The 72,089-nt window shown below is 35.6% G+C and overlaps 2 protein-coding genes, 3 long non-coding RNA genes and 1 pseudogene across 9 annotated transcripts in view; 2 read left to right on the top strand and 4 right to left on the bottom strand.

The window, feature by feature from the left end:
* Positions 1-8,348: 8,348 nt before the first annotated feature.
* On the top strand, positions 8,349-11,156 carry LOC139783727 (uncharacterized). Its single transcript, XM_071722865.1, has one exon. It carries the CDS (start codon positions 8,461-8,463, stop codon positions 10,213-10,215), a length of 1,755 nt encoding a protein of 584 aa, XP_071578966.1. The 5' UTR covers positions 8,349-8,460; the 3' UTR covers positions 10,216-11,156.
* Positions 11,157-23,591: 12,435 nt separating this feature from the next.
* LOC139783722 (uncharacterized) lies at positions 23,592-31,323 on the bottom strand (annotated as a pseudogene).
* Positions 31,324-36,683: 5,360 nt separating this feature from the next.
* LOC139783726 (uncharacterized) lies at positions 36,684-37,897 on the bottom strand. Its single transcript, XR_011721358.1, has 2 exons — positions 37,394-37,897; positions 36,684-37,030 (listed from the first exon to the last, which is right to left on the bottom strand). It is a non-coding gene; the product is annotated as an uncharacterized lncRNA (long non-coding RNA).
* A 1,698-nt stretch (positions 37,898-39,595) lies between these two features.
* LOC139783719 (uncharacterized) lies at positions 39,596-40,129 on the bottom strand. The gene is made up of 2 exons (XR_011721353.1): positions 40,046-40,129; positions 39,596-39,957 (listed from the first exon to the last, which is right to left on the bottom strand). It is a non-coding gene; the product is annotated as an uncharacterized lncRNA (long non-coding RNA).
* A 9,924-nt stretch (positions 40,130-50,053) lies between these two features.
* Positions 50,054-57,225, top strand: LOC139783723 (uncharacterized). 2 transcript variants are annotated; one of them, XM_071722863.1, is made up of 7 exons: positions 50,054-50,271; positions 54,234-54,448; positions 54,541-54,861; positions 55,017-55,037; positions 55,205-55,416; positions 55,689-55,848; positions 56,554-57,225. In XM_071722863.1, the coding sequence occupies exons 2-7, from the start codon at positions 54,238-54,240 to the stop codon at positions 56,676-56,678; spliced, it is 1,050 nt and encodes a 349-aa protein (XP_071578964.1). In that variant the 5' UTR covers positions 50,054-50,271; positions 54,234-54,237; the 3' UTR covers positions 56,679-57,225. The 2 variants fall into 2 exon arrangements, with proteins under 2 accessions (XP_071578964.1, XP_071578963.1); XM_071722862.1 differs by having other exon boundaries at positions 50,058-50,271; positions 54,945-55,037.
* Positions 57,226-68,015: 10,790 nt separating this feature from the next.
* The window catches only part of LOC139783720 (uncharacterized), a 5,518-nt gene continuing 1,444 nt past the window's right edge, over positions 68,016-72,089 (bottom strand). For 2 of the 4 annotated variants that reach the window (XR_011721355.1, XR_011721354.1), the window contains exons 2-6: positions 71,960-72,089; positions 71,695-71,853; positions 70,312-70,591; positions 70,159-70,220; positions 68,016-70,042 (exon numbers count right to left, since the gene is read on the bottom strand). The exon at positions 71,960-72,089 is cut by the window's right edge. This is a non-coding gene — a long non-coding RNA (uncharacterized lncRNA). The remainder of the gene's footprint in view (positions 70,043-70,158; positions 70,221-70,311; positions 70,592-71,694; positions 71,854-71,959) is intronic. The other 2 variants (XR_011721357.1, XR_011721356.1) reach the window with 2 other exon arrangements.

Below are 72,089 nucleotides of genomic sequence, written 5' to 3' on the forward strand. Positions count from 1 at the left end.
CCCCTCCTCGCGGCGCCCGAAAACGCGGTTCCCCCCTCCCCCTCCCCCGCGGCGCCCGAAAACGCGGTTCCCCCCTCCCCCGCGGTATACCCCCCGACCCCCTCCCCCCCGCGGTATTCCACTACCGCGGTACCACCCCTCCCGCGGTATACCCCCCGCTCCTCACCCCCCCTCGAGCACCATCGCTTGGATTAGAACATATATTGCTTACCTACTATCTTGCTTTAATTAAATAGGGGTAGGGGAGACCGGGGCCTAACCGTCAGTTTTTTTTCGGTGCCGATTTTTAACAAGAAAATAAATAATTTTAGTTAAAAGTGGTATACCACTGTAAAGAGTGAACCTTTAGCTACAAAATTTATATAGGAAATTTTTATCTACGTCGCTTTGTTTAACCGGTATAGAGCAAAAACGACAACGGTGGAAAAATTGAAATCTCAAAAATGCCGGGGTTTAACCGTCACCCCCCCGGGGTTTATCCGTCACACTGCATTTTCAATACATATATATACATCTAATCCTGAAAAATGATAGGATACATTTTAATAATTGTTTTTTAAAAGAAAAATATAAAAATTTATTAAAAAATAATTGTTTTACCTATTCCATAAAACATTTTAGGCACGTGAATACAGATCCTGACAAGCGCACGCATGTGTTGTGTGCCCTACGCTCGCACACAATGCACTGTTTCCCATATGCTCTGTTTATTGTCAACTTCTTTGAGCACACGCAGCACGTATTATCCAAATCTTCGTCAGAATCCAACCGCTGCTGCTTCCTTGATTTCGATTTACGCCCACTGCTCGTCGAAGGCTGCGGTTCTGTTTGTGTGGCATTTTTTATTTTATCTTTTCTCACCGCAAGAACTGCCTTCTTGAGTTGCTCCTTGTCGACGGTAATCGACGGCGTCCTCGCGCCGATTCCTCGACGCGCCGACGACGACACGTCGTCGGAATCGCTCCGTCAGGACCCAGGGATTCTGTGATTTACGTCGCTTTGTACGGAGCAAGGACGACGACGACGATGACGGCCACGACGACCACCACCACCACCACCACCACCACCACCACCAAGTTGACGATCTCTATAAACAAGCCCTAGAGAATCAAGGCAAAACTAAACCTAGCTTTACACCATATACATCCACTCCCTTTCCTAACATTAAATCAGCACCTAGACAACTTTTCACCCCAAACGTTGGCGAGACTGCGGAGGACAAATCAAATATAACCGACGCGTCCGATTTCACCCTTCGCGTTTCTGATTCCTGGGATAAAACAATACTACCTGGCCCGCAGGATCAGTATCCCGTTTCCGACGATCCCTCGAACAAAACAATACTAGCTGTGCGGCAAGATCAGTATAATTCTTTTATAAGCTTCGCAGGAACAATGGCCCACGCTAACCTTTTCGCCACATTAAAATACGCGGTAGAGGCCGTTCCCTTCTTTGACGGAAAAAATATTCCGTTAACATATTTTATCGAGGGATGCGAGGAAGCGAAAGCTATGCTGCCCGCTGAGGCAGAATCTCAATTCACTAAAATAATCAGAACCCGAATTATAGGCGAAGCTCGTCGTACCATACAAGATCAAGATTTCGATACGGTAGCCTCGTTAACAAAATATTTAGAACAAGTCTATGGCGCTGCTAAAAATATTTATCAATTACAAGGAGAGTTAGGTTGCATCTATCAAAAAATAGAGGAAGATGTAGTAACTTACGCGAATCGGGTCAAATTGTTGGGAAAACAGATACTAGAAGCACATAAAAATTCAGGACATGCTGCCGCTCCCGGTCCAAATATTAAAGCCTCGTTAGAAAGGGACATGTGTAAATGTTTCATTAGAGGGTTGAAACCGGAAATTGAACAAAGAGTGACAAGAAATTTGGATGTTCAAGCCACTGTGGCCGACGCATTGAGAATAGAAAGAGAGCTGTACGAAATGACAGATTTACGACAGGGTCAAGGTAATCTTGCAGGCAAAACATCGAACACTAATCGTTTGCGGGAAACCTGCCAGATCTGTCATAAAGAGGGACATTCAGCCTCTAACTGTAGGAAATTAACTCAGCCTTCACCGCAACCTCATAATAAAATTGATCTTGGAACCGAAATTCTCATATGTCAGATATGTAAAAAACGCGGGCATAGCGCCGACAAATGTCGCCTCCGCGACCCTCAGGCCCGACGATCCGTCAATGTAATTCAAGAAAGTCATGTCACTTGTCAATTGTGTTCAAAATCCGGTCACAATGCTAAATCTTGTAGAATAAATACTATTAACAATCAGAGTAAACCGACCGTAATTTGTCAATGGTGTGATAAACCGGGACATTCGGCTAATAATTGCTGGAAAAAGCAAAACGAACAACGCGACACGGCAAACAGACCGAAATTTGTCTGCCAGATTTGTAATGGTGTCGGGCATATCGCAAAAAACTGTCGAGATAAAATGGAACAAAACGCGACACCTAAAACCTCATTATTTTGTCGTTATTGCAAGGGAGAAGGGCATCTCCTCGAAAATTGCGAATTACGCATTGCGAGTAATAACCGCAGGCAAACAATCAACCAGGGAAACTCCAATGGCCCCTCGAAGTCGGGTGTGCAGCAGGGGTCCGAACGGATCTCACACCCATCGACATCTCAGAAAACTCAATAGACAAAAAATCAATAGAGATACGACCCGTAACCGTAAATCTCGATAAACAACGTCGCGTGCCGACTATTCAGGTAGATTTCGGTAAACCAATTTCACACGTTACCCTTATGCTGGATACCGGTTCCGGCCCGAATTTAATTAAAGAAAAATTTTTATCAAATAACAATACAGTCAATCACAATAAACTTTTGCAATTAAGCGGTATAAATGAATACCCCGTTTATACCCTCGGAGAGGTTATTTTACCACTTTTTGAAAAGCCAGTAACTTTTAACGTAGTGTCAGATGATTTGCCGATTCCACAAGCCGGTCTATTAGGCAACGACTTTTTTCAGCAAACTTCCTCAAACATAGATTACGCGACGGGACACTTAAACGTATCAGGAATCAGTATACCTTTCCTCTCACCGGAAACTATTACAGCTTTTCCGCGGTCAGAATCTCTATTTTATGTAAGAGTAGAAAATCCGGAAATAAAAATAGGATACCTACCAAAATTAAAAATAGCCCACGGGATTTATCTAGGAGATACCATAGTAGAAAATAATTCCGGAAAGGCATATTTAAAGGTTATAAGTACTTTGGACGAAGAAGTGGAAGTTCAAGTACCAACCCTGCGTCTTAAACCATTAAATGAATTATTTGACAATTCTGAGTCAAATATGGGGACGCATAATAACCGAGAAGAAATTGCGATTACGCAAATTAATCCTCGACGCTTAAAGGACAATCAAGTTCATTGTGAAATAATTGACAGAACAAACGAAGAAGAAACGGAAGTCGAGATCATTATTGAAAATAAAAACAACGAGCATGCAAAGTTAAATAAAGGCGAGTTTATAAATGAAAATAAGAACGAAAGTAAAGTAAGAAGAAAAGAACCAAAGGAAATAATTGAGAATAAAACTATGAGAAAAAATAAAAAAATAAATAAAAATCTTGATCTAGGTATTCGAGAGGAAGATTTCCAAACCTCCCCCGAAACGCTAGACTCCCAAAATCCTGGAGGGGGAAGTTACCAAACCCCTCCTGAAATATTAAATAATTCCAAAATCTCTGGAGGGGGAAGTTACCAAACCTCTCCAGAAGATTCCAAAAATCCTGGAGGGAGAAGTTACCAAACCCCTCCTGAAATTTTGAATAACAAAATCTTTGGAGGGGGAAATTACCAAACCTCTCCAGAAGATTCCAAAAATCCTGGAGGGGGAAGTTACCAAACCCCTCCTGAAATATTAAATAATTCCAAAATCTCTGGAGGGGGAAGTTACCAAACCTCTCCAGAAGATTCCAAAAATCCTGGAGGGGGAAGTTACCAAACCCCTCCTGAAATTTTGAATAACAAAATCTTTGGAGGGGGAAATTACCAAACCTCTCCAGAAGATTCCAAAAATCCTGGAGGGGGAAGTTACCAAACCCCTCCTGAAATCTCGAATAACAAAATCTTTGGAGGGAGAAATTACCAAACCTCTCCAGAAGATTTAAATAATCCCAGAATTGCAGAGGCAAGTTTTCAGACTCCTCTAGTATATTCTACTCCCGTCGATTGCGAGGAGGGAAATAACCAAACCTCACTACGTAATACGACAGAAATTAGTTTAAAAGAGCCAAAAAGTGAGAGCTCCTTAAAACCTGTAGAAAAAATAATATTTCCAAGGGTTGGAATACTCATAAAAAGTGCAGATATTAATAAGAATAATACTTCTCATGTTACTATTGGAGAACTCATGAGAAGAGTAAAATCATATAATCCTAATATGGAAACGATTTATGAAATTAACAGAAAAAGTAAACCGTCTTCAAAAACTTTAGCATGCGCACAAACTCGATTCCAAAAAATAATGGAAAATTTCCGGTATAAACGTAAATCAAAGCAACATCAGCTAATGTCAGAAGCACCGACTAATGACATTATTTCACGTGAATGTTTGGTATCATCCGGAGAACCTAAGAAAGATAGGCTTGCGGAGATTACGAAATTGCTACGATTAGAGCATTTAAATAGTGAAGAAAGGAAAAGCGTTATGAAACTTATAAGTAACAGTCAAGACCGATTTCACATTCCCGGAGAAAAATTAACGGCAACTCACGTACTACGACATCAAATACCAACGACAGATGATCGACCTATAAATACTCGACAGTATAGATTTCCACAAGTCCACAAAGAGGAAATAAATAAACAGGTAAAGGAACTGCTCGAGGCAGGGATCATAAAGCCTTCTCAGTCGCCTTACAATACGCCCATTTGGATAGTGCCGAAAAAGGAAGATTCAAAGGGAAACAAACGTTGGAGAGTAGTATTAGATTTCCGAGGTGTGAATGAAAAAACTGTGGGCGATGCCTACCCATTACCAAACATTGTAGAGATTATCGATCAATTAGGCAATGCAAAGTATTTCACAGTATGTGATCTCGCCTCCGGGTTTCACCAAATAGAGATGGACCCTGCAGATAGCCATAAAACCGCGTTCACAACCCCTAATGGTCATTATGAATTCGAGAGAATGCCTTTCGGGTTAAAGAATGCTCCCGCTACCTTCCAACGAGTAATGGATTTAATATTAACAGGGATAGAAGGTGTATTTATCTATATGGACGATATTATTATTTCCGCTCCTACACTAGAAGAACACGAAAGAAGGTACAATTTAGTAATGGAACGACTCCGCCAAGCTAATCTAAAATTACAGCCCGATAAATGCGAATTTTTAAAAACCGAGGTAACATACTTAGGACACATAATAAGTAGCGATGGAATTAAACCCGATCCAAAAAAATTGGAAGCCGTAAGACAATTCCCTAGGCCAAAAACACCGAAAAATATTAAACAATTTCTTGGATTAGCAGGATATTACAGAAGATTTATACCAAATTTTTCCAAATTAGCTAAACCTTTAACAAATTTATTAAAAAACGATACGCCTTTTAACTGGACATCTGTTCAAGAAGAATCTTTCGAAATGTTGAAACAGAAATTATGCGAAGAACCAGTCTTGCAATATCCTGACTTTTCGAAACCTTTCATTTTAACTACCGACGCTTCCGGAACTGCCGTAGGGGGCATATTATCGCAAGGAGAAATAAACAAAGATCGGCCAATAGCATACGCGTCGCGAACTTTAACCGACAACGAATTAAAATACGACACTTATGAAAAGGAAGCTTTAGCGATAATATATTGCGTCAAACATTTCCGACCATATCTATACGGGCGAAAATTTACATTAGTCACAGATCATAAGCCTCTACTTTGGTTTAAAAATGCCCAAGATGCAAACATGAGAATTCTCCGTTGGAGATTGAAATTAGCAGAATATGATTATGATGTAGAATACAAGGCAGGAAAAACTAATGTTAACGCCGACGCTTTGTCAAGAAATCCGGTAAATTTCGGAGAAGCAGACTGCAACATAATTAATCATAAAAAACTTTTAAATCCGAATGATCCCAGAGATGCAGAAATAATTGCTAAAATGTTAGAAGAATCTGATGAGGAGGAGGACGAGGATTTCGATCTATACCTTTCAGATGACGAAAAAATGGAAGATTTACCACCTAACGATAACCCACCTGATAGAAACAAAGATTCTATACCTTTTACGCAGGAAGAACTACGTGAGCCACCGAAATCGGAAATTGTAGAAAAAGCATTAGTCCACGATCCTCCTGATTATAATAGAATACAAACTCGAAGCCAGACAGCGAAAAATACGCAGCAAGAAAGATCACAGGGTCAGGGAGATGAAACCGAGGAGATAGAAGATAGAAACGATCCGCCAGACAAGGAAAGCGACTTTGAAGATAACGAAATAGACGATAAGGAAGACGAATCTAGCGAATCTGGCGTCCCAACCAATGAAAATAAAAACCTACAGATAAAACCTACCATTATTAATAATCAAATACTCAAAGGCAATATAATAGAAACTCGTGATTTACTATTTTTACGTAAAGACAATGTGGCATACTTTGTCGACACTAATGGGAAACCATTAGATTCTGGATCACAAAAGCTATTCGAACGAAACGAGATCCCACGTTTAAGCCCGCTTACCTTAGGTGAAGCAAAGGCCGTAAAGTATAAAAAATACTACCACATAGCACTACCCATCAGTGAAGGACAACGGGAAGGCCCAACAATGACCCTAACGCAGATTACCACAGTTATAAAAAACTTACAAGACGTAGCCGATAGACTAAAATTAGAAACATTCAGTATCGCAAAGACAGATATTGTCAACAATGTACCATGGAATAATATAAAATCCGTCTTACAATTAAATTTTACTAACTCAACAACCAAACTAATCATATGTAACGGATTAATTAAATACCCTCCTAGAGATCTCCGTTCTATTATAATCGGTGAAATGCATTGTTCGCCTACCGGAGGACACCGAGGCGTTACAAAGACATATCATAGAATTAAACATAAATATTATTGGGAGAACTTAAAATCCGACGTTCAACAATATATACAACAATGCTTACAATGTCAATTGAAAAAATTAGTGCGAGTAAAGACTAAACAACCTATGATAATTACTGACACACCAGGATCTTCTTTCGATAAAGTAGCGATGGATATCGTAGGACCCCTGTCCAAAACCGAAAGAGGCAACGAATATATTTTAACCTTACAAGATCAATTAACTAAATTTTGCATGGGAGTACCCCTACCAGATCAAACTTCCGAAACAATAGCGGAAGCCTTCGTGGACAGATTTATTTGTGTATTAGGGGCACCTAAAGCAATATTAACCGACCAAGGAAGAAATTTTATTAGCGATTTAATGAAAAAGATTGCTAAAATATTCAGAATTCGCAAATTTCGCACAACCGCCTTTCACCCTCAATCAAACGGATCGTTAGAAAGATCACATCATGCATTAGGAGAATATCTTAAACAATATGCCAACGAACAAAAGCAGTGGGATAGATGGATTAGTCTTGCGATGTTTAATTATAATACTTGCATACACGAAGCAACGAAACATACTCCATACGAATTAGTTTTCGGTAAAATAGCAAGAATTCCATCAAACGAACCTCTGGCTCTAGAAGATAGCTAATTACAACGAGTACTTAATAAATCTCGTCACGCAACTTCATACTATACAGACGAACGCTCGTGAAAACGTCGTCGAAGCTAAATTCAAATCCAAGAAACACTACGACAAAAAAATCAACCCTCGAACCTTCAAACCAGGAGATCATGTTTTTCTACTAAAGGGACCTAAGCCAGGTAAATTCGGAGATCAGTATACAGGGCCCCATGAAGTTCTGGAAATATTGAGCAAAAATAATATAAGAATTAGAATAAAGAAAAATAGCCGAATTGTACATCCAAATCGGTTACGAATCTCCCACATTAAAATAAATAAATAAATAAATAAATAAATAAACAAATAAAGAAATAAACAAATAAAGAAATAAACAAATAATGTAAATCTCCCATACTAAAGTATATTTAAACAATAAATATTAAATAATTCAAATAAACAAACAATTAATAACATTTCAGATGGATCCCTGGACTAAAGGAATAACCGCAATATTAATAATAACCATATGGATACGCCAAACTTACGGAATAATAGGATATGACTGTACTTCTCCAACTACAAACTTAACGACTTTATCACTAATAAACGTTGAAGATTGCGATATTCCACTACCAAAGGTCAATTCTAGCCAAGTCTTCATACAATTATTGCAGCTCAACGAATTCGAATCTGTAAAAGTGATACAATGCAAGGTAGAAATCGATCGTACGATCCGGAAATGTGGAATGTTTTCTCATAATTCGGACGTTCTAAATGGAAAATATGCATATATACACGAAGTGACCAGGGAGGCCTGCATACGAATGCATTATTATGGAACTCTCGAATTTAAAGGAACATACATAGTGACACTAAAATCTAACCAGACCACCAGTCGCCCGGCGATCCTAACTGGCGTTGTGGACGCCGACGGAAAATGTTCTGGAGGATCCTATTCAGACCTTTACGGAACATGGACAAATGTTCTCGTACAGGCAACTGTCACAATCACCCTGCAAGATTACTTCGCTAACGTTAAACTAAGCACTAACCGTATACATCTTAGATCAGGAGTGGCCTGTGATTTTAGTACCGCCAGATGCACCGACATAGAAGGAGGAAATACCTTTTGGGAGCCCATACCTAATGACTCCTGTAAATTCACTTCATATAGCATCTTATATAGAGGTTACGCGGAAAAGGTAATCGATAACGTAAACGAGCACTCTCAAACCGCTTATACTGTGAATGCAGACGATACAGTCTTTGCTTTAACCAGCACCGGGAAAGACTTAGCGTGTGGATATTCGCTCATTCGAACGGAGCACCCAAAATTAGTAATTTGGGAAACCTCACCTGAAATGGACATTGCTAAACGAACCGGCCGTGTAGAAAATCTCGACCTTTTTACTTACATGAATTCGAAATTCGTTTACGTAGAAAAGCACATCCGTAACCAGATTAATCAACTGTACAGGAACATCTTACTACAACAATGTAACCTTGAGTTAAAAATGTTGCAAAACGCTTTAGCAATAGCTACACAATCTCCCGACATCTTCGCCTATCATTTTATGAAGGGACCTGGATATATGGCCCTCCTAGCAGGCGAAGTAATCCACATAATAAAATGCGTTCCAGTCGAGGTAAAATTAGTCCACACCCAAGAATGTTACGAGCAACTCCCAGTAATGTTTAATAACAAGACCTCCTTCCTAACGCCTCAAACGCACGTACTACTACGGCAAGGAACACAAATTAATTGTAACTCTTTCGCACCTCCTATGTATCTTTTGGGAGACTCTTGGTATAAAATTACGCCAAGGCCAATAGAAACACTAGCACCTACGGTCATAAAACCCATGACCAAAACTACCTGGAAGTACACTAGCCCTGGAGCACTCGCTACCAGCGGCATATACACACAAAAGGATCTGGAAGATCTAAAGGACCACATAATGTTTCCCGCCGAGAGACCCGCTGTCCTTAACACCGTAGCAAGAGGAGTAATGGGAGAATCAACCGTGCTGAGTGAAGGCTCCTTCGCCAACCTAATCGACGAGGTTTCGATCGAAAAAATTGCACTCTCAGCCTGGGAAAATTTCTGGAGCAAATTTTTAATCTTTGGCAATATTAGCGCTGGCCTGCTTGGAATATATCTTTTTATAAGAGCCATTAAATTAATATTAGATACACTTGTGCATGGATATGCTCTTCATACAGTATATGGGTGGTCGATATATCTAATAGGAGCAATATGGGACTCGTTAACTCACCTTTTATTACATCTGGGACAAAGAAGGCCTAAAACCACAAATGTCAGTGCCCCGGCTCCGAAAGACGATCCGGAACAAAAAACATCAGCTAGCGCGCCACTCCATGATCTCGAATGGCAGGCAAATGTACGACCTGTCGAGCCAATTAACGAAAAATCCGAACACACCTATCCTCTCCTCCCTTTGAAAGAAACTCCCACCTACACTTTTGAACTTAAAGGCTAATAAAAATAACAAACTAAATAAACTTCTCCATCCTCTGGATCAACCTTGCCTCTTTGAATCGCATGCTACGACATGCAAGAGACTTAATATTAAACTAAATTAAACTTCTCTACCCCTTGCATCAACTCTGCCACTTTGAACCGCATGCTACGTCATGCAAGAAATCAAACAACAACATTCCTTTGTAGACATGGAAATCCAGCATATCAACACCCGGCTATTAACCCGCGGGCCGCTGAAGATCAAAGTCATCAAGGTGGACTCGCCTGTTTCCTTCTGGGTCCACATCGAAAAGGCACGGGAGGATCTTGACGATCTCATAGATGACCTGACGCGAAGGATGACGCGGAGAGGCCATCTTCTACACGAGCGGCCTGACCATGTACATCCAGGCGAGGCGATCGCCATCCACGAAGGGAGGCAGTGGCAAAGGGGGATAGTACTCCGAATCGACAAGGACAGCATCGTCTCAATCGCCTTACGAGACTGGGGGCGCGTTGTCCAGAGGCCCATACACGAAATCTATATATTAGAAGACAGATTCCGTGACCTCGAATGGCAGGCAATCCGTTGCGGGATTGCAAACATCCAGCCTGTAGGGACAAAAAAGAGGTGGTCCCGTAGGGTCAATGGACTAGTCAAACTTCTCATAGAAAGACGGAGCGGATGGCTAAAGATCCGCAAGGCGACGAAATTCGGAGACGAAGCTACACTCGTCAGCTTCAGCCCAGAACCCGAAGGCGAAGACGAGATACGTGATCTCGAGGGGCTGCTAATACGGATGGGATGTGCGGCACCCAGCATTTCGGAGGAAAAAAAAAAAAATATATATATATATATTAAGAAAGAAAGAAAAAAAAAATAATTTTTTTTTATATATGTATGATTAAATTTTATATACGTAAATCACGAATAAGGCCTTGCATATATTTCTCTTTAGATTTTACACATATATGTATGCGTATATAAATATAGTTTTTTCTTTCTATAATCTTAAGTCACAAACACACTATTGTCTTATACTCCCACGACTTCTCCTTAGTATTATAATTTTACACACACATATATACATGTATGCGAATACATATATATATATATATATATATATATATATATATATATAATAAAATAAAAGTAAATAAAATAAAATAAAAAGGAAGGAAACATATGTATATGTATGTGGAAAGAGAGAGGAAGAAATGTACGTATATGTATTTTGTTGTATAAGATTATGTAAGTGCGAATACGCATAAATGGATAATGTATATGTGCATATGCGAGTACATTCCTTTCTGAAATCTCAAATCGCATACACCCTCTTGCCTTAAGTTTAACGTATTTATATGCGTGTATACCTTACCATTTTAGTATCTCTTTAGTAACTAATAGTAAAATCATAAACATTACGAGTTACCTTATATGTGAAAATGGTCTTGCGCAGGCAATAACGATATTCCCTTCTCTTTATTTTCTTCAATTGCAAAGATTTTTATTATTCATAATAATATTAAATATACTTCCAATAAGATAAAAGGATTTTATTACAATTACATACCTCACGAAGGAATAAAGAAGAAGGAGAAACAAAAAAAAACAAAAAAAAATGTATTATATTATATTAACTCTCACTCTGTAAAAGAAAGACGAAAGAATTAAGGAAGGGGTTTTGGAGGTCGCCTATTTCTTTCCTCTTTCTGAAAACCAAAAGATGCACACAAATGTGAACCTTTCGGTATCTAAATCTTAAGATCGATTAAATTATCGACCGATGGAAATCGGCTATTGCAAATATCTTGCTAAAACTCACAACATTTATTATCTTAACCGTAGTTCTAGTTCCACAAATCGTAATAAGTTTTGTTCTTTTTTTTATTCTATTTTATTATCTTATGTTTTGACCTTCACTATCATAATCTTTATCTCATAATCTCAACTCTAAAATTTGAACAAATTTTATTTGTATTTTACGTTGTATCCTAGACTATAAATAAGTTTTGACATGCAAGTATCCCTTTAATTTTCTTACCTTCTATAATCTTACTACGATTCCTTCTTCCTAAGATTTTAAAATAAATATAATTGCGTAGGTAGTTTTAAACAATAGTGTGAGGATGCTTTCCTTCTAAGTGGTATATACTTACAACAACAACAAAAAATAAATAAATAAATAAATACAAGTAGCATAAAAATAAAAGCCACCTGACTGTCAATTAAGTACGAGGTTCCGGCACATTCCCCTCCTTGAATTATCTAATAATAATAATAATAATAATAATAAAATATATATATATACCGATTACCAACGGCAGCCCGATGAATTATTCCGTTCGAGAATTTCATCTATTTATTGTAACTTGCCACCATTGCTATACAAAACGGCTGCTAGATGAAAACCAGCTAGCCCCTCGTCGTCCTCGGCGATCTAATCCATAAGGATACCATGCCGAACCAGACGGGTATATAGCAATCCAGCTATAATTAAATGGCAAGTTAAACCTGCGATATGTCACAAATATATTAAAAATTGTCAGCAAGCCAGCAAGGCACACAAAAAAAACACAGGTAGTTTTGGGGCTACCGCATGGGTCAGTTGAAAAACTGCCACAAAAAAAGGGGACGCCTCGGGACGGACGACAGCCACGTGGACAACCCATTCTAGCTAGTAATGGCACCATTATTGCCCCATTAAAGGAAGGAAAGACAGCCTCACACAAACCGAAATCTTGCGCGTTACGAATAGCATTAAGACATTATCAAAATAAGTAGGAAAATATATATGCGTATACATTAAATATTTCTCTTGCGTTTGAATGTGCATGTAATCAGAATTATCATCCTCTAAAATCTTTGGTCTAACAATCTGATACATGCACATACAGGCAACAGCATAACCTAGAAGGACGAAAGAATAAAGGACGGATTTATGGAGGTCGCCTTTTTTTTTCTTTCCTCCTTCTCTAAACAGAAAAACGGAAATCGTTTCTCAATCAATTAGTCTGCAAATGTTGTGTTATACACCCCAACATTTGTCTAAGACGGGGGGTGTTACGTCCTGCAGACTCCACGATTCCCCTTTTTCGCGAGAATTCTTAGGTACCTAAGATAGCCCTAGGTTTAAGATAAGTAAACTAAGCGCAGACGGTTATCGATCGGCAAGCGAGGTTTGATCTCCTCGCATTCCTTTTTTTTTACGATCAAACTGCCTATTTGCTTGAGGAACTAAAAGCGACCTCCCAGACGAATTCTATCAGTTGTCTGGCCCACCCGGCGACATGACGCGCGAAAAGGGCCTTAGTCGCAGATAAAATTGGTAAAAATCTTTATTGCATCGAGCGAGGTTTGCTCGTACGATGTTTCCGACAAACAGAAACAAAGCCTAACACGTGTTCTAAAATACACATGGTGGAAGTTTCTGTTTGCACTTAAGATCGAGAGGTATGGATCGTCTGTTAACATAGGAACAGGGTCGCGAGATAAATAAGGACCCCTAATAAAGGGAAAATCGGCAATAGTCGAAAACAAATGCGTCATGCGACACTGGGAGAAGCGATGAGTTGCACCCCCGATAGGACGGTGGGGGTCTTACGAGGGGACTCACCAATGGAAAACCGGAAAAATCGATAACCGTCTCTAGCTTTCTAGGATAGGCGAAAACTTAAGATCTGGGTCTTGGGTGAGAAACGTCTCGCCCAATAGAAAACCCCCTAGATAAAAATTAGAAGAATCCCACCAACCAAAAGTCCCAAAACGAAGACCAGACACCTCCCACAAGGAAATCCACCCTTTCCACCCTTGGAACTTTCCTATAAAAATCGCGACTTTAAGCACTTACTGGCACTTCCGATCCGGCACGAGACAATTCACTTCTGAGTTCATATACTCATCCCAGTTTTCGTTAAATATTAAAGACGATTTTGTTGTTCGGCATCCTAAAAGAATTGCGAGTAAATTCTGTGCGCGCTAAGTGTCACGAATCACGAACCACCCTCACTAGCGACTAGGCGAGACCTGCGGTCAGCACCAGCCCCGACAGAGATCCATATATACCCATACACCTGTTTCATCAAAAAGTAAGTCCTGTACACACACACCCGTATATATATCGGCTCCCCTTCGTTTATATATTCACGGGTTAGGGAAGTCTCTCAGTTAAAACCTTCAACTATTTTTAACCCTATTACTTCCGAATTAGCCGATCTATCGGTAGATCCGCCATAGTCTTTCTCTATTGCTTTGAGTTAGCTGACCCGTCGGTGGACCAAGCTATGTTGCTTTGAGTTAGCTGACTCGTCGGTGGACCGAGGTATATTGCTTTGAGTTAGCTGACTCGTCGGTGGACCAAGGTATGTTGCTTTGAGTTAGCTGACCCGTCGGTGGACCAAGGTATGTTGCCTTGAGTTAGCTGACTCGTCGGTGGACCGAGGTATATTGCTTTGAGTTAGCTGACTCGTCGGTGGACCGAGGTATATTGGTTTGAGTTAGTTGACTCGTTGGTAGACTCGAGCCACTCCTTGGATCTCCAAAACCTGAGGTGACTTCCCCCCAGTTGGCGGATTTTAATAATTAACAATCCGCTAACTTGTAGTGGATTCGGCCGGTCCCACCCATGAGCAGTCGCGAAACGCCGCGAGACACGAAAGACGTCGTCAACATAAGCGGGCGCGAAAGGAGGTCGAAACCCAAGGATCGGAATTTCCCCAGGAACAAGATAACCCCGGTCCTCCGCATCTCGCCATTCCACCGCTTCCACCAGCGTTTACGGAGGAGCCCTGTTGTTCATCACGGGAGAATCGCCCCGTTGCCGCACCCTGTCGCGTTGTCCTACCCTCTCGCCTCGTTCCCGCACCTTATCGCCCCGTTTGCCGCGTCCGCCCTTTCCGCATACTCCCCGTTAGACCCAATCCCCCTCCTCCGGTCGAACACAGGGTACCATCCCCGACCCCCTCGACCGCCTCCACCATCGACATCGATGAACCTAACCCTCCCGAAATAGTCACCCTAGATTAACAATCATTTCTTTTTTTAATCCATAAAATTCTTGTCCCTCTGTTTTCACTCCCTAAACTTTTCTTTATATTTAGTTCTTAATGTCGACTTAAATTTCAAGTACTCATATACACCACACACACACCTAATCAAATCATTATGCTATTCAATCCCGATCTCGATGTAATAATAGCGGGCAGGATGTCCACTTCCAAATAGATTCCCCCTCAAAAGGTTCTGCCCGATCACCCCCGCACTTATGTAACACCCGCGAGAAGTACACACATGTACCTTAAACATACACTTCCATTGTAAAATGCTTTCAATCTACCGTTTAATTTGCCTAGTTCTCACCTATTGTAATATCGACAGATTACTTAACTTAAATTTATAATAAATATTTTATTTATGTTAAATACAAATTTCCATTTATTTATAATCTAAGACCTAACTCACTACTCATCTCCCTCTCGAAATTGCACGAGGTCCGATCCCGAGTTAAAGGGATTAAATTCCTTGACTCGAAAGAGGACCGACGATCGCACCGCTCACGGAAGGCGTCTTAGCGTCCTACAAACGTTGACCCTTCCTGAGTCATAAAAGTGCGTTCGGGCTCGCGCCACGCGCCGCAGAGCGCGTACCTGCGAGCAGTATTGTTAAGCTTCGAGTTACGTCCTTCCTTACCCCGACCCCACTGGTTAGCCTTTCCTTCGCTTCCCAGATTTTCTTATCATAATCCCGGGGTTGGACGTAACAGCACAATATACAGGTTCCGAGATATTTGATTTGACGGTTCAACCCCGGCGACGGTTAGGCCCCGGTCTCCCCTACAATATATATACAGATGAAAATCTGCGATTGATTATATATGTACAGTATATGTAATTTTTACTTATCTGTTCGTTTTTTTTTTTTAGGTAACTAAGAAATCTAACGACAGTTAATGTTCCGGAGGTGCGCGTTACATTATCATATTTTCGCTTAAGAGTAGGGGAGACCGGGGCTTAACCGTCAGTTTTTTTTCGGTGCCGATTTTTAACAAGAAAATAAATAATTGAAGTTAAATGTGGTATACCACTGTAAAGAGTGAACCTTTAGCTACAAAATTTATTAAGGAAATTTTTATCTACGTCGCTTTGTTTAACCGGTATAGAACAAAAACGACAACGGTGCAAAAATTGAAATCTCAAAAATGCCGGGGTTTAACCGTCACCCCCCCAGGGTTTATCCGTCACACTGCATTTTCAACACATATACATACATCTAATCCTGAAAAATGATAGGATACATTTTAATAATTGTTTTTTAAGAGAAAAATATAAAAATTTATTAAAAAATAATTGTTTTACTTATTCCATAAAACAATTTAGGCACGTGAATACAGAGGTTAACCAAATCGTAAACTCCCCAACGGCACGTCATATTGTCAACGCGGGCAACCACGGGGAACACGCGTGACGGCGTTCCGGTGCCATAGGATCAGCGCGGACCCTCGAGCAACCTAACCAAGCCGCGTTTCTCGCGGGGGAGCGATAAATAGCGACAGGGGGGGTTAGAAAAGCTCGCGGTGGAGCGCGACCATTTTACCGACTCGACGGCGTCCTCGCGCCGATTCCTCGACGCGCCGACGACGACGACGACGACGACGACGACGACGGCCACGACCACCACGACGACGACGATGACGACGACGACGACGACGACGACGACGACGACGACGACGACGACGACGATGACCACCACCGACACCACCACCACTACAACGCCGGCGACAATGACGCCGAGACGATGCGGCGAACGCTGGACGATGCGGTCGCACGCGCGACTGTCACTGACACAACGACCAACAACGACGATCTACCGCGCGCGCGGCATGTCAACTCTCGCGCGGAAATCGCGGGATCTCAGAGCCGTGCCGTGCCTCGCCGTACCTCGCCGACGTGCCGTGAGCGCGAGCGATCTCAAAAACAACGGTCCGCCATCTTTTCGGTCGGCCAAAACACCCGTTTTGCGACGATACGTGCGTACTATTTCCCTCCTATACAAACTGACGCACGTGCAAGGAAAGACAGAATCACGCTCGAGGGAAACCTAACCTGAAATCGCCGTGAGCCGAAGTCGTGCGCCCGGCGCGCCACAGTGACGAGACTGACGGATAAATCCCGGGTGCTTACTGACGGATAGGCCCCAAGCACAAGTTTCAGGTTTGATCGCCCACGAAATATTAGACATCAACGATAATGAAAAAACTACACTGGATTCGTGTTCAGCATGCATTACTCTTTATAATCACGTACTTTGAGATTTGGAGAGCAAATATTATTGCAGATATTACAAAATTTCCACGCGCAGAAAATTTCACTTTCACCTTCCGAAAACACGTTTGCCCTCGTAAAAATCATAACACGGCAGATAACCTGCCGAAACTCCGTTGGTCACATGGGTACCATAAGCAGCGTTTACAATGTTAATAGCGAGTTCGCACAATATACAGGTTCCGAGATATTTGACTTGACGCTTCAACCCCGGCGACGGTTAGGCCCCGGTCTCCCCTATTAATATAAATACTGTATATAAGTAATTTTGCTGCATTGCTGCTCAAAAATTACTGCATGTATTATACTGGATAGCCATAAAATTCCTTTGTTTTATTTTTGTCAAATACGCTCTACATATTCACCATATACTGAATATTTGAGCATTTCTTTCATTCAATAAGGAGTACAATGGGTGTTGCGCGCAGGATTTGGTTATGAGAGCAACCGAGAGCATATTGATCTACCGGGTAATTAATTACATATGTATATATATTCTTATTTTTCTAAATTACTTTATTTTTTGTACACACTAAAAGATTGTTAATTATTTTTTTAAATGCTTTATCTTGTATTTATTCGCATTAAAGATATTTAATGCTTCGTCTCTTTTGTATTTCTTCAAAATATAAAAACTGATTATATTAGTAGATAATATTATAAGAGTGCCAAATGATAAGCAATCTCCCCGTCGAACGCAAGAATGTGATAGGTTCATTTTAGATGCAAAAATCATATTCGAAATAAAACGTCCAAGTTATGGACTTGTTTCATTTTTTTACACCGAGCCCTTCAGTTAGAGATTTCGTGGCCACCCTGCATTTAGGGAGAGAAAAATGCACGACACACGCACTTATCGTTTCGGTTTTGTGACATTATTAGAGAATGTTAATATCACAGATAGTTTTTTCTCATTTCTATTTCTATTGATTGATTTCTATTTTTTTTACCTGAATTGTTCTCGGAAGAGAATTATGTCACCCTGTACGCTTTTACAGATTTCGAAACGTCGGGTCTATGTATTGCGAGTTTTTCTTTTCGAATTTATAATCACGCTTAGTTTTGGCACGCAGGAGTATATAAATCAACCTTTTCTCCTTTAATTTTAGAATAGTGAACTATAGGTATATCTTAGTAATAATAAATTAACGATAGCTTAACTGGTGCCTAAATTTTAGATATACCTCGTATAATACCACATTTGCCAGCGGAAATGGCTGACATGTGCCGCTCAGAAATTGAGTAATTACGCGTTTACGATGGAAAAAAGATCTTACTTCGCGAAATGTACAAAACAGGAAGTTTACATTGTATCTAACCGAATTGCCATAATGTAGAAATAGAACTAGATTAGACACAGGATATCCTGTCTCGAATTGAATTTTTACCTCGTCTGATCGTCTACGATTAAATATCTCATTTTTCTTAAGCATGACCGTAACAGAAATTTAAGTTTCTCATCAAACAACATAAGCTTCATTCAGTCTACATACAGTCGGGCTTCCGCTATGCGTTTCCTTACCGAGAATTAAGTCAATCTTGATTTCTCTATGTTCTTCCTCCTGTTCTTCAACTTCCAATATTCTAATGATTAGGACGTCAATATTGGAATGTGTGGAAACTGTGAAGGGGAAATAAGACAAGAAAAGCCAAGCTTGATCCTGACAAGGAAAAAATACGGAGACCTAACTGTAAATACAACAATGATACATAACAACGCGCCACACCTTTTTACATGGCAGTATCTCCGGTGAAACCTGTCGCACAATCATTTCGTGTAATCATGTTCGTATCAATCGGCGATCGGCAGTACAATCCTAAAATATCTTCATCAGTATGTTGTGTTCGTTCAATTACTCTTAATAATTGTGCAAAAAATTTGCCATATTCAATGATTCTCAAAAAGTACATGTCTAAATAGAGTTAAGCATATTATATTAATTAGATTTAATATACGCAATTTAATAAAAATTAGTCATTGTTTAGAGTGTTGAATTGATATTATTACTCGAGGCACGGTGGACCCTCGGAACAAAATTTTGTAAATATGAAGCCAATTGCTTCAAAATCATGTGACAATAAAGCCTGCTGCGACAGATGTAAAACATTCAATTTAGGTTGATGAATCTGCCGTTGTGGGATTTGCATCTCTCCTCTCAAAAGGTGTGTCTTACTCTTCCGTGGATGGTGAAGATAAGCGAACAGCGTTACGCATAAAAAAATTGTTCACTGGGAAGAATTTATTTGGTTTATAAGGCGATCATGTAAAAAAAAAACAGATAAATTTTATTCTTTTCTTTCCTTTAAATTTTGAAAACATACATCTTTTCATTTACGAGCAATTCGATCGAGCACATGTGCATTACTTTTCAGTCTATTCTCGCTTATTGAAAAAACCCGATATGAAATTTCGGGTTGAAAATTCATCTCGCAAGGTACAAAAGCGTGGCACTAAAATAAATTTTTAATAAAAAAAAGAAAAAAATTAGTAAAATGACTTACAAATAGCAAAGACTGTAAAATCCCTTAGGAAAATTTACTTAAAGTTCTTTAAAGTTACTTAAAGTATTTTAAAGTATTATACTAGGTGCGCAACTAAGTTTCCGGGTTTCACACATAGATGGCACCAATAACACATGTACTCGACTTACATGTCTGAAGTTGTCTGAAGTTATAGCTTGGACATCTGTTAACAATAACCAGTCGTTATATAAACACATATCGCAACGCAAAAATATTTTTTCTAACAACGGAGATGTCGAGTTTTGTGCCAAATAAACAGCATTTGCGGGAAGCTTTGTTTTTCTGCTTTAACTTGAAAAAAAAATGCAGCTGAAGCACGTCGTTTGCTTGAGGAGGCCTACGGCGAACATGCACCATCAAAAACTACCTGTGAAGATTGGTTTAAACGCTTCAGAAGTGGCGATTTCGACACTGAGGACAAGAAGCGCTTTGGTGGGACCAGAAAGGAATCGTGTACTATGAGCTGCTGAAACCGGGCGAAACTGTCAATGGGCATCGCTCCCGACAACAACTGATCAATTTAAACCATACATTGCTCGAAAAACGGCCAGAATGGGACACGAGACACGAACGAGTGATATTGCAGCACGACAACGCTCCGTGCCATCGCAGTTCCATCGTCCAGGACACCATCAAAACGCTGAAATGGGATCTGCTACCGCACCCGCCGTATTCGCCAGACCTGGCGCCTTCCGATTATCACTTGTTCCGGTCGATGGCGCATGGCTTGGCTGGGCTACACTTGACCAATTTCGAAGAAGTGCAAAATTGGTTGGATGAATGGTTTCGGTCCAAAGACGCGTCGTTTTATTGTCGCGGTATTCATGTATTGCCAGAGAGATGGCGAAAATGTATAGCTAGCGAGGGACGATACTTTGAATAAACCATTTTTTGTATTTCTCTTGAAATTTTCCATTTTTTATTGATAAAAAAACCCGGAAACTTAGTTGCGCACCTAGTAAAGTATACTAGCCGTAATAATAGTGTACTAATAGAATAATAGTAGACTAATAGTATACTGACAGCCGAACGTAAAGTTTTCTTTAAGTTATTAACCTCAATAAAAACTTTATAAGCAAGTCGCAAATATACTTTAAATTTACTTTTAACAAACGTAATACTTATAAATATACTTTAACTTTACTTTTTATAAAGGTAATACTTAAAGCTGATTTTAACTTATGCGTGTTGTTTCAACAGTATACTTAAAAAGACAAGTTCCCTTTTTCACCACACGAGACATTAAGAAATATTATACCATATATCCAATTCAAAATTTTATTATTTTTTTTAAACTGAATTTGTTTCTTAAGATGATTTTCGAAAAATTATATATTTGCGCTGGTTATGACATATGTAGACTATACCCTTAGGAAAATTTACTTAAAGTTTTTTAAAGTTACTTAAAGTATTTTAAAGTATTATAAAGTATACTAGCCGTAATAATAGTATACTAATAGTATAATAGTAGACTAATAGTATACTGACAGCCGAGCGTAAAGTTTTCTTTAAGTTATTAACCTCAATAAAAACTTTATAAGCAAGTCGCAAATATACTTTAAATTTACTTTTAACAAACGTAATACTTATAAATATACTTTAAATTTACTTTTTATAAAGGTAATACTTAAAGCTGATTTTAACTTATGCGTGTTGTTTCAACAGTATACTTAAAAAGACAAGTTCCCTTTTTCACCACACTTGCACCACACGAGACATTAAGAAATATTATATCATATATCCAATTCAAAATTTTATTACTCTTTTTAAACTGAATTTGTTTCTTAAGATGATTTTTGGAAAATTATATATTTGCGCTGGTTATGACATATGTAGACTATATATAACACTTACATCAAATTAAGAAGTAGTCTACCACGTAAGGCAGTTGGCTCACGATCCAGAGGTCCCGAGTTCGAATCCCACCAAGGTAAGTGTGTTTTTCAAATACGAGAAAATATTTATAATCATAGACTGCATCTTAAGAAACAAATTTAGTTATAAAATAGTAATAAAATTTCGAAATAAATAATTTTTTTTATTCCGGGTGAATATCGGAAATCAGTGTCCTCTAGTATTAAGAGGACTGCAATCTTAAGTCTAGTGTCTCATGGTTAGAGGATATTCCTCTAGATTTTAAAATATCTTCTTGAGACCGTATTTCAGAGGAAAATCCTCTCAAATCAAGCGGGAGCCACTAAATGACAGAATATTTTTTTTGGGGTGATTAATAGTAATTGCATGAGTTAAACTGAGTTAACTTAAAGTAACCTTTAAAGTATATTATAGAAATACTTAAAGTTTGGTTCGAAATCACTTCTAGTTTATCAATAGTTTATCAATAGTAATTTCTTTGGTAAACTTTCTAGTTTATTTTAAGTTTTTTTAAGTAAATTTTCCTAAGGGATGATATAGAGATTACTGCGTCATATATATATATATACATATATATATATATATATATATAATAATAAAAAAGATAATGAGTCAATATACTATCTAGTGTACCCGTAAAAAACTCAATGAAGTTTTGCGACAAAACTTTTTGACATGCATTCGAGATTTTTTACGTTTTTTACGCCTTTGTTTCACGCATTATACAATTTAAAGATCAGCGCCGCTATTCGCGTGCTAACGATCACTTAATTAATGTCTAGGTTGTCCAACAATTCGATACGCGACTAGTCTTAATTTCTAATGTCTTGTTATCAAGATGAATCATCTGCCTATATTTATATACTGACTTTGGAGCACTTTTTTTGACTTACAAGTTACTTCAGTACTCTTTCTATTTATATGTCTAAAGTCTCTTTTAGGGGCAGCTTTGCTACTTCGAAGAAAATCCTAGAATGCAAATAAAATCGAATAAACATTGGTTATTCACAAAAATATGTTTCAATATATGTATATATAAATTATAACGTGTATAATATATAAAGTGTAATATGTTATATATATACAATATATAAAGGAAATACATAGCAAAAAGTAAATACTTACTTGTGGCTGTACTTGCTGTGGACTTTAATGCTTCTTTGTGTTTCCTACACTGTTAAAAATTTCTACATGAAATTTAATGAAAACGTAACGGAAGCAAATTTCACAAACGTACATTAAAAATATTTAATGTTGTCAATGAAAATGAAGTTACGTAACTTAAATTTAATGGTACATGCATTAAATTTCATGCACATCGACATACAAATAATGTAATGTAGAAACAAAAAATTCAGCTTATTTTACTGAAATTTAATGTTTATTACATGAAATTTAATGTTCATTGTGCATTAAGTGTAATGTTCATTGTGCATTAAGTTTAATGTTCATTGTGCATGAAATTTAATACATGTGCCATTAAATTTAAGTTACTTGTAACTTTATTTTCATTGACAACATTAAACGTTTATAATGTACATTTATGAAATTTGCTTCCGTTACATTTTCATTACATTTTATGTATAATAGAAATTTTTCCCTTACAAAAAATACACCCGACTAGTGTCCGAAATTACACTCAAATGAGTGTTAACTCTCAATAGAGGTTTGTTTGCGAGTTAACACTCATTTGAGTGTAATTTCGGACACTGTTGCGTGTATTTTTTGTAAGGGTTAACAACGCACTATTACAATATTTAAATAATGAATCATTTTATATATAATTAAATTTTAATGTACATTCTTTATTGAATGTTATACAGACGGGTTAACATGAAAAAAAGATAAAGCATTAATTTGAAAGATTATAATGATTATAATGTGTTTTTACTCTTTTACAATTTCAACTCTTCTTGAACAGAAATTATTTCGAAAAAATAAGAAACAAAAGTTAATTAAATTTGTTTATCAGTAGAATTTATAACATATTATAGATCTTTTTGTTACATCCAGAATTGATGTTTTCATAAAAAAAAAAAAAACAAATATCAGGTTTTCATAAAAAAAAAAACAAATATCATTTTATGTTTTCATAAAAAGATTAAAATTCAAATGCAATCAGCAAATTATTCCGAGACCGGCAATTAAAGTCGTTCACGCTCGGAACCCCGGACGGCCAGATCTTACGGATTGCAGCAAAGTTCCTGCAAAGTAAAATCCGTATTCATATCATATGTAATAATAATAAACATCTGCAATTTAATTTGGATAATATTAGTTTTATTTTGCAATTTAATTTTTATAAATTTGAAGTGTAGCGCATTTAAAATTAATTTAAGATTCTGGATTTTTATCTTATTTTCTTTAAGATTTAATTCGAAAGCATGTTCTTTTAATTGATAATTATTTCTTTGAGAAAAAGATTCACTCCAAATATTTTAAAAAATTATTATACATATTATTGTTTCTTGCTGATTTGCATGAGAGAAACATAATTACTCACATATTCCTAGCAGCGTACAATAATAATCGAATTTTATGTATCACTTGGTTCAATTCGGAATTCATCACAGAATGTAGAAAGTTCTTTCGCAAGTTTAAATACAGCCACATTAAATGACTTTTGTCGACGAGCTTTTGATGCTCTTTTTGCTCCACTTTGTGGATTAATTTGTAAAAAAACTCTGAAAACAATAAACATTTAAATTAAATAATTTAAACAGTTTTATTTATTTACATTTTTAATACATAAAAGTAACACATTCAATACATTAAAAATATATATATTTATTATTAATACATTAAGGTAACTGAACCCCACATGACTTAGTACCCAATATGACCTACTTGTTGTTTCTAAGTGTTTCTATATATATATATTTATATATATACACAAATTATAATAAAACATAGTTACCTTTGTATAAACTCTAAAGATTTTTCAATTTCAGGCGCATAGCAAAATCCATAAACGTAATGTGCAAGAAAAGTTATCAAGATTCCTTCAAAAGAATTCGTGGAAGTAATTAAAATTTTTTGATTAATGACGACGCTGCATTTTGCATCCTGATCATATAACGATTTTCCTGCAAAGTACAATTGAAAATTATTGTTAAAAAAATAAAGTAAAACATTTATTGTTTAGAGACTTCTAATAAAAATACCTCTGATAATGAGCACAGGATATTGCGTGTCAGCAGCATGTGCTACGTCGACATCATCGATGTCATCCTGAAATATAAAAAAACACTTTAATAGGTTTATGAAGCATAATTATAAATTAAGCTATAGAGGATAGTGGCTTTATTCTACTTACTCCAATTATTTTAAAAAGAAAATTTTCCTTTTCATTGAAATAAAAGATTAATAACCGGAAAACTACTAGTAGTTTTGGCATTTTATCTTTCCTTATTTGAATAGCTGTTTTGCAATCGTTTATAATCTCATTTATTTCATTTCCTTTCTTTTTCTGTTTAAGTTTGAAATATTGTCTCATGGGTTTCGCCTTCTTACTGAGTGAATTTGTCCAGACTTGGAGAACATTTTTTCCTAATAATCGAGAACAGTGTTGAAAGAAGCAATCAATTTCTTGTAAAAAAGGCCAGTCAGTGGCGATTTTCTCTAAATTTCTGTTTTTCTCATTTAATACGGCACGAAGAGTTGGATACGTTTCTTCCATTAATTTTAAAACTTGTGGACTTGTTTCGCAAAGAACAAAAAGTTGTAATAAAATATGTCGTTTATTTTCTTGACTTTCTGCATTTTCATCTAACGGTAGAATAGGTGCATATTCAGTACAGCCGTACTCGTCTTGATATCGTGATGTTGCAGCTTGCTTCTGGCGTTCTTCTTGCTCCGCATCGTCACTATCGTAATCCGTAGATTTCGATTTCCTCTTACGTTTTCTTGAATTAATCTTATAAAGACAGGCATTATAAATTTCAAGCCTTACGGTTTCTAAGCCAGTTCCCCACATTTCGTCGTTACCAATTGTATCACCAAAAGTTTTCGGATAAGTACTGCAGAGGATTTTTGCAATTTCATGTGCTTTACCTCTTGTCGTGTCTTTGTGAGTATCAATCATATATTCTACGATTTTCTGAATAACTGCTTTTCTATCTGAAAAACACAGTTTATCTCCTCTTTTGCAAGTAGCAACTATTTTTTCCGATAATTTACTCCACACTGTGTCTTCTAGATTTATTGATTTTACTGTTGTACTTGATGTATAATTTGATAAACTTAATGTTTCAGATTTTTTACTGATAGAACTAGAATCTGAAATAGATAAAAAAAACACTTGCGTGTATATAGGAGAAAGTGGGACAAGACGGTGTAGTAAAAGTTTGATGATGAACAAAAGTTAAGTTTCCATAATCAACGAATCATTTTTACTTCTTAAATATTCTTTGCATATCAATCTTTTAATATAACTGTCATAAAATAAAATCTTCAGAGAATTTTAAACTTTATTTTTTTAAAATAAAGTCATTTCTCCCTATCTCTTGCCTCATGGCTAAGGTAAGACAAGGTATCCCTGTGGACTTACACTGATGGGATTACAATTTAAAAGTATAATATAATTTAATAGTAATGTCACAAGTGAAAAAATTAGATAAAATCATAAGGAAATTGTAAAAAAAAGATAAATTATGGTCTAAGTCAATAATATTGTACAACTGTCTACTTCATTGGCTTGTGGGTAACTGTCAACGATCAAAGGGCTACGATAATTTTTATGCCTACAAGCATCTCTACAAACCCCTTTATCTTGAAAATTGTAAAGAATTTGTTGCGAAAAATATTACCTCGACCACGATCCTCCAGTATTGAAATTATTATCAAAATTATTAAATTGACTAGCAATTTAATTTGCGTCATTGCATTTCTTGTTCTACTTAACGGCTGCGTTTTAAAAGTCCGTCAAACAGGAAGTGTACAGTTCGAGAAAACTTGTAAATGTATTGTATATAAATTCATTTCGAAAATTATTTTTGAGCACTAAGATTTACTTTCAGTCGGGTAGCCATTTTCCTCAATTTAAATATATTGATACATTTCCCAGTTTTAATACGTTATTATTTATTTATAAATTTAAGAATGCGTATAAACGTCATTACATTAAGAATATTAAAAAATAAACTTAATAAAAAAATAATGAAATGTATACCTGAAATGTTACCTCTCTGCATCGCTGAACTACATTCATTTGAAACATTTTGGTTATTTTCGTCTTTTTTATCATAATCCAAAGGCATATTTATATCCAAAATCGTTAAAACAATGGCATCCTTACATTGTTCTGCATATTCCAGTAAGACATCATTATCATCTATTTCTGTTCCATCATTTTGTACAAGTAACTACAAAAATATTCAATCACATTATATTTTATTAATGAGTAGGTTGATAAACGTAACTCATTTTTTGCAAAAACTTTTATGATAATTACCTTGTAAGTGTTGTCTTCAGGAAGTTTTAATTTTTTTATAGCAATTTCAATTATTTCTGATATACTGTTTGCTTTTATCATAATTCTTTTATAACCAGGTTATTCTACTTTGAATAATGGCATTTTGCGATCTGAAAAATATGAAGTGTCTGAGCACAAAGATTGTCGTAACACTCAGGGAATTCTGAAGTCTGTCCTGTTTTACCGATAAAACGCAATAATTTTGTAACAACTTTTTGTATGTATTACTTTTACATTGAAAATCTTATTCCAGAATTAAAGTATATACATGTTTACATGCAGTATGGAGTATACTTTATGTAGAGAGCGAAAGTTTTTTAATTCAGATCTTTTTTGTCATTTGTCAGACGAATATGGTGTTCAGAGCTATCAATCATGACAATATTTGCTTGATATAAAAGTTCTAGAGTTTATACTTATGAAATTGGAGTCTCTAAACATGTAGATTACAAGAAGAAACAACGTTGAGTTTTTAAAATTAGACTTAAACACCTAATTCAATATGAAAAGGTTTTATAAAAATTTATCCGTATGTATGAGTGCGATATTGATGTAGTAGTAATAACCCATACAGCACAAAATGTTTTCAAAAAATATTTCTAAATATTTCTATAAAAATATTGCGAGAAACATTTTAAAATGGTTTTAGGAATATTTTAAAATGGTTTAAAAACCTTTTGTGGTAACATTTTTAAGAATATTTCAAGAATCTTTTAAAAATATTTTTAAAAACGTTCTTTTTTATCACCCAGATAAAATTTTCTTAAATATTTGAAATGTATTTTTAAAATATTAATTCGAATCTACACATTTATTGTATCATAATCTTGTTTCAAAATATTTAAAAAATATTTTTATTTCTTATTGGTTTTATAATCTTTTTTCAAATATTTTCAAAAATATTTTTGAAATATTATGAAATATTCTTAATTAAAGATGTATGTCGCTTATGTCAAAATAAAGGGATAAAGCTGAAATTTACAGAGATTGTGCACTTATATATCCCAAAAACCTGTGTTAAATTTGCGATCGATTGTCCGACCCGTTTCTGAGATATTTACTTTAAAAGTTACAGAAATTGTATATATATATATATACTTCCCATGTAAATATTCCAGGTAGCACACATGGTCTTATTGACGTCAATTTAAGGTCATATTTCGTCCACGACGTCATATGTCCTTTATATGACGTGTATCCAACGTCCTATTATGGATATGAAAGTATGACGTCATGAAAAGGACATGAATTAGACGTCATTTTAAGATCAAATTTGGTACACGACAATTTTATTTTCATTTTTTGAGTTTTTCGTAATTAAAACAGACCCATACAGCATAGAAGCTTGCAAGACCCAGCAAGCATAGAAGCTTGCAAGACATTGCAGGAACGTTACAAGTTGCAATGTAATGTTGTAAAGACAATTGCAACATTTCGTTGAAATATTAGAACAACATTGCAGAAATATTATAAGAATAATTGAAAATATAGTACTATAACTTACTCCGTGAACATATATGCACACACATACATAAAGAATAGATTTTTTTTAGATTTATGTTTCTTTAAATTTAATTCCTAATTATTTTTCAACTTTGATTCAATTCATTAAATAAATTCTTTATTTTGTCAGGTAGCATTGATTCAATTCATTAAATAAATTTTGTCAGGTAGCGTCTTCAGGCGTTATCATGCATGTTGTTAACGTTATTATATTAATATTATATTATGTTAAATATACAAATTTCATATTAATAATAATTATTGTATATTAATTGTAATTGCGTTATTATTTTTAATATTTACCGGTTATTATCATTACACGATTTTTGAACACTATAAAGATATGTTATATAGAAGTATAAGCAACAAGGAAGCGTCAGAATCAAAGGATCACCACTAGTCCGTTCGATCATCGATGTCAAGCGACGTTAGGTGCGGTACTGACTCGGATGGGTGACCGCGCGGCTGTATGCACACACGACATATACATAATAAATGTATTTTCTTTTTTTTTTGTTTTTCTAAAATTCTTAATTCACAACAGCATAACGGTATATACATACCTTTAAATGACTCATATTTATATGACATTTTTAAAACATTTTTAAAATTATTATGAACATATTTTATTTTTTAAAACAATATTTCTAAAAGATTTTACAAATATTATTGAATACATTTATTTGCAATCTTTTAAAAATATTTTTGAAAATATTTTTCTGACATGATCTGACGGACATAGAAACATTCAAAAAATATTTTTGTAAATTATTTTAAATTATTTTAATCTTCCTAAAAAATATTTTAAAAATATTTAAAAAACATTTTGTGCTGTATGGGAATGTACTGATATTTTGTAAACCTTATGTATTGTAAATTGTATGTAAATCGTTCAGTCGGTTCATGACTTCAGCATCTCTTTAAGTCATACGGCAACATGCAAAAACTTGTGCATTACTTACGTTAATAAGAGAAAATGTATAAATTGATTTAAAACATATTAAACAAAACAATACAATTAAATTAAACTAGACAATAATCAACATTTCGATATAATACAGCAAAAATGTAATAAAATATGAATAATCACAAATTCTGATAACTTTGTAAACGTGCTAATCCATAATTTTTTATTAAATAATATACAATATACAAAAAATATTAACTACATATCTACAGTTATACCTTTATGGTAATCGTTAGTCAATATACGTACTTAATATGATATGGATGATGTAGATAGTGGTATCAAATACAATGAGAAACAAAACCATGTGATGGTTTAATGCACCACATACTTCCTATAGTATAAACATGCAATGGTTTGAAATATAACATCTCTTGCAGGTTACGACATTCATATGATTTAATTTGGCCAAGTTCGTAAGCATTAAGGTGTGGTATATAGTTATTTTCTATCACCTCGAATAAAACATAAATATTCTCTTCATAGAAGAGAAACGGGCATATTTTTCCTATTACGATATTATATCGGTAACCATCTTGGTGTAAAACTAAAGCATATCCTTGTTTATATTCGGTACCTTTCACAACAACTTTGTTACATTGCTGGAGCAGTTGAGGTAACCTAGCATTTTGTATAGCTTTCCATATATCCTTGTTGTATAAGTCAATGTGAAAGTTACTAACTTCATAAAATTCTGTTTGGATTCTAATGTCTGCTCCTAATCATACTAGACTTTGTAAAAGTTCATGTTTTATGCTAAGAGATTTTGGTACATTTATAAAATTAAGAGTGTATCGAATGGTTCTTTTAAAAAAACGATGTTTGCTCTCAAAACGCATAGTCCACACTTTTATTAGAGGGCCAAATTGCAAAATGAGTTCAGGATAATGAATCAAGTAATGATGCTTTGGCCGCAATTTGACTTTATGAAATAACATTTCTCTCGTTGAAATGTACTGAGAAATAATTAATTGTAGATAAGGTAAACAAGATTTATGAATTGTTGGGGAACAAATGATTTCAACGATCTCATTGAGTAGAAGTGTACAAATCCACACTTTATCATCAATTGCTTCAATCTTGTCTTCAATTAAAAGAGGCAAAAGTCTAAGAAAGTTCCAAATTTGGCAAGCACCTCCACTTATTCTCTTACTCGTAACAGTTATTATACAGGGTTTATCTTGTCGATCTTCTGTCGAATACTTAAAGTTCTCAATTCTCTTGTTTAATTGTTTTAAAGTAAACCATTTATTATCAATAAAATAAGCAATATATAATTGCAAATCGAAGGCTACAACTCCTTCGAACAAATCATGTCCTAAACACGGAGGTAATCCTGGTGAACAAACATGATAATTTTTTAATTGGTTGAAAACTGAATTGAATTTGATACCTTCAAAATCATTTTTATTTCCAATCTTGTCTAAAGCATTGTTGTACGATTCAATGCTCCTTGATTTGTACATTTTACATGAACCACCATCAGAATAAAATTCTTCTCTTGTTATGTGACAAAATCTGCACAAATATTGTGCTGTACTGAAATTTTCAACAAAACCTCCCAATCCATGACTGCCTAAATTGTCACCAATAATAAAAACAAGACAACCCTTAATAAATTTACCATCAATTTCAATTCCTGTTTCTTCAATAATTTTTAAATCTTCTACTATTTTTCCATAAACACTTTTATGGTTAAAATCTGCTTCTTTACATAGAGCAACAAGTTTAATGCAGTTAATGTGACTGCGAAAGTTGTCTGGTACATTACCCAAACTCATATAAACGGCCAATAATTTATGTTTTTTCTTTGCTGAACCTATTGGGTTGACGACTTCAAATGCATCTTGATAAAGAATTATTTGTAAAGCTTCTAGATTATCTTTGAAAAACAAGTTGCTTCTAAACATTTTTCCATCTGTGAAATCTTTTAAAAGTTCGTCGTGTTGGGATTGCGATCTAAGATTAATTATATCTTGCAATGATTTATCCTTGAAAAAATATTTTAACGTTTCTTGCACAGGCACGTAAGCAAAATACTTTTTCGTTACTTTATCAATTTTAATAAAGATTGGATCGACGTAATCAAACTCTTTTTTATAAAATTTTTTTCTCTTAAAATCTGTTTGAAAAATGCTATTACTTTTAATCCAAGGATCACACTTGAAAACTTTTTTGATAATTTCATTTATTTCATTAGATAAAATATTTTCAGCCAAAAAAGATTCTTTTAATTTTTGTTGAACAATTTTCTGTCCTTTGTCATGAATGTTATTCATTTCAGTAACTATATACTGAATTGTTGATGCTGGAAGTAGTAACTTACTCTCCAACTTTAAGTAAAATTGACCAACATTTTTAAGGAATAAATCTGATTCATCAGCGTCACATTGGACATCACAAGATTCATGTTGCACCATCATATTAGGTTGGTCATCAATTTCGAGCAGTGTATTGTTTAATGACTCTTCAGATTCAATAATCTCGTCATTACTACAATTCTTAAGATTTTTAACAGTAACTATTTTTGCTTCATCATATCGATTTTTATGAATTTTTGATATATGACTGGTAAAAGAAGATAAAATAGAATATTCTCTTTTGCAATTTTGAAACGGACATCGAATTTGTTGTTTTTTATTAATGTGCATTTTCAAATGTTTTGTAAGAATATGAAAATTATCAAATTCTTTCTTGCAAATGTTGATTGTAGGGGAGACCGGGGCTAAAAGGTCAACGGGGTTGAAGTGTCAAATCAAATATCTCGGAACCTGTATATTGTGCGAACTCGCTATTAACATTGTAAACGCTGCTTATAGTACCCATGTGACCAACGGAGTTTCGGCAGGTTACCTGCCGTGTTATGATTTTTACGAGGGCAAACGTGTTTTCGGAAGGTGAAAGTGAAATTTTCTGCGCGTGGAAATATTGTAATTTCTGCAATAATATTTGCTCTCCAAATCTCGCGGTACGTGATTATAAAGAGTAATGCATGCTGAACACGAATCCAGTGTAGTTTTTTCATTATCGTTGATGTCTAATATTTCGTGGGCGATCAAACCTGAAACTTGTGTTTGGGGCTAATCAGTCAGTAAGCACCCGGGGCTGGTCAGTCACTGTGGCGCGCCGGGCGCACGACTTCAGCTCACGGCGAATTCGCCAATTTCAGGTTAGGTTTCCCTTGAGCGTGATTCTGTCTTCCCTTGCACGTGCGTCAGTTTGTATAGGAGGGAAATAGTACGCACGTATCGTCGCAAAACGGGTGTTTTGGCCGACCGAAAAGATGGCGGACCGTTGTTTTTGAGATCGCTCGCGCTCACGGCACGTCGGCGAGGTACGGCGAGGCACGGCACGGCTCTGAGATCCCGCGATTTCCGCGCGAGAGTTGACATGCCGCGCGCGCGGTAGATCGTCGTTGTTGGTCGTTGTGTCAGTGACAGTCGCGCGTGCGACCGCATCGTCCAGCGTTCGCCGCATCGTCTCGGCGTCATTGTCGCCGGCGTTGTAGTGGTGGTGGTGTCGGTGGTGGTCATCGTCGTCGTCGTCGTCGTCGTCGTGGTGGTCATCGTCGTCGTCGTCGTCGTCGTCGTCGTCATCGTCGTCGTCGTGGTGGTCGTGGCCGTCGTCGTCGTGGTGGTCGTGGCCGTCGTCGTCGTCGTCGTCGTCGTCGTCGGCGCGTCGAGGAATCGGCGCGAGGACGCCGTCGAGTCGGTAAAATGGTCGCGCTCCACCGCGAGCTTTTCTAACCCCCCTGTCGCTATTTATCGCTCCCCCGCGAGAAACGCGGCTTGGTTAGGTTGCTCGAGGGTCCGCGCTGATCCTATGGCACCGGAACTCCGTCACGCGTGTTCCCCGTGGTTGCCCGCGTTGACAATATGACGTGCCGTTGGGGAGTTTACGATTTGGTTAACCTCTGTATTCACGTGCCTAAATTGTTTTATGGAATAGGTCTAGGTAAAACAATTATTTTTTAATGTTTCGCATAAAAATTTTAAATAAATTTTTATATTTTTCTCTTAAAAAACAATTATTAAAATGTATCCTATCATTTTTCAGGATTAACTGTACGTATATGTATTGAAAATGCAGTGTGACTGATCAGCCCCGGGGGGGTGACGCTTAAACCCCGGCATTTTTGAGATTTCAATTTTTGCACCGTTGTCGTTTTTGCTCTATACCGGTTAAACAAAGCGACGTAGATAAAAATTTCCTTAATAAATTTTGTAGCTAAAGGTTTACTCTTTACAGTGGTATACCACATTTAACTTCAATTATTTATTTTGTTGTTAAAAATCGGCTCCGAAAAAAAACTGACCTTTTAGCCCCGGTCTCCCCTACATACAAACTTTCCTCTTTCATCTGCAGAACAAGTTGTGTCCAGAAATGTTTCTTGTTTTTTTGATAGTAATCCATGTGTACGATGTAAGTGTGTTCTTAAATATGCACTAATTTGGAAAAATTTCTTACATCTGTCATAGCCACAATAATAAACACGAGTAATGTTTCTATGATAATTATGGTGGTCTAAGTGTCTTTTCAAATATGGAGTTCCAAAATTGCAGAAGTTACAGTAAAACATTTTAGCCTGCAACATGTAATATCGTCATTATATAATTTTAGAATACTTTGAGTAAAATGGGGATAAAAGTAAAGTAAATGTATCAAATTTGGCCTAATATCCTATATAACCTACTTGTTTTTAAGTAGTAACATGACAAATTGAACAAATAACGCTAGTATATCGTACTTATTTTTAATTGCGCCAGTTATAAAGAGAATATATTGCTCTTTAAAATAACAGCTGTATTATTTTTAACATGTAAAATCCAAGTGGTAAGTATCTTTGTATTCCCATTGAAAAATCTTTCTGTTTTAACCCAAGTGAATGTATTTAATTTAAAAAATTTTAATAAAATATATAACATTTCATCTCAAAGAATTAAAAAGGAAACAGAAATGATAAAATTTTATTGAAATAAAAAATTTGTAATGTACAAAAACTTGGCGTTATTAGATAAGAATAATAATGAAAAGACTAGAAATAAGAAAGAATGCAATAAATGTAACAAATAGCTTGTGCGTAATTTAGCGAAGCGTGTGACGAAAAGGCCCGCTTTTACTTCATTTGTTATTAAATATGTTATAACTGAATTCAGGAATAGCTGTGTTTTGATGCACAAGAAATATGTAAACATTCTGTGGAAAGATCTCGAGCGTTAGCCACTGGGTGGGGGAAGTCGACTCGAACATGCTCATGCAAACGCCGTTACGTCTGATATTTTTGCTGTTAAATATTATTGCATCTTTATAGATTATTCTGTATCTTTTAATGTTAAAATATGTTGTTTAATACTATGTATTATCGATACATGTAGCAGAGTCCTATCCCGCGAATGACTGCAAAATGCTACTCGTTTTCTCGATTTAAATTTTCTATGTGTTCCCATCATGCGACGCAATTTTAACTAGCACCAGATTTCTTGCCTCAAAAACTATAAGAAATGATGTTTTACTTTCCCCGAACAAACTAAAAACGAGTTTTTTCGTCACACCCTTCTCTTTAGATACTTTAGCAAAACCGTTCTTTCCGTGTAATCAACTAAAATTAATCGAAATCACACGGAAAATCGTATTTTCTATACTTGTAACAAAAAAGTATACAAAAACTTACCGTTATAACCTTCGATTGGCAGCAATCAGTCGTAAAAGGTAGCCTCAAACCACCAACCACCGCGCCGTCGAAATTTGTTTGTCTCTTGAGTGTCTCACTTTATCGAGGCAAAAGCACCCACTTCTGAAAGATATCACTATTCCCGCTACGACGTGTAAGACATGCACTAGCAGGTATCGCTCAGTGTACGACGCACGACTGTTATACACATACACATATATGCGAAGCGCGCACGTATCACTAGGCGCTACCAGCGCTACCTACACACATGTATACGTTCGCGTGTACGTGTAGCAGCCACGTGACGCACACTAAGGGATACTATTCCACTTCGTGCAGAAACACGTAGAAATTTCTTTCTCATTCTTGCGCCACAATCGAAAGAGAGAGATGTGGGATTTTCGTGCGCATCATTATGCGCATATCCCCCGATTAGGGGACCACCGTTTACTTCAAAAACTTATAATTACATTAATTTTGTGCATATATATAGATTAATATATTTTCAGTTTCTGCATTAAATTTAATGTGCGTATACATTATAGTTCATGCGTATGTATATTAAATTTCATGTAAAGTTTATTAAATTATATACAGGGTATTAAATTTCGTACATGTGTACATTAAATTCCATACATATGTACATTAATATACTTTCAGTTTTTGTGTTGAAATGTCATGTACATAAACATTAAATTTTATGCGTACTTACATTAAATTTTATGAAAAAGTGCACTAAATTTCATGAATATGTACACAAACATATGTTTCAGTTACAAATATATTAAATTTTGTGTACTTATGTACATTAAATTTAATGCCATTTTTAACAGTGCAAGCTCTGGTTTAAAAGATTGCAAATATCTCTTATGTCGTCAAGTTTATAACCGCTATAGTATTCTAATGTTGGATTCCGTCCTCCCAAGTCCTTCATTAGCAACGCGAGTAACAACGCCGCCGCTGCCATTTTACTATCACTAAACCTGATCATTGTATAATCCATCAGAGAATGTTCCAGTATGTACCGAGCCAGAGTTAACGTGGACATAGACACCTTGGCACACTATTTTCAGATAGTAGTGATTGAATTAGTATACATTTATATAGATTCCATTTTAATAAGACGGATATTTTATTGGAGAATAAAATAAAAAATTAAAGCATTAGTCTCCAACAGAAGAATGTAATTAATCTTCTACAACCTGATGTTTTAAAATTCTTTCTACAGTACTTCTTTCTACAGTAAATATTATATATATGTTTGCAAAAGCGCATCTTTTATGCGTTTTTTCTTTAGATGACGAAACTTCCGCTTTTCGCTTGGCGCGAGTTTCTCTACCAACATTGGGTTGTCGTAATACATTGCTCTGTAAAGAATTTTGACTTCTGGTCGTTATTCCTTTCCTTAAAGTTGCAGTGCTGTTTTGTCGATTTTGTCCCAGTAATACCTTCGGTGGTGCCATTTTTCAGATATGACGAAACTTTAGTTCCTTATCTAATTGCTATAATTCACAAATATACATATAATTAGTTTATATATATTATACATAGTTTAATTTATATAGTGCATAATATAATACGAAATGTTTCAGAAATAAATTGTCAAATTTGAGGAGCATATTCTACTAACAGTAAAAATGGAAAAGTTACAAATTTTAAGTAACATCAAAGGAAAGGGAGACGTAAAAAGAAGGAAGATAAGAGAGATAAGTGATTTCGAAGTACAACAGATAGTATAAGTGAATAAAAGAGAGAAGGAGGACATGTAAAATGTATATATGAAATGAAAAGAGAGCATTTTTATCTTTTTCTAACTCTTAAAACTGGAAAAGAATAAAAAATAAGTTGAACCGATAATAACTTACGATAATTCCTTTGCATAAACGGAATTAATCTCCTCGGCATCAGCTCCCTGCCGTCAATATATAACTTGCATTCCGCTTCTGCATAATCGACGATACATGCCCATTTCGTGGCATCTAGCCTTAGCATCTTTGTGATATCCTCATCATTAGGATTTTCTTCGTATCCTATCTTCTAAAGAAGCCCATCGAAAATTCTTGATATGTATAACTAGATGACATTCAGAGCACTGGGCAAAAATCACATAACATTCAGAGCACTGGGCAGAAATCACATATATATTATATATATATTCACGCCAAACCGCATATATAACATCATGTTATTTTTACATTTAGGAAAATTATTTCATATTAACTCAATAGGCGTTAAACTTGCATACATAGGGAACTTTCCAGCAAGTGACACAAGCCGACACAAACGTCGTTCTATCTTTCTTTTTTGGCAATGAGTAACAAAGAAAAAACGATACCTGTGTCGACTTGTGTCGCTTGCTGGAAAGCTCCCATAAGTGAATCTCGCGTTTTATGTAAAATTTTGTAAGAAACCGGTAATCTAACCTATACTACGTTTACGCGAGCGTTACTTAATTCTGTATAGTAACTTACGAAAACGATACGATAACTTACGATAATTCCTTCGCGTAAACGGGATCTCTTCGGCATCAGCTCCATGCCGTCAATATATCTAGGTTAACCTGTGTAAACACTCGCGTAATCGCGTAAACGTAGTATAGTAAGTAACAGTAATATATATAGAATAATAGATATATAGGATAATTACATATAAAACAATTACCTTGAATTAATCGTCGCGTCGCGTAAAGAGTCACGGTCGGTCTCGCTCCGACACTACCGTGTCTCTCGATAGGTTAACTGAACTGACAGTGACAGCGCACTGAACGCACTATCTGCACTGCGCGCAGTACACACACGTATTAACTGAACTGACTGTGACAGCGCGCTGGCGAAAGCGCCGCCAGTGTCGAAAAAGTGAAAGTGACATTACTCTGTTATATGTATGTTATAATCGCAGCGTTAGGAGGAGGAGGAGGAGGAGGAGTATCTTAAATAAAATTTTTCACATTTGGACTTTGCGTCCCAATATCTCCGCTCGTAGGGCACGTAGCGGAAAATATTATAGGAGATACCCCCCCCCCCCCAAGTCGACCCCAAGCTATCGATCAAGCCTACTTAGAACTTGATCCGTTCACTCGTTATCGAGATCTCAACATCTCGAGTACTCGCAACCCGTCGCGTCGCGTAAAAGAGTCACGGTTGGTATCGCTCCGCGTGTACTTGGCGCGAGACACTACCGTGTCTCTTGATGTTGTCAGAAACGCAGCTAAAATTAAGCACAATGTGCGTCACGATGTAACAGCAGAAATGCGGCAAAAATTGAGCAGAGTTTATCAGCATAAATAAAGCAAATTTCAAACATTGCATGCTGGCACAATGTGTCAACAGAGTGCACACCGAGATTGCACATAACTTGCTATCATAGTGTAACAACAGATTGTCAGCAGAAATTAAACTTGTCTGCGAGTACACTATGATGGCAAAAACGCTGCAGAAACGCAGCATGCTCTGTTGGCATATCAAGACATTTTATTTAATAAATAATCGTAAGGCCGTAAGAAAATAGACCAATCACAGGCGATTATTTTTCTCGCGCTTGAAGAATAATCGAGTGTGATTGGTCTATTTTCTTATGGCCTTATGATTAAAACTAAATCTTTGTTACGTGCAACGGCTTTAAAAGACGGTCTTGAAATAAGATCCGAAATAATTGGCCACATATCTTGAAAAATTAAAGATTAATTATAAAGAAATACTATATTAAAATGTTTTTAATTATAAATACAAAAATATTTAGATTATTTAAAATATATATATCGATTATTATCGATAGTTTTGACTATTGAAAATTATCGATGTCATTTTTACAACTATCAATAGTTTTTGATATTTTTTTTATTCAGATAAAAGAGGGACCATGGGGGGTGCCCATATGGTCTAAATAGAGAGAACGAAACTAGTTGTATAGTTTTCGACATTGGTTTTATGTTTCGTCGATGTTATGCTTTTTAAGCGTAATGTCTACTACGGGCAAGATTTGCTATTACAAAAATATAAAAAAAATCTTATTAATCTAATAATAGGGTATTATAATAGGGTATATTTATAATTAAACAACTAGCAATATACATACATACATCTTTATTAATCAATCAGGTAATCTGTAATGTCACATATTCCATTTTTAAAACATTCCTTGATCCATTTACATTTGACAATTTTAATTGATGTTTGCTCACGTGCATTCACGTTTCTCACAATAGTAATTGTCTCAATATCGCTTGTGTCTTCTACAAACGCATGCGTAACGGAATTATCAATGTTGTCTCTAACTGTACCTGACATGAAACGGAATTTAAATTCGGCGGAACACACGATCGATTCGCAAAGAATCCAATTTTATCTCTAAACGGAGAATAAGGCGATGGACCTCCGAATAATTCCTTGTCCATCTCTTTTTCCTGCTCACTGGTTAACTTGTCTGCAAGCTAAATAATTTGCACGATTAGATTAGTGCGATATAATTTTTATATATATATATATATATATTTAGTAATAAACGTTAATTTCAAGTACCTCGTTCGTCATCTTGATCTTGTCCAATGAACGCTTCAAAGTTTCTTCGTCTGCGTCAACAAAGAAGTCGTCGTCAAACTCGTCATATTCATCACAGCAGTCTACGCGCTTCATCTCGACCATCTCGCTGTCTTTTCTAGATAGATAGAAAATCATAAGTAACTTCGGTATCCAATATAGGGGAGACCGGGGCCTAACCGTCGCCGGGGTTGAAGCGTCAAGTCAAATATCTCGGAACCTGTATATTGTGCGAACTCGCTATTAACATTGTAAACGCTGCTTATGGTACCCATGTGACCAACGGAGTTTCGGCAGGTTATCTGCCGTGTTATGATTTTTACGAGGGCAAACGTGTTTTCGGAAGGTGAAAGTGAAATTTTCTGCGCGTGGAAATTTTGTAATATCTGCAATAATATTTGCTCTCCAAATCTCAAAGTACGTGATTATAAAGAGTAATGCATGCTGAACACGAATCCAGTGTAGTTTTTTCATTATCGTTGATGTCTAATATTTCGTGGGCGATCAAACCTGAAACTTGTGCTTGGGGCCTATCCGTCAGTAAGCACCCGGGATTTATCCGTCAGTCTCGTCACTGTGGCGCGCTGGGCGCACGACTTCGGCTCACGGCGATTTCAGGTTAGGTTTCCCTCGAGCGTGATTCTGTCTTTCCTTGCACGTGCGTCAGTTTGTATAGGAGGGAAATAGTACGCACGTATCGTCGCAAAACGGGTGTTTTGGCCGACCGAAAAGATGGCGGACCGTTGTTTTTGAGATCGCTCGCGCTCACGGCACGTCGGCGAGGTACGGCGAGGCACGGCACGGCTCTGAGATCCCGCGATTTCCGCGCGAGAGTTGACATGCCGCGCGCGCGGTAGATCGTCGTTGTTGGTCGTTGTGTCAGTGACAGTCGCGCGTGCGACCGCATCGTCCAGCGTTCGCCGCATCGTCTCGGCGTCATTGTCGCCGGCGTTGTAGTGATGGTGGTGTCGGTGGTGGTCATCGTCGTCGTCGTCGTCGTCGTCGTCGTCGTCGTCGTCGTCGTCGTCGTCGTCGTCGTCGTCGTCGTCGTCGTCGTCGTCGTCGTCGTCGTCGCCGTCGTCGTCGTCGTCGTCGTCGTCGTCGTCGGCGCGTCGAGGAATCGGCGCGAGGACGCCGTCGAGTCGGTAAAATGGTCGCGCTCCACCGCGAGCTTTTCTAACCCCCCCTGTCGCTATTTATCGCTCCCCCGCGAGAAACGCGGCTTGGTTAGGTTGCTCGAGGGTCCGCGCTGATCCTATGGCACCGGAACGCCGTCACGCGTGTTCCCCGTGGTTGCCCGCGTTGACAATATGACGTGCCGTTGGGGAGTTTACGATTTGGTTAACCTCTGTATTCACGTGCCTAAATTGTTTTATGGAATAAGTAAAACAATTATTTTTTAATAAATTTTTATATTTTTCTCTTAAAAAACAATTATTAAAATGTATCCTATCATTTTTCAGGATTAGATGTATGTATATGTGTTGAAAATGCAGTGTGACGGATAAACCCTGGGGGGGTGACGGTTAAACCCCGGCATTTTTGAGATTTCAATTTTTGCACCGTTGTCGTTTTTGTTCTATACCGGTTAAACAAAGCGACGTAGATAAAAATTTCCTTAATAAATTTTGTAGCTAAAGGTTCACTCTTTACAGTGGTATACCACATTTAACTTCAATTATTTATTTTCTTGTTAAAAATCGGCACCGAAAAAAAACTGACGGTTAGGCCCCGGTCTCCCCTACTGTCAAATAATGATAAATTGTTTGTAACTGACCTGTCCAAATTCCGGATCTGGCAAAGCGATGCAGAGGTGGCTGCAATTTGCGCACGGGTTCGAGCCGGCCTGTCGGTCGCGACGCGTGAAACACTTTCAGATTTCAGATCTGTGAAACCGTGTCACCTTGTAGTTTGTAGTTCGGCGGCAGCGAGCGGTTCCCGACTCTCGTCAGTCTCGTCGTTCTCGATCTCGACTGTGTCAGATCGTCAGATGTTTCAAAATTCACCGCCAGCGCTGGGCTGCGTTCTAAAATCTATATAATTTAGGTCACGTACATACACTATATAGCACTTGAGATACCGATTTTGATTGAATTTTGGAACGCCGGTGTGAACGCAGCCCTGGCTTTTATACCCTATGAGACGGGTTACCAACGGGTTACCGCCGATAAGTCAATTACAACTACAGTCGGTAATCTGTCCCATAAAAGTAAAAAGCTGGAGATAGGCTGAGTTTCCCCTGAGCGCGTCACGCATCGCGTCATGTATCGTTAACCAATCTGAACATCCCGTCACAAATAATGCAAAGGCCATTGCACGTAACAAAGTTTTAGTCATAATCGTAAGGCCGTAAAAAAATAGACCAATCACATTCAATTATTCTTCAAGCTCAAGGAAAATAATCGACTGTGATTGGTCTATTTTCTTACGGCCTTACGATTATAACTAAAACTTTGTTACGTGGAATGGCCTTAATAAAATACGATGTTTTGATTGGTCGTGACGGATGACGCGACGCGTGACGCGCTCAGTGGAAACTCTGCCATACGCTGAATCATACCTTACAAGCTTGTGATTGGTGGAACCGTTAGTACAGTCGAGCGGCACTTATATACCGCGCTTTGCGTTATTCATTTATTCAGAATAACTGCAAAAGCTGCCGGACGAACAATTTATCTTGGTCAGTGATCAGACGGAAATTGAATTTTTATCGGTGAGAAATAAGAATACAATATACAATACTTGGACAACGGCGACGAATAATAATATAATAAGATAAGTATGAAACGCTCTATTTCACGGAAACGGTGGCATCAATTGAGTGATAGGCAACAAAGAAGAATTAGATCCGAAATTAAAACTAATTTGCATGATAAGAGTTATATATTAAAGAATACTTTAAGAGAGTTAGACAATATTAAGACTCAAGGTAAGTGTGGCACGTCACATATAAAACATACTTTTACAGATAATGTGGAAAATAATTATATTTGCGATAGTGCATGTTCATCGAGTGCATGTTCTATAAATGTTGAAGATGATGCAGATGTTCTTCTTGATAATGATGTTCTTTCTTCTGATGATAGTGTGTCCTCTGTTATTAGTAATACTTCCTCGGTTATTGAGCCATCTTTTCGCGAAAAAATAGCATCCTGTTTTGTAGAAAACAATCTTACTCACGTACAAGGTAATAATATTTTATCTCTTCTTAAAACACATTCTTGTTTTCGTAACTTACCAAAAAATGTGAGAACAGTTATAAATAGGGGAGACCGGGGCTAAAAGGTCAGTTTTTTTTCGGTGCCGATTTTTAACAAGAAAATAAATAATTTTAGTTAAATGTGGTATACCACTGTAAAGAGCGAACCTTTAGCTACAAAATTTATATAGGAAATTTTTATCTACGTCGCTTTGTTTAACCGGTATGGAGCAAAAACGACAACGATGGAAAAATTGAAATCTCAAAAATGCCGGGGTTTAAGCGTCACCCCCCCGGGGTTAATCAGTCACACTGCATTTTCAATACATATACGTACATCTAATCCTGAAAAATGATAGGATACATTTTAATAATTGTTTTTTAAGAGAAAAATATAAAAATTTATTTAAAATTTTTATGCGAAACATTATTAAAAAATAATTGTTTTACCTATTCCATAAAACAATTTAGGCACGTGAATACAGAGGTTAACCAAATCGTAAACTCCCCAACGGCACGTCATATTGTCAACGCGGGCAACCACGGGGAACACGCGTGACGGCGTTCCGATGCCATAGGATCAGCGCGGACCCTCGAGCAACCTAACCAAGCCGCGTTTCTCGCGGGGGAGCGATAAATAGCGACAGGGGGGTTAGAAAAGCTCGCGGTGGAGCGCGACCATTTTACCGACTCGACGGCGTCCTCGCGCCGATTCCTCGACGCGCCGACGACGACGACGACGACGACGGCCACGACCACCACGACGACGATGACGACGACGACGACGACGACGACGACGACGACGACGACGACGACGACGACGACGACGACGACGACGACGACGACGATGACCACGACGACGACGACGACGACGACGACGACGACGACGACGACGACGACGACGACGACGACGACGACGACGACGACGACGACGACGACGACGACGACGACGACGACGACGACGACGACGATGACCACCACCGACACCACCACCACTACAACGCCGGCGCGGCGAACGCTGGACGAAGCGGTCGCACGCGCGACTGTCACTGACACAACGACCAACAACGACGATCTACCGCGCGCGCGGCATGTCAACTCTCGCGCGGAAATCGCGGGATCTCAGAGCCGTGCCGTGCCTCGCCGTACCTCGCCGACGTGCCGTGAACGCGAGCGATCTCAAAAACAACGGTCCGCCATCTTTTCGGTCGGCCAAAACACCCGTTTTGCGACGATACGTGCGTACTATTTCCCTCCTATACAAACTGACGCACGTGCAAGGGAAGACAGAATCACGCTCGAGGGAAACCTAACCTGAAATCGCCGAATTCGCCGTGAGCTGAAGTCGTGCGCCCGGCGCGCCACAGTGACTGACCAGCCCCGGGTGCTTATTGACTGATTAGCCCCAAACACAAGTTTCAGGTTTGATCGCCCACGAAATATTAGACATCAACGATAATGAAAAAACTACACTGAATTCGTGTTCAGCATGCATTACTTTTTATAATCACGTACCTCGAGATTTGGAGAGCAAATATTATTGCAGATATTACAAAATTTCCACGCGCAGAAAATTTCACTTTCACCTTCCGAAAACACGTTTGCCCTCGTAAAAATCATAACACGGCAGGTAACCTGCCGAAACTCCGTTGGTCACATGGGTACCATAAGCAGCGTTTACAATGTTAATAGCGAGTTCGCACAATATACAGGTTCCGAGATATTTGATTTGGCGGATTTACCCCGTTAGCGGTCTAGCCCCGGTCTCCCCTACATGCAATTATATTTTAATAATTTATTTAAGCAAATTATGATTTGTAGAAATATATATCTGTAATAATAAATGAACGTAGTTGAATAATTATACTCACAATTTCGACTGAATTCGCTGGCTTCTTTATAAGATCGTGGATAAGAAGAAAACGAGGGAACGACCTCAGAATGCGTTGAAAAACCCTCGACGAGTCCTCGACTCGAAAACGCCGCGTTTCCTTTACCTTCTGGACGGCGTTACGTCACGTACCGGCCACGTGACCGAGCTTCGCAGGCTCGTGTTTTGATATTTTGTATCTGCGACGCACCTCGAGTCCCGAGACTGCCAAATAAATTCTCAGTGTTCCCTCTTTGTGGATCACTTCTCACGCCGGCGATAGCACGTGTTGAAATGTTAATTTCTGTTCACGATGTTTACATACATATATGTTAATTTTTCCGTAGGAACCGGAAAAACGAGCCGTTTGTAACGCACGTTGAAGCAATAAGTCACCTGCGAGACGCCGACAAATTAACGCGACAAGCGTCTCTCAAACGGCGTCCCGTCTATCTCCCTATTTAACCTGCTTGTTTTGTCGATAAACCGGCGCACCACCTCGACAACAATCACGGTCTCACTACTGCGACACACTGCGACGAGACGACCGAGACGTGAACATACGCACAGAACATATATAATGTACCGTAACGTGTATACGCAACTCGCGACTTGACGCGACTGAGCGACCCCGGCCACACAACACGTACCGCGGACACCAAATAACAAATGAATATCCAATGAGAGGTTACCTAGATGTGGCGGGAGAACGAGATAGGATTTGTACATATTCCTCACAAATTCTTAAAGTATTCTCAGCACTAAATCGTGAAGTATTCATTATATGAACTTCTGAGGAATACTTTAGGACGAATTTGATGTGATTAATTCTTCAGGAATTCTTCATGTATTCATTTTTATAGTTCTGTATGTATTCTTTAAAATGAATTCTCTATGAATTTCTATTCACTTTTGTGCTATCTGGGTATTTGAATTTTGCTGATCTTGCATTAAAGAAATTTGTTAATAGGTGTAATAATCTTTATGGTCCAACATTTAATTCGTACAATGTACATGGTCTTATTCATCTTACAAACGATGTGCGACAATTAGGTCCTCTACATTCATTTTCAGCTTTTCCATATGAAAATAATATGGCTGTTTTCAGAAAATATTGTAGAAAACCTGGTTCTGTCCTTCAACAAATTTCAAACAGAATCTCCGAAATAGAAGCACATGCAGCAATTGACTATTGCACTATTGATTCATCAATTCATGTGTCTATGAAGCATAATATAGGTCTTCTTCCATGTAATGTTGTTCCTAATTGTAATCAATATCGTAAAATTGTGTTTGATGAAATCTTGCTCAGTTTAGATTTACATGATAATTGCTGTATGTTACGTGATGGTTCTATTTGTATTGTTGTCAATATTTTTATGGCTGACAATTCACATTATTTGGTATTAAAAAAATTTTCACACGTATGTAAACGTCGACTAAGGACGTAAGCCGCATTTGAATTTCCCGCGCTTATTGCGAGGCGCTCGCGTAGGTACACTCGCGCCTGGCGCCACCTAGAGCGTTCGGATTGGTAGATGCATGTGTGCTGTGATTGGCTGAGGCAGGCGTGCTATGATTGGCTGATGCGTACGTGCGGAGATTGGTTATGAGTCTGGGCGAGGGAGACACTCCCTGTTCAAAGCACTTCTTGTGCGAACGGCGTGCGAGTAAGTCGTAACCGGGCTACGCGGACATATTTAATAAAGTCTCTTTACGCTTTATCGAGTCTCATCCTTTACCGAGTTTAACCTTTCCAATCCTGACCGCCCCTTACAGCTCAGAAGTGGGATACGGCTCGATTAGTCTCGATTTGGTTCGATTACGCGTAAAAATCGCCCGAATAATTACAGGACGGGCTACACAGAAAAAAAAGTGAACCCGCCGAGAAGTTTCTGCGCAGTTCGCGATACATCGCTATCGACGGTCGCGAGCGTGTTCCAGAAGTAGACGGATCGCGTTTCGGTTTCCCCACCGAAGGATCACGAGCGTGTTCCGGAAGACATCGTTGGTTATCAGTATTGGTGCCGCGATTGTTACGCGAAAACGGACATTCGCGAACATAACCGCCGTTGCTGAAGCTGTGAGGAATTATCGCCGTTGCCACGGGCTGTGCGAAATTCTCGCCGTCGCCGAGTGCTGTGCGGAACATTCGCGAATATAGTCCGGAAATTATTACCCGCCGCTGCTGTGCGGAAGTTTCTCGAGCATTCTCGCTGTTGCTAGCGCTGTGCGGGAAGTCGCTCTCGAACATTCTCGCCGTTGCCGAGTGCTGTGCGGGAAATTATACGCGAACATTCTATCGCCGTTGCCGAGAGCTGTGCGAAGAGACATTCGCGGACATTGCATTGTGCGGAATTGCAGTCAGAACACTTCGCCGTTGCTACGAGCCGGGCGGAAGTGCTAGAACATCGTGCGCGCCATTTTACGGTTCGCGCCTTGAGAGCGGCCATATTGGCGAACAAGTGCGTGCCGGTACGGACAGTCGCAAAATACGACGCACTGCGCTCAAGTGAAATTGAAAAAAAATTCAAAATGCATACGCGCGCGCAATTGGAAAACCTTACGCTGCCTCAGCTTCAGGAAGAGCTACGCCAGCTAGGATTCCAGGATGTACCTGACAAGCACGATCGATGTATAGACATACTCATCGATTTAAGCCTACGGAAAACTCAAACTCGTTCAGTGGCGTTTAACGTGCCTTTCAGCTCGCCGCTGAATAGAACATTCTCGTCACCAGCATTAACAAGTGAAAATGATCCCCCAAGACTTTCACCACGCCTGGCCGGAATGAATCAACCAGTTTCAGAAGGAACGCAACAAGCCTTTGGTTCCTCTACACCAAATAGACAGACATTATCGCCGCCGGTACAAAGGCGAGCGAACAAAGCGGATCCCCCGTTAGCGTCCCAGCAGGGCCCCAGCCGAGATTCGGTCATCGCACAATTATGTGATTTAGTAGCGTCACAAATGAGAGCACAACAAGAGCGAGACAGAGTTCAGCAGGATTTAATAAAGTCTCAGCAAGAAATGATGAAGTCTCAGCAGGAAATGTTCGAACGTGTAATGACCAGTGCCAGTAACAATACAGCAAGAGGAGATCAGAGACCAACTGATTCCCCTGGAATTTTCGACAGCTCGCAGACGTCAGAATTTTCGCCAGTAACGACGAATGCATCCAAGTTTTTAGCCTCACAGATACCTCAGTTCGGAGGTACTGAGCAGGAGAATATAGAACTCTGGATTGAAAAGATAGAAAGTATCGCAGAAATCCATGGGTTACCACCAGTTGCAATGATGTCAGCGGCCACATCAAAGCTTAATAAAACAGCTCGCAGATGGTTCGACCTGAGCACGGGCGCCAATATCAGGTCCTGGCCAGACTTCAAGTCAGCCATAATACGTCGCTTCAAAAGAAGAATCCTCTTCGGTAACGTCATGAAGAAAGTAGACGAACGAAAATGGATCTTCTCCAAAGAAAGTTTTCAAGATTATGCCATGGAGAAAATAGCCATGTTACAATGCCTTCGGCTGCCAGAAGACAACGTCATTCACTGCCTTATTGATGGAATCACGAACACAGCCATCAAGGGCACAGCAGCTTCATTAGCTTCACTAGGCGTCGAAACAATAGACGATTTCCTCGAGAAGATGCACCATATCACGACGACATGTGGTGTTGCAGAAAGGAAGTCACCGACTTTCAAGAACAAATTTGATAAGTCGAAGCCAAAACCAGATAACGCCAACCCGTCGGAGAAAAAAGACCTTCAAGCGAAGACCAAAGAAACTTCAGCAGAAGCTTTTTGTTCCTATTGTCGATTCAAGGGTCACACCAAAGAGGAGTGTAGGAAGCTGAAGAAGAAAGAGCCAACCCAGCAATCTTCAACGCCAGCTAAACCAGCCCCTGTGTCATCAGTGGTAGAGTCCATACCAGCAGAGGTCAGCCCCGATTCATCGGACTACGTTGCGTTTATCGATGAAACCAAGAAAATTGTAACGAAGGGTAACGTTATTAAAGTAACTCAGATTAATAATTCGCCATGCGAACTTCATGCGTTGTTGGACACAGGTAGCCCTATATCTTTTGTTAACAAGTCAACGTATGACAGATTTCTTTCTGATCGTTCAATTTCAAATACCGTTAACGCGGAATATAAAGCGATTAATAATAAACCGATTAGTTAAAGGTGTGGTAAATTCTGCAATTTCGTTGGAAGCGTTACAGAATACTTCCAATTTCATTAAATTACATGTATTAAATGATGAATTAACGTCAGTAGATATGATAATAGGTTGTGATTTTCTCGATAAACACGAGATCGTAGCAGTAAGAGAACCGCCGACTCAGGTGTTAAATGAAAGGATACATCTCTTTTCAGAGGTAGCATCCATAGAAGTTGCAGAAGAACATTCCGATAAACCAAATTCCGAGTTCAAAAATATTGAAACCGATTTCGGACATCAAATTAAAAAAGAATTAATATCGCTTATGGAAGAAATTGCCAATGCACATATTCCTGTTGTCGAAGACGATTATGCCGTCGAGGTTAAACTAAAAGACGAATCTATTTACTCATACTCGCCCAGACGACTTGCCTGGCAAGAAAAACTTCAAATTCGTAAAATCACCCATACAGCACAGAAGCTGCAGCAGTATTGCTACAACGTTGCAACATTGCATATTGCAGTGCAATATTGCAGAAAAATTGCAAAGACAATTTATTGCAATATTGATTCAGTAATGTTGCTGCAATATTTCAAAACAATATTAATTGAAAATAGCGTAATATATTATATCTAGGGGGAAAGTTATGTAATCGCCGCCCTGAGTTAGAATTAATTAATTTATTGGTTACCGCTCACGGCGGAATCGGCTTAAGGCTTACGGCAGTGTTGCGATTCGGGTTAGGCAGCATGGCGTATGCGTGACTTTGCGCATACACAGCGGTGGGGATACAGCGACGTGGCACATATACACGTGGCACAGTTCTTGGCTTACGGTACTACGCTTTTGAAGACTCGGCCATAAGAAACTTATTGTCGCGCATCTTTTGATAGTTCTGTAGAGAGTGAACACGTGCGGACAAAAGCATTGCGAGAAAAGGAAAAGAAGCAAGATAAAGGCAGAGAGTAAAGGTATGTAAATGCATTATTATTATAAAACTTAACCTAGACAGCACAGCTACGTCGAAGGAACGTCCTAAAAAAAGACATTCACAAGACATACTATAGGGAACAACATCCCTTGAAGGAATTCGTGCTATCTAAAAATTATATGTTTTATAATTATAAGAACATTAGCTTAATCTAATTTAATGTAATCTAACCTAATTTTTCACTAAGTCTCATACACGAACTTTAATTAAACCTTGTTCTTTTCATTTTGATTGATAAAAGCCCTTAAATTACTTTGTTTTTGCCATTTTATATATTTAGAAAATACAAACTATTCAAGATATCACGTATTTCACATAATATAGTATTGCAAAAAATTTCTTTGTACAGTTAAAAATTAAATATATCACACATGATTATTTTACGGACCTATGTATATTAATTACAACCTTTTTGTATATTTCACGAGTTCATTATCCAGTCGTTTTTACTTTTATTATATATATATATATATATATACATAGTTGATATCTATACTCAGTGAAGGATTCAATTTCAAATACTGTAAGATCTATACACATAGGCTGCGATTCACTTGATGCTACAAATGCTTTGAAGCATTTGTAGCGTCAAGTGGATTACAGCTATGAGCATAGATACATATGTATATTGTTTGTTAATATTTTCTGAATATTTATCTATATTTGTTTCAGTGTATAAGTCTTTATGCAATTACTGCTTATTATAAGAAATATGTATAATGCACACAAAAGAAGATTTGTTTCCAAGCGTCATAGTAGACGGATTATTGCTAATAATACTGAAATAGACATCGCTGGCTGTTCAGAACCAATTTTAGATTCATATACTGTCAATACGTCCTCTAAACATACTATTCATGAAGATGTACTTAAAGAAACTGTTGCAGAGGTTGATTTTTGTAATGCACATAATAATAACACAATGCATATCGACGCTACAACTTCAAGGGATCATGATAAGTGTCAAGACATTCAAAGAAACAGCGATAATTATCCTGATATAATTAATAATGACCCTGATAATGACTCTGTTATAATTAATTCTATTATAAAAGAAATAGATAAAGCTTCTGACAACAATGCTGATGAAAAAACATTAAGAAATGCTATAGCTGAATGGGCTGTCTTATATAATGTTCCCCACAATACATGTAACGCATTATTGAAAATTTTGTGTCAATATACACCATATAACATACCCATGGACACACGAACATTGCTCCAAACTCCAAGACAATTAAATATATTAAAAGTATGTGAAGGAGAATACTTTTATTTTGGTTTAGACAATATTATTAAACAAATGGTATTAAAAAATAATGATAAATGTTTTAAATTATTAATAAATATTGATGGTCTGCCAGTAGCAAAATCATCACAAGCATCCTTGTGGCCTATTTTATGCTCAAATACAGAAAATATGACAGTATATCTTGTTGGTGCATATTTTGGATACAAAAAACCTAGTAATTCTAATGTTTTTCTGCAACCTTTAGTCAATGACTTAATAGAATTAATTAATAATGGTTATATTCATGGCAAAAACGTAATTAAAGTATTATTATTTGCTTTAATATGTGATGCACCTGCTAAGTCTTTTGCACTGTGTATAAAAGGTCATACAGGCTTTTATAGTTGCACTAAATGTTTAGTCAAGGGCACATATACAAATGGTAGAATATGCTTTCCATATGAAAAAAAATATCCTTTAAGGACAGATGAGTTATTTGCAATTAATGCCTATAAAGATTTTCAAATTAGCTTTTCTATTTTAAATAATGTTCCCAAATTTCTACCTTTAACTAATACTCCACTAGACTACATGCACTTAATATGTTTAGGAGTTGTTAAAAAACTAATACTACTTTGGATGAAAGGTCCACTTTGTGTACGGTTAAATGCAAGATCTATTAATAAAATTTCACATCTATTGATTTTACTTAGGAATACTACACCTGTTGATTTTGTTAGAAAACCCAGATCAATAAAAGACGTTAAGCAGTGGAAAGCTACAGAATTCAGAAATTTTTTATTATATACAGGTTCTGTGGTATTGAAGAATGTATTACAAGAAAAATTATATATCCATTTTCTCACGTTACATGTAGCTATAACAATTCTTATACGTCGAAATATATCTCAAGAACTAATCAATTTTGCTGAAGCTTTACTTCATCATTTTGTTGAGTCATTTGAAATATTTTATGGTAAGCAGTATATATCGCATAATGTGCATTGTCTTTTACATATATGTTCTGACGTTAGAACGTATGGTCCACTCGATAACTTTAGTGCTTTTCGATTCGAGAATTATATGACATTTATTAAGAAACGGTTACGGAAAAATGAAAAACCACTGCAACAATTGATTAAAAGGTACAATGAGATTGAAAACTGTAATCTCTTATTTACAGAATATGGTAATAATAATGAAACATATTCATTTAAATATTCGCATAATAATGGTCCAATACCTGATGATGTTATAGATGTTGAATCGCAATATCTCATGATATCAAAGGGAAAATTTAATATTAATTGTAAAACTTCTTCTAATAATTGCTGTCTATTAAAAAACGGCAAATGCATTTTGATTGTAAACATTATACAAAAAAAAGATAAAGAAATCTGTCTCATTGGTAAAAAATTAAAATACGTGAAAGATTTATATAAATTGCCATGTCAATCTGGCGATTTTGATATTAAAGTAATGACAGTAGGGGAGACCGGGGCTAAGCCGACACTATTTTTTCAAAGGCAATTTTTAATATTTAATTAAAATTTTTAGGCAAATTCAATGGTACATATTTAAAGAGTGTTTCTTCAGGTACAAAATTGATTCAGGAAGTTTTGCTGTACGTCGCTTTGTTTTGCCGCCAGGAAAGGAAAAGTGACGCGAAGACTAATTTTCGAATTGAAAAATGCCGGGGCAAACTCGACACCCTGCCGGGGCAAACTCAACACTTTGTCTGATCGACACAATTTGATCTGGAACTTATTTTTTACTGTCTGAAAATGAAAATACATTGTTTATTGTGTATTTAAAAAGTACAAAAATTCGGAATAAAGTAGCTAGAACAATCATTTGAAATAATGAGAACAAAAATTGTTGAACTTTCAATTATCTTCATCTAAACTCATGTCTGAAAAACAATTAATGCAAGTAAACTCGCGATCGGACGTGCGCATACATTTGTCATGAGCCATACGGCTGCATGACAAGCATCGTTTGTTACTGGGAGCCGACGAAACGGCGTGGTGTTGACTTTGCCCCGGACGTCGTTTTTCACTTTTGTCACTTCAAAAACATGAACATTTTGAAAATATGCAAAAACGATTATCGGATTCATATAGAGCATCAAATTTCCCATCAAAATCACTTACCGGTAGATTCGCAAGAGTAAAGCTCGATGAAAGAGTAGACATTTTCGAGAGATCAGAAAAATTACTTTTCACTATCAAAAACGCTTATGTCGCGTTAAAAATTACACTATAACTCAGAATGTTACCAAATTCCGTTGATAATACTGGCACATAAAGACGCATTTACAGTAGGAAAGGCAAGTTTCTACGATAGATTTAAATTGGCAAAAAGCCTAGTGTCAAGTTTGCCCCGTTGTCGGCTTAGCCCCGGTCTCCCCTATATAATGATAAAATTTATTCTATGCCAATTACAGATGTTCTATGTAAAATATGGAAAATTCCTTATGGGAACGATGCAAACACTTTTGCTATTTTCCCCCTTAATCATGAAATATAATTTTATGCGTTACATAATATACACATTTCTATAATATATATATTTCTATAATACACATATTTCTATAATATACATATTTCTATAATATACATATTTCTATAATATACATATTTTTATAATATACATATTTCTATAATAAAATATAATTCATATTGTATGACTTCGTGCATTGTGCGATACAGAAAAATGGATAACAAGAAATACATTATTGTGGAATTTGATGACGGTCTGCAGTTGATACCTGCAGCGTGGTTCAACGCAGATACGTTTTCAAGTATTTGGCCTAGTCACTTCAATACAAAACTTCGTATTAATAAAGCTATAATAACGAGGGAAATGCCACAACAAAGGACAGATTGGGAGGAGATATCAATAAAGAAAGTTTTTGGCACTGCAAGTAAGTGAATGTAATACATAAATTTGTATTTATTATTTGTATTATTAATAATTTTTATAACTTTATTTATAATTTTATTTAAAATAATTTAGATACTTATGCAGAGGGTATAGAAAAATTAAGTTTAGCGGAAGACACATCAAATGTAGATGAAGCAGGTATATCGTCTAACGAATTAAGAGAACGGGAAAAAAAAAGAAGGCGTATAAACGCCAAAAAAAATTTTTCATCCTCTTCTGAAGACGATGTATGTTCCAATAAAGAAAATAAAGTTACACGAGTAAAAACATTGCCCGCTTTTCCGCAAAAACAACATTTTGTGTCAAATGACAAAAAGCTACCGAGTACATCTACACAGGTTACCAGAAATGTATTATGCGAAAACACGTCATTTAAAACAATAAGCAGAAATGGTGAGCATATTTGTTATAATTTAAAAACATTATACGACATATTTATGAAAAAGTATTAATACTTATTACTACTTATTTTTTAGATATTAGTGATAATGAAATTGTTACTAATAGTAATATATCTTCTATAAAAAATTCTGCGTTACATACCGAAGATGAAAATGTATATACTCATGGTAAGTTTTTAAAATATAGTAATACTTTTTTATATATTTGACATACTAAAGAAATATGCAATATATTTATTACATGATATATATATATATATATATATATATATATATATAGTAAGTATAGTAGTAATATTTATAATTAGAAATTAAATAATAGTATTTTATTCTAGAATTTAAAAAAATAATCTTGAGAAAGTTAAATAAAATATTATACAAAATGGAGACCATCGAAAAAAACATTGAAATGTTTGATAAGAAAGTACAATATTCAAATCAACCTTGCATTGCACAAAAAAGCAACATTCAATTCCCAATAGGTACATTACCAGAATTAACATTGTTTGAAGAACAATTGCAAGATATGAAGTTCAAAGAAGATGTGGTATGACATTTATATATATATTATATTAAAATTTTTCAATTTTATTGTAAAATATCTCCATGTTAAAAGTATCATTTAAGTGACAAATTCATATTATTATCTTCCAATATATCTTCTTTAAATACGTCATTAAATCTTTAATATACCTCCGTATCTCATATTGTTATACACAGAGCTTAAATAGTTTACTTAATTACGAGCCATTAACGAATAAATAGAGAGAGAATCTATATTAATATAATATTATTAATAAAGTTGACAATTTATTTCAGCTTAATACTTTTTATCTCGTTGGTGGACATAGTGCACATATCATGATAAGAAATATTTTCAAAACAGCAATTACAGATAATTTTGCTACACAATTCACTTGGACTGGTAAAAAAAATAAACGGTGTTTCAAAGATTTAGGACTTTCCAAACTTATCATACGTAAGTATATATTTTATAATTTTATTCTGTTATTTTCAATTAATTTAGATACAAGATTTCGTTAAAACATATCTACAGGATATCTAGAATAAAATAATACACGCACCATAACTCAAAAACAGTACGTTTTTAAAGTTAACTTTGCTTTTTAAATAAAATCATACGTTTTCTTCTTATAGCATTAATTAGTTCTGTAGATAATTCTCTATATATACAAGTACTGTAGTAAAATCATGGATAAGTGAGTACATTAAAAAATATTGTATACCTTATACTTAAAAGTGTGTGCATATCTGAGTAAAATATAAAATATCTTAAAAAATATTTATTTTTTATTAACAGTTTTGAAACTGTTATCAAAATATTTTTAATATACATAATAACCTGAGGAATCTTTTTTATATTGAGAAAAACCATATAATATTGCATATTTAAAATATCAAAGTTGATTTTGAAATAACAGTGGAAACAATATTTAAGTACCATAGTAATATATATTGTCATAAATTTTTTTAACTATATAATATTTCTTTTGAAATCTCTTACAATTATTATTTTGACAAATGTTTCTCAACATGTATTCTGTACAAGTTATTTAGATGTATTGTTTTATTTGGAATACTTTGTATATAATTTGTACATACTTTGTACATGCTTTAACTAATATGTAAAACATATGTTGAATAATATTTGTATATATTTCAGAAGCTGTTCGGATGTCATATAAAGAAATGACAGAAAACGAATTTGCGGAATATGCATCCAAATGGCTAGCACAAGCTACTGTAAGAATTGCAAGGCAAAAAAAAGAAGAAAAGCATTCAGATTGATAACAATTGTACGCGCATGCACAATCTACATATATTTTTTTTTCATATATATTTGTTTACTATTTTATATATTCATTAGCATATTTCTCGTGTTTCATTAAACCAAAGAAAAAAAAATTTTATTTTTATTTTATATGTATAGTTTATCATATCTAGTAATTTAGTTTATGCTAATGTTTATATATTTTTTTCATATATATTTGTTTACTATTTTATATATTCATTGGCATATTTCTCGTGTTTCATTCAACCAAAGAGGAAAACATTTTTATTTTTATTTTATACGTATAGTTTATCATATCTAGTAATTTAGTTTATGCTAATGTTTATATATTTTTTGTCATATATATTTATATATGATTTTATGTACTACTTTGCATATGTCTCGCATTTCACTCATATATGAACCAAAGAGAAAACAATTTTTGTTTTATATACATATATTATAGTCTAAATATTTATAGTGACATAAAAAAGTTTATGGGTGTGAGGTATTATATTCATATTATTTTATGTATTATTATAAATAAATAAATATATATTATAATTCAGATTTTTTTATTGATAGTTAAAATATCATTCCAATTAAATTTTAACATAATATTTATATTACATACAGATCAGTATGTAATATAACTTTAAATCATAAAATTATAGTACTATTCTAAAACTTTGGATTAATTTTATATATATGTTAAAGCTATTATGCCGATATGTATTATTATGTATTATATATATATATAAACAATTATTGCATATATATTATATTACAATGTTGCTGCAATATTATATCGCAATATTTCTGCAAGCGGACATTTTACTATTGCTGCAATGCCACAGCAACGGTGCAGCAATATTTTGCAATGCTTCTGCAATATTGCAATATTGCAGGAAAACATTGCTGCAATAGTGCTGCAATATTTCTGTGCTGTATGGGCATTGACGACCTTCTTGAAAGAGGAGTCATTAAGGAAAGCGAATCTCCATATTGTGCACGTATCGTTTCCGTTAGGAAAAAAAACGGTTCGATAAGATTGTGTATTGATTTACGTCCGTTAAATGAACGAGTCCACAAAGAAAATTGTCCTTTTCCCTTAATCGAAGATCACCTATCTCAGTTGAACGGGAAAACAGTTTTTACACTTATAGACTTGAAAGATAGTTTCTATTTACTTAAAGTTCATCCGGATTCTACAAAATATTTTTCTTTCGCTACCCCAGATGGACAATATGAGTTTCTCAGAGTACCTTTCGGATACTGCGAAGCACCCAAAAAATTTCAGAAAAGATTGATTAAAATTCTAAAGAATTTAATTAGGACAGGTAAAGTTTTCGTCTATATGGACGATATATTAATTGCCACTTCGTCTATACAGGAAAATCTTGAAATTCTAAGAGAAGTACTAAAATTACTAAAAAGTTATCAATTCAGTATAAACCTTCGTAAATGTAAATTTTTAAGAAAGTCAATTAAATACTTAGGTTATATTGTCTCGGATCAAGGTATTACGTTAAGTCCTCGTCACGTAGAGGCAGTACAAAATTTTCCTAAGCCACGTAAATTAGTAGAGCTTCAAAGATTTTTAGGATTAACAAACTACTTTCGAAAATTTATTAACAATTACGCTACAATAGCTAAACCATTGCAAAATTTATTACGGAAAAATTCAGATTTTAATTTTGATGATAATTGTTTGACAGTTTTTAACACTCTCAAAAGTAAGCTTGTCTCTTATCCAGTTTTAAGAATATATAGTCCTAATTTGCCTACGGAGTTACATACAGACGCCAGTACAATAGCTGTCGCCGGTATTCTCTTACAGAAACAAGACACGGGCCAGTGGGCACCGGTAGTTTTTTACAGTCAGTCAACAAATAAAGCAGAGTCGAATTACCATAGCTTTGAGTTAGAAATGCTCGCTATAGTGCGATCAATAGAAAGATTCCACATCTATTTATCAGGTATTAAATTTACGGTAGTTACCGACTGCAACGCTTTAGTGTTCGCGATGAAGAAAACGCAAATTAATCCACGCATTGTTAGATAGACATTAGGATTACAAAATTATGACTTTGACACGAAGCACCGTGAAGGGAAGAAAATGCTCCATGTAGATGCACTCAGTCGTGTTGTCGCTGCTATTGATTCTTTCTCATTAACTAAAGAACTTCAATTTAAACAATTACAAGATTCTAAATACAAATCAATTGCTGAAAAGCTTGAGGAAACACAAGGTGATGAAAAATTCACCATTGTTGACGGATTAGTATTCCGAAAATATTCAGATAAATTACTTTTCGCAGTCCCAGAGTCAATGGTATCGAATATCATACGAATCTACCATGACAATATGTCACATTGTGGACCAGAAAAAACCATTAAAGGTATCCTATCGCAATATTGGTTTCCTTCAGTACGGAAAAGAGTTCAGTCACACATCGACAACTGCTTAAATTACCTTCTAGCTAACGCATCTTCTAATATGAGAGAAGGTGAGCTTCAAATTACGGATAATCCTACTCTTCCTTTAGAAATCGTACACATCGATCATTTCGGACCAATAAATCAAACGGAAGACGGATTCAAACATATTCTTTTGGCTATTGATGCTTTTTCTCGTTTTACTTGGCTATTCGCAACCAAGTCAACTGGTTCTAAAGAAGCCATTAAACACTTAACTAATATTTTCAATATTTTTGGTAATCCACAAACAATCGTTTCGGATCGAGGTACCGCATTTACTTCTCAGGAATTCGCCTCTTTTGTAAAACAAAAGAACATTTCACACAGATTAGTGGCTGTAGCAGCGCCATGGGCTAACGGTCTGGTAGAGCGAGTGAACAGATTCCTTAAATCATCACTATGTAGAATAGGCGAAGACCTACAAAATTGGAACGACCATTTAGACGCGGTGCAATACACGATTAATAACACATATCATACAGCGCTTAAAGCGACACCATCCAAGATACTGTTAGGGTATGAATTGCGTAACCACCCTGATGTAGAGTTAATTAGATTTTTAAGAAACTTAGCAGAAACAGACTTAGATTATGAGGCCGAGCGAGAAGATAGTCGCGAATTAGCTTTACGAGCGGCCAAAGAAATTAAAAACTACAATAAAATATATTATGACGAGCGACACAAAAAACCTTCTGTATATAAACAAGGAGACTATGTTCTCATTAGAGACACAACCATCAAACCAGGCGAAGAAAAGAAATTTAAACCTTCATACAAGGGCCCATACTTAGTGGCCAAAGCCCTTAATAAAAATAGATACGTCATTAGGGAAAATTTACTTAAAAAAACTTAAAATAAACTAGAAAGTTTACCAAAGAAATTACTATTGATAAACTATTGATAAACTAGAAGTGATTTCGAACCAAACTTTAAGTATTTCTATAATATACTTTAAAGGTTACTTTAAGTTAACTCATGCAATTACTATTAATCACCCCAAAAAAAATATTCTGTCATTTAGTGGCTCCCGCTTGATTTTAGAGGATTTTCCTCTGAATTACGGTCTCAAGAAGATATTTTAAAATCTAGAGGAATATCCTCTAACCATGAGACACTAGACTTAAGGATTGCAGTCCTCTTAATACTAGAGGACACTGATTTCCGATATTCACCCGGAATAAAAAAAAATTATTTATTTCGAAATTTTATTACTATTTTATAACTAAATTTGTTTCTTAAGATGCAGTCTATGATTATAAATATTTTCTCGTATTTGAAAAACACATTTACCTTGGTGGGATTCGAACTCGGGACCTCTGGATCGTGAGCCAACTGCCTTACGTGGTTAACTACTTCTTAATTTGATGTGTTATATATAGTCTACATATGTCATAACCAGCGCAAATATATAATTTTTCAAAAATCATCTTAAGAAACAAATTCAGTTTAAAAAGAGTAATAAAATTTTTAATTGGATATATGGTATAATATTTCTTAATGTCTCGTGTGGTGCAAGTGTGGTGAAAAAGGGAACTTGTCTTTTTAAGTATACTGTTGAAACAACACGCATAAGTTAAAATCAGCTTTAAGTATTACCTTTATAAAAAGTAAAGTTAAAGTATATTTATAAGTATTACGTTTGTTAAAAGTAAATTTAAAGTATATTTACGACTTGCTTATAAAGTTTTTATTGAGGTTAATAACTTAAAGAAAACTTTACGTTCGGCTGTCAGTATACTATTAGTCTACTATTATACTATTAGTATACTATTATTACGGCTAGTATACTTTATAATACTTTAAAATACTTTAAGTAACTTTAAAGAACTTTAAGTAAATTTTCCTAAGGGTACAGACATTCCAGGTTTCAATATTTCACAGAGACCTTATAACTCGATTCTATCTCCAGATAGAATGAAACCGTGGGTTAAACCCATCGTTAAACAATAACTTTGTTATTATTTTTCTCTTACTCAATTTGAAAATTTTTCGTTTAATTTTCTTTTCTTGGTACGCTTCAATCTGACTATAAATTTAAGTTTCTTTTGCGATAATCGCTTATAACTTGTACCAAACAGCGGATTTATGTTGTACACGTGAAATTATTTTTAAATTATATAACTTTAATTTTCAGTTAAACTGACATTTATGTAACAAACATTCGAGGTCGAATGCACTGTCAGGAATGGCCGAACTGTAAACGTCGACTAAGGACGTAAGCCGCATTTGAATTTTCCGCGCTTATTGCGAGGCGCTCGCGTAGGTACACTCGCGCCTGGCGCCACCTAGAGCGTTCGGATTGGTAGATGCATGTGTGCTGTGATTGGCTGAGGCAGGCGTGCTATGATTGGCTGATGCGTACGTGCGGAGATTGGTTATGAGTCTGGGCGAGGGAGACACTCCCTGTTCAAAGCACTTCTTGTGCGAACGGCGTGCGAGTAAGTCGTAACCGGGCTACGCGGACATATTTAATAAAGTCTCTTTACGCTTTATCGAGTCTCATCCTTTACCGAGTTTAACCTTTCCAATCCTGACCGCCCCTTACACGTACATACATTTTATGATATAGGTATTTCATCTTCAGCACTGCATATTTTTAAATGTTCCACATTAGATGATAATATTTTTTCTGTACATATAAGGGAAGTCTCTTATAAATGTTATAGAATGCCCTTTTGGAATTCCACATTAATTCATGACAATAATATTGAAGAAAATTTACAAATTTCTGAACATATAGTTGCTGCTATCACACATCACACATATTAATAAAACTTAAAAATATTTTTAATAACATATTTTTGCAACTTATCTATTTCTGCTTTTAATTTTGCTTTTAATAGAGGAAGCTTTGTTTTCGTAAATTCGTATATGAACCTTTGATTGCGTATAAAGTTGGCTCTAATCAACCAAATTTAAAAGAATTATATATAAAATAGGGGTAGAAGAAACCAAAGAAAAGATTGTTTTTTGAGTTTTTAATGTCAATATGTTCAGAGTGTTTTAAAACGTCGAAATATTGCATTTAAAAAAATGTCGGTATGTGTGTATGTATGTCTGTGCCAAATTTACAGAAATTTCTATAACTCCAGAACTGATCAATCAAATCTTAACGAATTATATATGAAATAGGGATAGAAAAGACTGAAGAATATAATAGAATTAATAAAAATTGTTAATAATAAAGGGGTTACCGATTTCTGTTAAAAAAAATAACTAAGTTTACCGAAATTTCTATAACTCCAGAACTAATTAACCAAATTTTAACGAATTATATATGAAATAGGGGTAGAAAAGACTGAAGAATATAATAGAATTAATAAATTTTGTTAATAATAAAGGGGTTACCGATTTCTGTTAAAAAAACAGCCAAACTTACTAAAATTTCTATAACTTAAGAATTGATTAACCAAATTTTAAAGAATTATATATAAAATAGGGGTAAAAAAACTGAAGAATATAATAGAATTAATAAAAATTGTTAATAATAAAGGGGTTACCGATTTCTATCTAAAAGAATCTACAAGATTGCCCTAATTTCCACAAATTTTGAGATATCGAGCTTAATTTTTTTTATGGATAGATCGCAAGTATCATTAAAGGTAGGTTGGTGTTGAATTTGGCAATGATCGGTGAAGGGGTTACCGATTTTTGCCTAAAAAGTGTACAAGTTATTTATGTAATCTTATATATAGAACGTATCATTAAAGGAAGGTTGTTTTGAATTTCGCGAAAATTGGTGAAAGATTTACTGATTTTTGCTTAAAAAAAATATTTGTTTTTTAAAATTTGGTTAATTAATCAATAATTCTTTAAAATTTCTGTTAAAAAAAACAGTCAAGTTCGCTCACAAAGCTTCCTCTATGAGGAAGCCAAAACAAATAAATACTAATAATTATACATTGAATAAAATACAAGCTTCCTCATAGAGGAGCTTTGTGAGCGAAGACAAGTTTCCACTTACACACTTTAAAACTATGAGGAAGCAATGTGCAAGTTTCTACTTGCACACGTTTTATTTTTTTACTTTGTTACTTATGCTGGAATTTAAATTGTCGACATGTCCGGTGTTGAATTTTTCATGGCCTGACCGAATATGATACGTGTTATGTAGGGGGTTTCGTGAACAGTAGAGAGAGAGAGAGAGAGAGAAATTGGTCAGTCCCACCGGCTCGGCCCTAATAATCCAGGAACACGAAGACAAGTTATGACAGCCAGTGTCGCAGCCCCTTTGGTGGGTTGCAATTGCGTGGGCGACATGTGCCATTGTTCAAACAGTGCAGCCCAACACCTTCTATCAGCGCTGACCGTACCATCCACTATCCACTCCGACATTCCTCTCTCTTCAAGGTGACGACCGCGTGAGGTATACACGCTCGTCATTTATACCCTGACCCGAATACTTCCCGGTCTTGGAAATAGTTCCGACTGCGAAATGACTTCATCTTGCAAGTCGGTAGAATCGCGGAATCTAATCGGAAGATCACTCCGCGCTATTAAATCGATCGCGCTTGTTTTGTTATAATATAGCATATTCTATGGAAAATTGATTACAACTGTATGTTTTTGCTTCCGTTTTTGAAATTTTGGTTCTAATTCTTCTTTGTATCGTCTCTTGAATTATTACTGTTTTTATTCGTTTGCTATAATTTTAACTCGGGTGTCTATAAATACCTCGGAAAAAAACCAAGTGGTAGTATCATTAATTTTAAATGCAAAAAAAATAAAATCTATTCTAACCTAGGTGATAGTAGCTTTAATTTTTCTTAACAAAATTATTAAAAACAGAAGTCGTTTTTGTTCAACCCAACTGGCCTAATAATTAATATATTTAAACTCACAACGTTTTGAAAAATTATCTCACAAAATTGTCTCACAAAAGTTGTCTCACAAAATTGTCTGACAAAAATTGTCTCACAAAATTGTCTCACAAAAATTGTCTCACTTAATTGTCTCACAAAAATTGTCTCACAAAATTGTCTCACAAAAATTGTCTCACAAAATTATTAAATTACAAAATTGTTACTTTATTCAATCCAAGTGATATCTACCTCGAAAAAACCTAAATAACAAGTGGTATCTATTTAAAAAAAAATATGTGAAATCTTTTAATACTGCGCCAATTACAAAGAGAGAAATATACCTTAACAAAATTATTATTATATCACGAAATTGCGTTACCAAAATCAATCCAAGTGATATATATATACCTTAACAAAATTATTATTATATCACAAAATTGCGTTACCAAACTCAATCCAAGTGATACGTACCAATAACCTAAGTGGTAGTAGCCTTATTTCTCCTTAACAAAATTATATCACAAAATTGCGTTACCTAACTCAACCTAAGTGATATGTTATTTCAAAAAAATATATGAAATCTTTAAATTACGCCAACTACAAAGAGAATATATATATTGCTTTGAAAAATAATTGTAGTGCAACTACTCTTAAAAAATAAAACAAAATTGTGTTACCTAACTCAACCCAAGTGGTATGTATCTTTGTATTCCTGAGGATCTTTCTATCAACCCAAGTGGTAGTAGTTTTAATTCTCCTTGATAAAATTATAATATTACAAAGAATCATTTAATTATTTTAATCACAAAGAATTAAAGAGGTAACATTATAAAATAAAAATATTTAATTAAAATAAAATAAATAAATTTTTCTTGTAAAAAACTTGGCGCTGCTTTTTTAAAGTCTATCCAGACAAATTTGCATCGCGCATAAACATAAGCGTAAGAAATTGATTGGTTCATATATATGTGCAAAAAGAAATAGACCAATCCATCTCTTTATGCATATGCTTATGCACCTATGCAAGTTTGTCTGGATTAACCTTAAAAAAGCAGCGCCAAGTTTTTTACAAGAAAAATTTATTTATTTTATTTTAATTAAATATTTTTATTTTATAATGTTACCTCTTTAATTCTTTGTGATTAAAATAATTAAATGATTCTTTGTAATATTATAATTTTATCAAGGAGAATTAAAACTACTACCACTTGGGTTGATAGAAAGATCCTCAGGAATACAAAGATACATACCACTTGGGTTGAGTTAGGTAACACAATTTTGTTTTATTTTTTAAGAGTAGTTGCACTACAATTATTTTTCAAAGCAATATATATATTCTCTTTGTAGTTGGCGTAATTTAAAGATTTCATATATTTTTTTGAAATAACATATCACTTAGGTTGAGTTAGGTAACGCAATTTTGTGATATAATTTTGTTAAGGAGAAATAAGGCTACTACCACTTAGGTTATTGGTACGTATCACTTGGATTGAGTTTGGTAACGCAATTTTGTGATATAATAATAATTTTGTTAAGGTATATATACATCACTTGGATTGATTTTGGTAACGCAATTTCGTGATATAATAATAATTTTGTCAAGGTATATTTCTCTCTTTGTAATTGGCGCAGTATTAAAAGATTTCACATATTTTTTTTTAAATAGATACCACTTGTTATTTAGGTTTTTTCGAGGTAGATATCACTTGGATTGAATAAAGTAACAATTTTGTAATTTAATAATTTTGTGAGACAATTTTTGTGAGACAATTTTGTGAGACAATTTTTGTGAGACAATTAAGTGAGACAATTTTTGTGAGACAATTTTGTGAGACAATTTTTGTCAGACAATTTTGTGAGACAACTTTTGTGAGACAATTTTGTGAGATAATTTTTCAAAACGTTGTGAGTTTAAATATATTAATTATTAGGCCAGTTGGGTTGAACAAAAACGACTTCTGTTTTTAATAATTTTGTTAAGAAAAATTAAAGCTACTATAACCTAGGTTAGAATAGATTTTATTTTTTTTGCATTTAAAATTAATGATACTACCACTTGGTTTTTTTCCGAGGTAACAACCACGCGTGTACTTGGCGCCCTTTTTTTACCTTTTTTGAAAAAGGTAATTTTGTACTGATATCATGCATTTTGTAGTGTTACGCATCCTCTTCTAAAAAGGGCATGTCATCCATACTCGAATCTATCGAAATATTATTGTCGCTTTTCCGCAATGCGGATTGGTTCTCTTGTGCTTACTTCATGACCGGCTGTCATGGCATATTTTGACAGTTGTGTGGTTAATAGTGTAATAGTAACAGTGAAATATTAAAGTTAAATAGCGCGCGTGCATGTCTATATAATACAAGAAAAATTTATTTATTTTATTTTAATTAAATATTTTTATTTTATAATGTTTCCTCTTTAATTTTTTGTGATTAAAATGATTCTTTGTAATATTATAATTTTATCAAGAAGAATTAAAACTACTACCACTTGGGTTGATAGAAAGATCCTTATTAGGAATACAAAGATACATACCACTTGGGTTAAGTTAGGTAACACAATTTTGTTTTATTTTTTAAGAGTAGTTGCACTACAATTATTTTTCAAAGCAATATATATATTCTCTTTATAGTTGGCGTAATTTAAAGATTTTATATATTTTTTTGAAATAACATATCACTTAGGTTGAGTTAGGTAACGCAATTTTGTGATATAATTTTGTTAAGGAGAAATAAGACTACTACCACTTAGGTTGGTACGTATCACTTGGATTGAGTTTGGTAACGCAATTTTGTGATATAATAATAATTTTGTTAAGGTATATATGTATATATATACCTATATATATTCTCTCTTTGTAATTGGCGCAGTATTAAAAGATTTCACATATTTTTTTTAAATAGATTCCACTTGTTATTTAAGTTTTTTGAGGTAGATATCACTTGGATTGAATAAAGTAACAATTTTGTAATGTAATAATTTTGTTAAGAAAAATTAAAGCTACTACCACCTAGGTTAGAATAGATTTTATTTATTTTTTAATTTAAAATTAATGATACTACCACTTGGTTTTTTTCGAGGTAACAACCACGCGTGTACTTGGCGCCTTTTTTTTTACCTTTTTTGAAAAAGGTAATTTTGTACTGATATCATGCATTTTGTAGTGTTACGCATCCTCTTCTAACTAGTCTTATAAAGAATATATCTTACAAACAGTATGTACAGATTGTAAAGCTAAAGGTGTTACAGACTATTATTTCTAAGAAAATAGATTTTTTTAAATAACATGTAGACATGATACAAATAAAATAAATTTATTCTTTATGTTTTTTTGTACTTTTAAGTACTCTGCATTTAAAAATAATTTACATTATTTTCATCCATTTGTATCATGTCTATTTGTTATTTTAAAAAATTTGGCAATTATACCGTTCAATAAAGCAAAGTTTCAGCTTTAAGAATCTGTTTTTTGAATTGCAATACGATGATTTTTAAGGAAGTTATGAGCAATCAAAGTCAAAATGCTCATTTCTTATTCAATCCACGATAAAAACTTTCAAAAGTAGAGATTTCAAGCTTTAAAATCCTTTTTTTAAATTTAAATTTTGTTCATTTTTAACAAAGTTACAGCTGCTTGAATTTTGCCTATTTTTAAAGACAAATTTAGTGTTCTTTTAAAATACCTGACACATTGAAGATAATGAAAGTGCTTCTAGCATGCACGGATTTTAGATTTCGAATATGCAACAAAATCAATATGTAAGTATTTCTTCAGAAAAATGCATCAACATTGGTTAGCGCTTAAACGTTAAATTTTCTTTTCCTGCGTTAAAAACTAAAGTTACGATTTATTTAAACATTATTGGTGCAATAACTAGGTAAAACATTAATTTAAACATACATGTGTAGTTTAGACAGGATATAAATCCAGGTCAGAATTACAAATTTCTTGAATGTACCAGCATTTAATTATACAGTAAATAATATATTTATTTACAGTTACAATAGATTATACATATTAAATAAAACTTGATTTGGTAAGTATGAAGTAAATAACAACAATATAATAGTTTTATTAAATGTTTATTTAGCAATTATGTTTTCATGTATGTATAAGAAACGTAGCATATTCACATATTCACTTTGTATGTGTGTGTTCATATGTGTATGGTCAGAGGTACGAATATATAATACTGACGGGTTATATTACTGCTTAAAAATACGGCTTAAAAATAATTATGTTACTGTCTCGGTCTTCTGCCTCGTCTACCCCAATGGTAGTTAGCTGACGACATCTTTCTTCTTGTCGTCGTATCCCCGCGGCTCTGCCTCTTGGTCTTCGAACTGTAAATATGCTCATGTACCATAGCGTTTGGTCCAAAGCGTTTGGTCTGCACTATGCGATCGTGTTCTTCTCTATTTTAAAAAAGGTAATTTTGTACGAATATCACGCCTTTTTGTAGTATTACGCATTTTATAAACAGTATGTACAGGGTGTTATTTCGAGGTATAATACTACCACTTTGTTTTTTTTTTCGAGTATTATTGACAATGCGATCAAGTGCGATTTTTTGCGCATTTTTATTACAGACGTTCATCATTACATTAACATAACAAAGTCTATACTTTCAAGGTACATGATGATCGTTTTAAAATGGTATCTACCTGTGAGATCTTTAAGGATTATGCGCAGTGTTCAAGCTCCCGCACGGAGCACATTAAGCTAAATTAGTCTTCGTTATTTTATTTTTATCTTGCAAATTGTCTTTATTTGTTCTCTCTCTCGCGAGCTTACCGATTATGAATATCGAGTCGCCGCAAGCGCTTGGACACTTCGATAAGATTAAAGCGATCACAGACAGAGGCATTCCGGTAAACGAAACGCCGCGAACACCCCAATAAATACAGAGGCTAATACTTCTTTTTTTTAAGGATTTCTAATGATATCCGTACCGCACGTAGGGCGTTCCCGTCGTTGCGAAACCGTTTCACGACTCGGAGGCTGCAAATGTAGCGAGTCGAGTTTGTAACGCAAGCTCCGTGTCCCAATTCGTTCTAGATACGCTCCTCTCTACCTAATGTAATACATTACTCGCGTAAAGTATCGCGCAATTGTAATTGTACGTTATAATAAATGTAGTACAAATAGAGAATATACCGCGCGCGCGCGTGATGTAAAATTGTAAGAGTAAACCTAAAAGGTAGTAAAATCGTAAAACGTAAATATCGTAGAAAAGTTTCGCGAAAAAGCAAAGGCTCGTTCCAAAACAATAGCGGAAGGCTTATGAAATAGAATAAAAAGAAAATATGATAAAAAATTTCCTCATACACATTCTCCGTTAAGCTCTGATATTTGTATGATTCTTCGTCCTTATGTTAGTTCGTCTATCGATTATCTGTCAGTAAGAAAGCATTTATACTTCTAGTAGACCTTCGTGTTATAATTCTGAAGGCACTGTTCAAAAGTTTATTACATTTCTTGGAATAACGGGTCTTCGCAAAACACCTCTTCGAATGGTGCGACAAGGAGAGTCGTTATAAACATCGACATGACCATTGCACACGCCTCCTTCGGTCTATATCACAAAATTCAAAATAGAGTAGTCTCAACTTGACAGCCTGTGCCACAATGCCAATGCCGTATTTGTCGGGTCTGTGATCGGTTAGGAATTATCGTGAGCTAGCAAAAATCGATGGTCAGAATTCAGGCTTATGATACGCAATGGCCGGTGCATTTCCATTAATTATGTCATATCAATATCGTATCATTATATTACACAAACGCTTATTAATTTAGAGGCACATTGCTAAGGGTCTCGGTTTTTTTTCTTTTCAAGTTGCTCCCTACATTAATGAACTTATGACAATTAGCTAATTACGATTATTCAATATGAATATGAAAAGATACATGTACAATAAACATGATTAATCTAATTCAATATCATCCTCACTTCCTTTTGCTCTTTACTTTCATTCGTTTTCTCACTCCAATAGACTGTTCTGCGTTGTCATCCTCGTTGCCACCACCGCGTCTTCGTTTACCCGACTTTTTGTTCTCTTCAATGTTTTTCATGTCCTAGGGTGTTACAATATCCTGAAAATAATTTTAAGTAATATAACAAAACCCTAAAAGTTAAACCTATAGTTAAAATAATATATGGAATTTTAAGTAAAAATGCATTCAAATTTATATATCTAAAATCTACTTACACGTAGGAGTTGATAATAATCTCGTTGATTGGAATGTGGCTTGGATCAGTCAACTCGCGAAACTGTAATATAATAATAAATTGATTCAAATTTTCGGATACATCACTTCATACGATTCTTTCACACGATGACGGTTAATGTTAATTTCCTTACCTTATTATTATGTTTCGCGTGTTCTATACTTGTCGTCATAACGAAACATCTGACCGAGACATTGCGCTTCTTGGCTACCGGTATCTCTTTCTCGAAGCTGGATCGGGATTGGTATTGTCTATAACTATACTTTTTCCTTGATTCAAGTATATTGTTGGACTGCGGCAATGCACTTCTGCCAGCTGCCTAAAGTGTCTCTGTTGACGTATCCGTATTCCTTCAGATAATTCTTTGCAAAATGCGATTTTTCGGAGTCTGGACTGCCGATCATAAGTACCACCTGTTAATGGATATCTATAAGCACGAGGAAAGAGCGGGCCTCTGTTCACATTTGACGTTCACAATGATATTCGTGTTATGCACGATGCTTCTGTCGAAATCGAGGAATCACATGCCGGAAAAGTTTTACTTAGGTATTTATCATTCAAAGAATACTTTGTATAATTCTCTTTTATGTTATTTTTTTATTTTTTCTCATTAGATCATGGTACCAGAGGAAACAAACACATTTTTCCAGCGAGTAGATGGGAACCTTTTGATCCAACGAAAAGTTACGACAAGTATACAGTGTCGGATAAAAATAGGAAGAAAGATAAAATCTGATAAACTTAGATTCAACGAATTGTCCAATTTCGTTTAAAGGATTCAGATTCAAAGGACTGTAAATATTAATAACCAGATAAATAACTTTGTTTCATCGTACAATTGATTCATTGTTCAACAGATTGTAATATATATATATATATGTATATATATATATATTACAATATATTACAATATATTACAATATATTACAATTACAACATATTTCAATATATTACAACATATTACAATATATATACGCGTATATATATATAGCTACATTGTATTTTTAAGGACTGTGATTTTAATTCATTTAGTTATGTGATAATATTTAATTCATTTACTCGATTATGTAGCTCTACTAAATTACAGTCCTTTGAATCTGAATCCTTTAAACGAAATTAGACAATTCGTTGAATCTAAGTTTATCAGATTTTGTCTTTCTTCCTATTTTTATCCGACACTGTATACTTGTCGTAACTTTTCGTTGGATCAAAAAGTTCCCATCTACTCGCTGGAAAAATGTGTTTCTTCCTCTCGTATCATGATCTAATGAGAAATAACATAAAAGAGAATTATACAAAGTATTCTTTTAATGATAAATACCTAAGTAAAATTTTTCCGGCATGTGATTCCTCGGTTTCGACAGAAGCATCGTGCATAACACGAATATCATCGTAAACGTCAAATGTGAACAGAGGTTCGCTTTTTCCTCGTGCCTAATCGCAATATTACATACATTAAAATAACATGCCAACATTGTGATATTGCTTCATAAGTTTTATCATTTAGTATCTTTACCTTAGTTACAATAAAATCGTAAAACGTATAATGGTGCGGTAATATAAGAAAGATCCTCCTTGACATACATTAACTGATCTGCCATTACTGTTTTAAGCTCGCTGAATTCACGCCTCAAAACTTCTAAACATCTCTGAAGAAGCTGATAGATAGAATTACCTGTATGTGAAAATTTAATAATTTATGCCGTAGAACATTATATATCACGCCAATGTTACTCCAAAAGTGACACTGGAGTATTTTAATAAATCACTAAGACATTCACCTTTCTTCATTATAACACTCCGACGATGGCCAGATCCATCCCAATAACTGAATGTGATCTCAATTTCTTCTTCCTTCAACGCGTTCTGCTTTCTAGCCCATTCTTGCCTCAATTCTTCCTTAAGTTTATT

This window comes from Temnothorax nylanderi, unplaced genomic scaffold, assembly GCF_030848795.1.
Source record: "Temnothorax nylanderi isolate EJ_2023f unplaced genomic scaffold, tnyl_v1.0 TNYL_tig0534_pilon, whole genome shotgun sequence".
Classification (NCBI taxonomy): domain Eukaryota; kingdom Metazoa; phylum Arthropoda; class Insecta; order Hymenoptera; family Formicidae; genus Temnothorax; species Temnothorax nylanderi.

What these genes read in the sequence shown, in the direction of transcription:
- LOC139783727 (XM_071722865.1), top strand. Translation starts at nt 8,461, where the DNA reads ATGTTTTCTCATAATTCGGACGTTCTAAATGGAAAATATGCATATATA.
- LOC139783723 (XM_071722862.1), top strand. Translation starts at nt 54,238, where the DNA reads ATGGATAACAAGAAATACATTATTGTGGAATTTGATGACGGTCTGCAG. An exon ending in GAAAGTTTTTGGCACTGCAA is followed by an intron (nt 54,449 to 54,540) that starts GTAAGTGAATGT and finishes AAAATAATTTAG; the next exon opens with ATACTTATGCAGAGGGTATA. An exon ending in TGAAAATGTATATACTCATG is followed by an intron (nt 55,038 to 55,204) that starts GTAAGTTTTTAA and finishes ATTTTATTCTAG; the next exon opens with AATTTAAAAAAATAATCTTG.